At 38.6% G+C, this 72,089-nt stretch overlaps 1 protein-coding gene and 1 non-coding gene across 2 annotated transcripts; one reads left to right on the top strand and one right to left on the bottom strand.

Moving 5' to 3' along the window:
• Window positions 1-32,389: 32,389 nt before the first annotated feature.
• LOC127124145 (small nucleolar RNA R71) lies at window positions 32,390-32,496 on the bottom strand. Its single transcript, XR_007803775.1, has one exon. It is a non-coding gene; the product is annotated as a small nucleolar RNA R71 (small nucleolar RNA).
• A 12,740-nt stretch (window positions 32,497-45,236) lies between these two features.
• LOC127123616 (uncharacterized) lies at window positions 45,237-46,148 on the top strand. The gene is made up of 2 exons (XM_051053817.1): window positions 45,237-45,613; window positions 45,659-46,148. The coding sequence occupies exons 1-2, from the start codon at window positions 45,237-45,239 to the stop codon at window positions 46,146-46,148; spliced, it is 867 nt and encodes a 288-aa protein (XP_050909774.1).
• The last annotated feature ends 25,941 nt before the right edge of the window (window positions 46,149-72,089 follow it).

The raw sequence follows: 72,089 nt of genomic DNA, 5'->3' as shown, positions 1-72,089 counted from the left end.
ATGTTAGTGTACAAACATCAAACAACATCATTTCAATCAACTTGGATCATTCTCCATGAGCCTTATGCTATTCATCCTGAAAAATCAAGCAAATATTAGCAACTAGACCACTAGGCCAAGCCTAGGGTCCAAAAGCAAGAAAAATTCCTAAACAGCAAGGTATCTCTAACCAAAGTCAAATTAATGCAAATAGAAAACCAACACAATTAGTCCCATGTCCATATCATTCATTATATTCATTCCATGCACAAAACAAATCAAACTAGTTCAAATGGAACACCCAACATCCAAACAGAACTATTGCATTCAAATCCATATCAAAACAAATCCAAAAAATCTCAAATAAATTACACCTAAACAGGACCTAATCCAGGTATGGCACACCAAATTTCAGCTTAATTGGGCAAAGGGAACCATGTCAATGAAAATCAACAAAAACAGACACAATTATATGCTCCAAATCACAACATCAACATATGCATTCACTTCAAAAATTCATAACTCAATGAAAACAATAAAGAAAAGGATGGGACCAAAGCAGGGATGTCACATCATGTGTCTATTACAAGCATATCAAATTTCATGATCATTCAATACCATATGAGCATTTCATATTAAATCTACCAAAATGTATCACATGAGCTTGCACAATTGACCAACAGAGATGAAAAATAGCAATCAATTTGAAAATGCAATGTAAAATTCCACAAAAATTCACATAACCTCTTAACATGTTAATCAACCATCATGCAAAATTTCACATTAATCCAACAAGTATAGGTCACTCAAAAAAATCCAGCAAATTGACATAATGAGGTGTGACACAAATTGTCACACCTAAGTTCCAAAATTCATATCTCAAAGGCCAGGTATCAAAAATTCATGAAATTTACATGTAAATAAGCATCAACCAGTCCACAATCATCACAAAAATTTTCAGACATTTATTTGTAAACATGAGAATTTCACATTGGATTTGGTACAAGGTATCAAAAATGAGTACATGTTAAAGATCCCTAAGTCAAACATTATTCCTACCATGCACAACTTTGACCAATAGGTCAAACAAATTCTACAGTCAACAAGGAAGTCAACACAAAAATTTCCACATTTTTCTGATTTTTTATTGATTTTTTATGAATTTTCTAACATGTTTATGAATTTTTTATGATTTTTTATGAATTAAATAAATTAAAATGAATCATGAATGGCATATCTGTAATTAACAGGTGCGGGGGAGGGAAACACCATATTCAAAAATTCAAATGGAAAAGCGGATCTAACACACCTATCATCATCACTTTCGCCCAGATTTTCCCAGCAACACCAAGAACTCGATGAACATCCAATTAACACCAAAATGAGCATGTGTATATCCATTAGACTCGTCTAAGAACAAGGAATCTAGATACGAACTTATTTTAACCTAACTGTTCCTCTATCTCCTAAATCGATCATGTTAGGGTTTGGTTACAAAACTTCAAATCGAGATTACGTGAGCTACGATTCACCATTCGCAAAACTACCTATGTCACGATGATCTTCAATCAATAAACTACAAAACGCATACAGCAATTTGAAAAACCGTGACATTCAAAAAACTCGTGTACCTGGAATGGCAGTGTCGTATTGATGCTCTTTGTGTGCTTTTCTCCACAAACAGATGTAGAAGGATGATGAGGAAGGTGAGTGATGTGCTTGAACTCAATTGATGTTGCTCCTATTGCATGGAAACTCGTTTTGCCATTGATGAGTGCACTTTGGACAGCTGCGAATCAGTGCTTCTTTCCTTCCAAACTTCACAAACAGATGGAGAGGATGATGATACAAGATCAATGCAAGAAGAATTTCGAAGATTGAGCCAATATTGAAGAAGATTGATGGATTTGAAGGTTTTGTGTTCTTGAGCAATTTGAGAGAATGTGATGAGTGTTCAGATCTGGTTTTGGAAAGTGTGATTTTCTGTTATGAGTTTGTTAGGATTAGGAATATATACTTCAGCTTAATCCACACTTAATCACCTTAATTAACCAAACCAAATGTAATTAGCATAATGTGATTTAATTGTGAAAGCTCCAAAACGCCCTTGCCAACTATTGCCATATGACAGCTCATGACAGCTCAAGCAAGTCACATTTGATGTTTAGAGGCAAATGCAAGATCAAAACAGAGTTGTGTGTTGATACCAAAGCTTCTGCATCAATGCATAGCATTTTATAACAGTATGCATCGATGCGTAACTTGTATGTATCGATACATAGCACTTTTTAACAGTATGCATCGACACAGAACTCGTATGCATCGATACATAGCATTTTTTAACAGTATGCATCGATGCGTAACTTGTTTGTATCAATACACAGCACTTTTCAACAGTATGCATCGACACATAACTCGTATGCATCGATACATAGCACTTTTTGCCTTGCATGCATCGATGCGAAACTCGTATGTATCGATACATGGAAAATTTTGCCATGCACGCCCGGTGGTAATTTGATCATATCTCCTCAACCGTTCATCCGATTATCATGATCTTGGACTTTTTGGAAATGGGAGAAAAAGATCTACAACTTTCATGTTCAACAAAATTTCATTTTAAGCCTTTTTGACGTTGGAAAGTCACGCTGAAGTTGGTCCAAAACTTGCCATTCTTTGGAAACTTTCAAATTACATATCACTTTCCATTTGGGAAACTCTTGATCCGGCTTCAAAAACCTCAAGGTAGATGTTTGACATGATGAATAAACCTCTTTTGGACATGAATGAAGTATCTCCAACCATTTCTCCATCTCCTAGCCCTCAGTTGACTTTACAGTTGACTTTTCAACTGATAGATGAATATGGCAATACACTAATCAATCTGAGCCCCAATCTTCTGATGAAATGGCTCAAAGGTGAAACCCTAGCCTCAATTAGCACAAAATAACCATAGAATGAACCCCATATCCATCATAAACCCCATCTCCTGATTATGCCCTAATTGGCCCAATGCAACTGATTAGGGTTGACCAGTGGTCAAAACCCTAATCTCAAGGAATGAGCTTCAATCTCCTGATGATACCCAACCATGATGATGATGATGTATCACTTCAAACAAGATGAAGATCAATACCCTTTGAGAATCACAAAACTCTAATTCACAGCCCAATCCTCAGATGGCCAATGATCAATCAATAAACCCTAGGCTTGCACTTTGACTTTCTCATCTCCTGATCAGGACTTGGGAGAATAGCTTGCACAATGTAACCACATGATATGCAATATGCAATGCCTAATGACCTAAAAATGATATGTAATATGTTAATGCTAGTCCCAAGAGAGGAGGACAAATTTTGAGGTGTTACAACTGCCCCTATTCAATCCACTGTGAACCTGTCGATATGAATAGCCTCGGCTTTCAGATGATCAGGATGAAGAGTGATTGAATACCAAGAACAGACGAACAATTTGCACTCTGATGGGAAAATAATTAACAACACCTGTCAGAATCGGCGACGAACACAATCTCTGAAAAAACCCGTCTGGTACGGAAAAAGTCAGCCCGAATACCGAAACAACAACGTCGACCTGGATACCAAAATAAATGGTAACACAGGGACAACCATGGCTTGAACACCACTCATCCGCTCGGGATTATTATTCTTTTTCTCTTTTTCCCTTTTCTTGAACCCCGAAAATTTTCTCCGTGCAAACGATCCTCGGATCTCTGCATTTGAACCCCGGAAAATGCTTCAGCACTCCTTTTTGCCAAAATGATGAACCCCGATCTCCAGTTTGAACCCCAGTCGCCTAACGATAACTCGCGATCGTCAACATGAACCCCGTTCTCCAGAAAATGCCTCAACATCTCCTTTTCTCCATTTGAACCCCGTCTCCAGAAAATGCCTCAACATCTTCTTTTCTCCATTTGAACCCCGAAAAATGCCTCAGCATATCCTTTTCTCCAATCTCTCGTGATAATTCCGCTGGCAACGTCGGAAATAACACCAAACCACTCTGAGGGCGACATGTCAGAGGGTAAACCTTCATAAAGAAGGTAGCATGTGTATCTCTTCCTCGGAAGACACCTTTAACGACCTCCATTGGCCTCGGCCAGAGTCTAAGGTAACACATGAACATAAGATAATCCTGAGGACCTCATCCCGGATATAATCTTCAACTCCATCTCCATTTGAACCCCAGAAAATACCTCAGTATCTTCTTTTCTCCATTTGAACCCCGAAATCGCGCTGATCGCGTAACGTCCTCTGGTTTTATTTCCATCTCCGTCCGACGGAAACATTTCCTCCAATATCGCACTACTGGGGAACACTGCTGATCTGACGTCATGATGCTAGACACCTCAGAGTAACATCCTCACCACTTGGTGCACCAAAGCTTCAAGCGGTAACCACGGCTTGAATTGCGCTGAACGCCAAACATTTCCCATCTCGGCTTGACGGAAAACAATTACTCCAGTATCGCACTACTGGAGAATATCTTCGATTCAATCACGATGCTGAACTCCTCGGAGTAACACCTCTTTACCTTTGGGCAAAACCACTTCTCGAACAGTAACCACGGTTTGAGACTAGCTTATGCTTGCAATGATGAATGATCGATTTTTCTCTGCGTAATGCTCCATAATTATGGAAATGCTACGCGATTATTATTTTTCTATGCAATATGCCATGCTATTTTTTCATGATGAATGCATAAAAACGTCCCCCTCAAGGGATTCTTCTGAGGAGCACGAGACACTCTGCTGAGGAACTCGTCAATACTCCAACTCTACCCTGCTGGGGAATAGCACTGCTGCTGGGAAAAGGTAACCCTTGCTGGGGAAGAACCTCCTTTGCACCCGATCCTCTCGAGAAACGGCTGGGGATAAACACCACCAACACTCTGTGGGGATACAACAGTTTTTGACTTGCTGGGGATATCACTCCCGACTCTGCTTTGAGAACCCTCACAGATACCTGACGACTTTACTGGGGAAAATGCTCACAGATACTCTGCTGGGAAAACAACAACCTCCAGGTCTGGCAACTGGGGAAAGCATCAATTTGACAACTGCTGGGGATGACCATCCTGACCCTGCTAGGGAAACGAATACTACTCCGCTGGGGAAGACCCATCCAACCCATAGGTAGAATCAACTCAGCTGAGGATGCAAAATCCGTCCGCTACAGGAACTTGTCCAATCCACTGGTGGGATGAACACCGCTGGAGATATATTTCTTCGAAAAAGACCCGCTCCACTCGGGGAACTGCTACCCTCAGGCCTGGCTGCTGAGGAAACACCGTTGTAAACCGGCCGGGATAACTATCCTGACTCGGCTGGGGAAGTCACAGATCTTGGATCTGCTGGGGAGCTAGTCCTATAACTCTGCTTGGGGACTTCGCTGGGAAATGAGAAAAGTTGGTATAGAACACCCATCGACTCGTCGAACCATGGTATCTACCTCCCAATCTCGTATCAGCTTTCCACTTTTGAGAACTCCCAGACTCGTCTGGACCTTTTCTGCTCCATCATCTTGTATTCCAAATCGTTCCGCGCTCGACGAGAACGTACTCCTGGAATTATACAGAAATTTCAATTTCTTGATTTTGAAGAGTCTTCTTGATTAATTTCAAGGGTCATCGGACGTCTCGTCGTCTCTCCGTCCTTTCTTCATGCACTCGTCCCTGATCGGGCTCTACGGGGAATTACATACTTTCCAATCTTCCGTCTTTGAAGAGTCTTCTTGATTATCATCAAGGAACGTCGTACGTCTCAACGTCTTCGTCATTCTTTCATATCCATTAGTTCCTGAGCGAACTCTCTGGGGATCTGTTACAAAGCTTCCACATCACAACCTGCAAGTGAGTGAAAAATATCTAACAGTACCTGCAAAACAGCCCGTCAGATAAAACCGTGCCCCAGGCGTGTCAAGATTTCAACACTTGGGTCACTCAACCTTCCAAATAAGATTTCAAGCCTTCAATCTTATAAACATGCATTGGAAGGAACCCGTATGTCTTTAAAATGCAAAATTCTTTATCAAAATATCTGGATGTCTTTGCAATCAAAGCGGTAATGAAACACAAAAACAAAATTATTTGACTGAATATGCATTTTATTGATTGGAAAAGTGTGGCTCAAATGAGCATTACAAAAGGAAGCAATTCCTGAAAAGAGGTAATTGCGCTCAAAAGGAAAAAATCTATCCTAATGGCAATGTGAAACCCGTGATCTCATCGAGTTCCAACTCGGTTACACCCCATATGTCCTCAGACTCTCCATGCTTTCTGCCTTCTGAACAAGATGATTCCGACTGATCCCTACCGGGTATTATCCGTGATGCTTTAACCAAAGCGCAAACGATCATGCTAGACGCAGTTGTTCGTTTCAATCCCTCTTTTGCCTGGACCGCCCTTTCGGGTTTTCAGTCCACCGGGATACCCATTTTTGCCCAAGTCGCCTTTTCAGGTTTTCGACTTGCCGGGTGTACAATTTTCTCATTTTATCCCTAATTTTTGCCCGAACCTTTTTCTGTTTTTGGTTCGCCGGGATGCCCATTTTTGCCTGGACTATTTTATTCTTTTCGTCCAGCGGGTCAATTATACGAAGTATTTTTTAACTGCGTTCGCATTCACAGGGGATGGAAAATCCTCACCATCCATGGTCATTAACAACAAGGCTCCACCAGAGAAAACCTTCTTGACCACGAATGGACCTTCATAATTCGGCGTCCATTTGCCCCTACGATCGTTTTGAGGAGGAAGGATCCTTTTCAGCACCATATCACCTACTTGATATACCCGAGGTCGCACCTTTTTGTCAAAAGCACGCTTCATTCTCTGCTGATACAACTGCCCATGATAGATGGCTGCCAGCCTCTTTTCCTCAATCAAGCTCAACTCTTCATACCGGGTCCTTACCCATTCAGCCTCTTGCAGCTTCACGTCCATCAGGACTCTCAAAGAGGGAATCTGAACCTCAACAGGTAATACAGCCTCCATCCCATATACCAATGAGAAAGGAGTTGCCCCAGTGGATGTACGTACCGACGTTCGATACCCATGTAATGCAAACGGCAACATCTCATGCCAATCTTTGTAGGTTACCACCATTTTCTGCACAATCTTCTTTATATTCTTGTTAGCTGCCTCAACCGCCCCATTCATCTTTGGACGATAGGGAGAAGAATTGTGATGCTCAATCTTGAATTCCCGGCACAGTTCTGCCATCATCTTATTGTTCAAATTAGAACCATTATCAGTAATGATTCTCTCGGGAACCCCATATCGGCAAATGATGTCTCTCTTGAGAAATTTGGCAACGACCTGTTTCGTCACATTCGTATAAGAAGCTGCTTCAACCCACTTGGTGAAGTAATCAATAGCCACCAATATGAATCTGTGCCCATTCGAAGCTGTAGGCTCTATCTTTCCAATCATATCAATGCCCCACATAGCGAACGGCCATGGAGACGACATTAAGCTCAAGGGATTTGGAGGTACGTGCACCTTATCAGCATAAATCTGGCATTTATGACACTTCCTCACGAAATTGAAACATTGGGCCTCCATTGTCATCCAGTAATAGCCTGCCCTCAACAGCTTCTTTACCATTGCATTCCCACTAGCATGGGTACCGAACGATCCCTCATGAACCTCTTTCATCAACTGACTTGCTTCTGCATCATCAACACATCGGAGCAAGACCCAATCAAAATTTCTCTTATACAAAACCCCATCCTTATTCAGGTAGAACACCATGGCTAATCTCCTCAGAGTCTTTCGGTCCTTCTTCGACGCCCCCTCAGGATACTCTTGCGTCTCAAGATAGCGCTTGATATCGTAATACCACGGCTTCTCACCATCAGGCGCTGTATCAACAGCAAACACATAAGCCGGCCTATCCAGACGTCCAACTTCAACACGGGGGAACTGATTCCACCTCTGCACCTTAATCAAGGCAGCTAAAGTAGCCAAAGCATCAGCCAAAGGATTCTCCTCTCTGGGCACATGATGCATCTTCACCTTGGTGAAAAACGTCAACAATCTCCTCGTATAATCTCGATACGGAACCAAATGAGATTGATGCGTATACCATTTTCCGTTAACCTGATTCACAACCAGAGCTGAATCTCCATATATGACAAGGTTCTTGATTCTCAAATCAATCGCCTCTTCAATCCCCAATATACAAGCTTCATATTCAGCTACGTTGTTGGTGCACTCAAATGTTAGCCGGGCAGCAAAAGGAATGTGGGATCCTTTCGGCGTAACCAAAACAGCACCAACACCGCTTCCATTCACGTTAACGGCCCCATCAAACATCAGAATCCATTCGGATTCAGGGTCAGGCCCCTCCTCCGGGATCGGTTCCTCGCAATCTTTCGATTTGAGAAACATGATGTCCTCATCAGGGAATTCAAACTTCATTGGTTGATAATCATCAATAGGTTGCTGGGCGAGGTAATCAGACAATACACTCCCCTTGATCGCTTTCTGAGAGGTATACTGTATATCGTATTCAGTCAAAATCATTTGCCACCTCGCAACCCGTCCGGTCAATGCTGGCTTCTCAAAAATGTACTTGATTGGATCCATCTTGGAAATCAACAAAGTGGTATGAACCAGCATATACTGCCTTAGTCGGCGAGCAGCCCAGACCAAAGCACAGCAAGTTTTCTCGAGCAGTGAATATCTTGTTTCACAGTCGGTAAACTTTTTGCTAAGGTAGTATATGGCATGCTCTTTTCGACCAGACTCGTCATGCTGCCCCAATACACACCCCATAGACCCCTCGAGGACTGTCAGGTACAGAATTAACGGTCTCCCCTCCACAGGAGGCATCAGAATCGGAGGCTCCTGCAAATACTCTTTTATCTTTTCAAATGCCGCTTGGCAATCATCATTCCACCTGACCGTTTGATCTTTTCTTAACAATTTGAATATCGGTTCACACGTGGCTGTTAGATGAGATATGAACCGTGAAATGTAGTTCAATCTACCCAAGAAACCACGAACCTCCTTCTCTGTTCTCGGTTCAGGCATTTCTTTTATCGCTTTCACCTTTGCAGGATCAACCTCGATTCCTTTCTCACTCACAATGAACCCCGGCAGTTTACCGGACCGCACTCCGAACGTGCACTTGTTCGGATTCAACCTCAGTCTGAACTGTCTCAGCCGGTCAAACAACTTGGCCAAATCTACCAAATGCCCCTCTTCTGTTTGGGACTTTGCTATCATGTCATCAACATAGCATTCAATTTCATGATGAATCATATCATGAAACAAAGTCACCATGGCCCTCTGATAAGTAGCACCGGCATTCTTGAGACCGAATGGCATCACCTTGTAACAAAAGGTACCCCACGGTGTGATGAACGTCGTTTTCTCCATATCATCTGGCGACATTTTGATTTGATTATAGCCAGAAAAGCCATCCATGAAAGAAAACACCGAGAATTGAGCTGTATTGTCTACCAACACGTCAATGTGAGGTAACGGAAAATCATCCTTCGGACTAGCTCTATTCAGATCCCGGTAATCCACACACATTCTCACTTTACCATCTTTCTTCGGGACTGGCACGATGTTCGCAACCCATGGCGGATAATTAGTGACAGCAAGGAAACCAGCATCCCACTGCTTCTGCACTTCTTCTTTAATCTTCATCGCCATATCAGGTCGAGTTCTGCGCAACTTCTGCTTCACTGGAGGATAATCCGTTCTCAACGGTAGCTTGTGCACAACGATATCGGTATCCAACCCTGGCATATCTTGATAAGACCAGGCAAAGATGTCGACATACTCTTTCAACAATGCCACCATTCTGCTCTTTACACTTTCCTCCAAAGCAGCCCCGATTTTCACTTCTTTCTTCATCTCGTCGGTACCCAAATTCACAATCTCAATCTGTTCCTCATGCGGCTGAATCACCTTCTCCTCTTGTTTTAACAACCTGGCTAATTCCCCTGGCAGTTCACAATCTTCTTCGTCTTCTTCTTCAGCAAGATAGATCGGATTGTCGAAGTCATACAAGGGTGTAACAGGATTGTTATCAATGAGATCCGGAGAGGAATCGCATCTGCATGAATGTCGATTCATGCATTGCTTTAGAACCGGTGTGAGAAAACAAAAAGAAAAACGAAAACATTGCCATTTTTATTTGTTTTTACTTTTTAACTGCAAAATAAATGAAAAACAGGGAACACCGCTTTTGATTGAAAAACATCCTTTATTCATGATGCAAAAATCTTGCAAATTTAAACATGAGGTGGCCCTTACAATGGACCATTACGTGTCGGGCAACACGTATGGCTTTCATGCAAATAAGAATGAAAACAAGAAAAATATTACTCTTCAAGGAGAGTGACCCGGATGATTTCTTCGGCCTTCCAGTTCTGGATTTCCATCCCTGGCGTGCACGGCTTTATCCATTGGTCGATGTCGCAGTCACTATCAATATCTTCACTCATCATACAGATGTGATCCGGATCCAGCATTCCGGCGCTTGTGAAGGTCACTGACGTACGACGTCCTCTTCCTTGCCCTGAGCCTCGGCTAGGTCGATATCCCACCCCAAATCTATCCTTCTTCTCAGGAATCTCCATCATTCTGCCCCAACCAGGAGCCTCTCCATTCTTAACCACCTCAGCAGCCTGTTTGTAAGAAGCGATGGATGGTTTCTCCTCCTCCTGCTTTGCGAACAGAGCATTCTCCACCTTAACGGTTTCGAATGCCTGGCTAGGCGTCTCCCAGATCTCACCATCCATCTCCACATACTTGAATGAAGACAGGTGGCTGACAAATATATCCTCCTCTCCGCAGACAGTAACGACTTGCCCTCCCAAATGTACTTCAGCTTCTGGTGCAAAGTCGAAGTAACTGCTCCCGCAGCATGAATCCATGGGCGACCCAACAAGCAACTGTAAGCTGGCTGGATGTCCATAACATAGAAAGTCGACTTGAACACCTCAGGTCCAATCTTCACCGGCAACTCAACTTCCCCAAATACGGCTCGTTTTGACCCATCAAACGCCCGCACTATCAAATCAGTCGGGGTAAAAATCAGCCCATCACAGTTAAGCTTTGCCAGGGCTTTCTTTGGCAACACATTCAAGGAGGAGCCGGTATCAACCAGCACATGCGAAAGCACGGCCCCTTTGCATTCCATTGCAATGTGTAGCGCCCTGTTGTGGTTTCTGCCATCCACTGTCAGGTCCATATCCGTAAAGCCCAACCCATGGCTAGCATGCACATTGGATACGACCGTCTCCAGCTGATTGATGGTGATCTCCTGAGGAACATACGCCTTCTTCAGAATTTTCAATAAGGCCTCCCTATGCCCCTCTGAGCTCAGCAACAATGAAAGAATTGAGATCTTGGAAGGAGTTTGCTGCAAGTGATCCACCAGTTTATACTCCGACTTTTTGATGATTCTTAAGAACTCTTCAGCTTCATCATCAAATTTGTTGTCCGACCCCGCAGGCGCCGGTGTCATCACAGGAGTACCACCATTCTCAACCACAGACTTTCCCTTTGCCCTGGCTAAAGCCTCGACCTTTTCTTTTTTATCTTTTTCTTCCTCCCCTCTCCTCAACGCATCAGGAGCAAATAGCCTACCACTGCGAGTGAAACCGCTGGGACCGGCATTATCCACCTTTAGCACGGTGGTTTCACTTGCAGATTGCTCTTCAACCTTCTCACCATTACAAAACACCTCCCCACCATAATGCCACGGCACGGCATCATCTTTGTCGTAGGGAATTGGCCCAGGTACCGTGATGGTAACTGGAGCCTCCTCCACAAGGTTTGACAAATCCACCGGGTCGTAATAAATGGTTATGGTGGAGACCTCTTCCCTTCCTTCTTTGTCAGCCCTCTCAACTAGGATATCACCACTGTCCATCAGACCCTGGACACACTTCCGCAGAAGCTCACAACCATTCACAGAAACAGTGCACTCAGCACAACCCGACCCGCAGCCCGGATAAACCCCATTCACCAGCAACTGACTTTTCAGCTCAACCAAAGGCGTCTTCAACTGACTCACATCAGACAGCCCAACTCTATTTTCCTCAGAAATGGCGTTCACCCCCCTCTGGCCGTGCGCAGGCATGGGATTTGCATTGACGTTGGGAGATGGTGCGAAATTGATGGCCTTTGAATCCACTAAATCTTGAACTGTGTGCTTAAAAGCTTTACAGTTCTCAATGTTATGCCCAGGCGCACCTGAGTGGAATTCACACTTGGCGTTCTCGTCATAGCTGGCTGGCCTTTGATCAGGTCTCAAAGGTGCCAGAGTTCTGGTTTGCAAAGCCCAAATCCTGCAGCTTCCTGAACAAGAAAGCATAGGTCACCGGAGGCCTATCAAATTGTCTGTCCTGTGCTCTGCCCCGAACTTGATAACCAGCCCTTTGCTGTCTCTGCTGAAAGGGTTGTTGTCTCTGTTGCAGTTGCTGCTGTTGTTGCGGTGCGGATTGCGGCTCAGCAGGGATTGTTACCGCAGCAGTGTGCTGAAGGTAACGGTCCCTACTGGGTCCACGCTGCGTATACACGGCGCTGGTATCGCCCTCTTTTTTCCTCTGACCCCCATTGTTACCAAACGGTTTCTTTGAACCAGAAGAAGACGCAGAAGCGGTACCCTGGATCTTACCCAGCTTTAACCAACTTTCAATTCTTTCTCCTGCCACCACAATGTCAGAGAAATTGGTGACAGGGCAACCCACCATTCTTTCTGCAAACGGCCCCTGCAGGGTCCCCATGAACAAGTCAGACATCTCACGATCCACAAGCGGAGGTTGCACCCTTGCAGCCAGTTCTCTCCACCGCTGAGCATACTCCTTGAATCCCTCATTATGCTTCTGAGACATACCCTGCAGCTGGGTACGGCTCGGAGCCATGTCAGCGTTGAACTGGTACTGCTTGAAGAAAGCATCTCCAAGATCCTGCCAACTCTTTATATCAGAAGATTTCAGCTTAGTGTACCATTCCAGGGAGCCTCCGGACAGGCTGTCCTGGAAGAAGTACATCCACAACTTCTGATCTGCCGTGTACGCAGAGATCTTGCGGACAAAAGCTTGTAAGTGCGTCTCTGGGCAAGAACTCCCGTTATATTTGTCAAAACTGGGCGCCTTGAACTTCTGTGGGATCACAATCCCATCTACCAGCCCCATATTCGACATGTTCACCACCCCAGGAGTGGCATAGCTCTCGAGCACCTTAATCTTCTCAGCCAGCAGCTGAATTTCCTTGTTCTGAGGTGGAGCATTATACGGCACAAACGGTTCGTTCTGCATCGAGAACTGGTCAGCCTCCCTGTCCTCCTCCTGATCTTCATCGAATCCATAGAACGGAGGCACAAAATTGTCCTTCTGATTCTGACCCGGTTGGCCACCAGCACCACCAAGACCGCCAGTATTGTTCACGAGACCCACAGTCGTCCTCTTTCCGCCGTCTCGAGACCCTTGCCCCTGGTTGGAGACTCCATCCAGGTTAACCCCACTGTTTGCTGCAGAAGCCCGCTCGAGCTTTTCAACCTTGTCTGCCAGAGCCTTCTGACCAACTGCAAAGCCTTGCATTATGTTGATCAACTCATTCATTTTATCTTTTAGCTCAAGCATATCTGCACTGGGAAGCTCCATGAGTCTGGGTGTATTCCTTCTGGTATAATATCTGTGAGGGCGTGTTGAGTGCAAAGGGATGACTCTACGAGCGCGAGCAATGATTCCTGTAGCAAACAAGCACGTTAGTAACAGTTACCTGCAAAATAAAACACAAGTTATTATGATCAATGCATGAATGCAGTGTCTATCCATATGAAGGACACTTTGTCTCTCGATCCTGGCATCATTGAGACAGATAATAATCCGGCATCAATATTCTGATATTCAGCATCTGATTTTATCGTGCAGATCGGAGATATGTGATTCAGCATGATACCCCCAACCATGTGTGTGCTTGTGAAAGTGCATACAGCAAAGCAAATAAAGCTTGAAAACCAATCACTGAATGAAAAATCACCATTACATAACCAAAGAGTGCACAATCAGTGCCATAGTCATACATCAAGTCAAATAAAGTCAAATACAATCCTCCAGAATAGGAAAGAACTACAAACAAGTGAATTCCGTCAACAAGCCTGACGGTAATCCAACACAAATGAAAGATCTAGCTCGATGAGGGTCCCACAGATGGCCCTATCTCATCTTCCATCCTCGCGAACTCTGCGGCGAACCTGAGCTCGGTATTCTCCTGTTGTAGTCTCCCCACTTCCTTCTGATGAATCTTCATCTGCCTGAAGTAGTGGTCTCTCTCTGCCCTGTAATGATCTCTCTCAGCGGTGATCTTCAGATTCTCTGCTTCCTTGACCTTCAGCTTGGTCTCCCACTCAGCAATGAGGACTCGGACTCTGTCGTCCCTCTGATCTCTGACAAGTATTTGCCTTCTCTTCTCATCTTCAATGACTTTCGATGCTCTGAACAGCTTATCCTTAGTGATGTCGTGCTCCCGGTTGGATGATGCTAAAGCTTGGCTGATCTTCCCATAGTAGGCTGTATCCATCTCAAAGCGTTTGGCTTCCAAGGCATGTCGCTTGTCTTGATCCTCCATCTTTACTTTGATCTCCTGATTAGCTGCCTGAAACCGAGCAACACTTCTTTCCAATTCAGCTTTCTCTGCAAGTAATTGATCTCTGGCCCTCTTCATCTCAAGGAATTCCACCATGCCGACAGAAGAACTTGGACCCTCAATCATAGGACACACAGGATCACCCCCCGGAAATGGTAGAAATGTGGCTTCGATCCTCTTCCGCAACCAATCTTCGAATAGAGGAAAATATCGACAGTTGACCTTACCAAATGGAACCTTACCCTTCTTCTGAATGTTGCGCCATGCCCCGGACACCTGCATCAACTTGGCCTGATTGCCCTCAATCGGGAAGTAAAAGGACTCCTGAGTCTCACACTCAAGGGGAGGAACCTCCATAGCAAATCCCATCTGTCTCCTAAGAAGCGTTGGGTTGTAATTAATGCAACCCTGAACTCCTATGAGAGGCACATTGGGAAAATCCCCGCAGCTATATATAAAATTCCGTCCAGCCAAACCATTATGAGTCCACGCTATGTCCTCAGCCCGCAACCCCATCAACCTGAAGGACCACTTGACCGAAGGATCAAGATGAGCAAAAGCACCTCTGGAAGGCAAATACCCCATAAACCACCTGAAGAGTAACTGAGCACAGCACCGGATCAAACCACCACGCCGCTTCTCATTCCTGTTATGAACCGAATAATAAACATCTCCGATCAGAGTAGGAATAGGGTTTTTCTGCATGAACAATCTGATGGCATTATGGTCCACAAAGCTCTTCTGATTAGGAAACAGGATAACCCCATAAATGCCCGCAGCAATCAAAGCACAAACCGTCTTCCAATCACCCACAGCAGCGTGTTCCTTGGCCTTAGCTTCCAAGAAACTCAAGTGAAAACCTGGTAACTTTCCTTTCTCCTTCAAACCCTCCTTGACTATTTCCGGACTCAAATAAAGAGCACGGGAAATCCCAAGGACGTCAGGCTCTCTCTTAATAGCACAAAAAGGAATCTGATCGCGGATCTGAACACCCAGGATGCTAGCATAATCCTCCATCAGAGGTCCCAACAAATAGTCCGGAAATACAAAGCATCTCAGCCCCGAGTCATAGAACTGGAGAAGAGTATGAATGGCGCTTCTGTCACTGTCAGTGAGTCTGAAAACCATCTTCAGGATACTACCGTATGACTCCCTGAACATCCCCACATGGTCAGGTGTAATCAATGCAATCATGTCTCTCAACTCATCAATCTCTGGGTTGAAGAAACTGTAGACAACATCATGCTTCAAACCGGTTCTCATCTCTAGCAGAAAGTCTCTCAACCAGGATCTCGATCAAAAATGTCCCTGCATATGGATAAACATGTGTTAGATGCAGGTAAATGCAAAATGTAATGATGCTGATGAATGAATGCAATGCATTGCCATCCTCCAAGTCATCTGATCATCTGTTGCCCTGAACCACAACTCGGATCTCTGAACTGATCACAACCATCTGAAGGCGAAAATGTAACCACAAATCCAACTCAAGGGTTCCGAAATAAACGGAAGACAGATACATCATCATCATCACCAGACAAAACTCTGAGCAGATACCCACAACATCTGAATCGGCCTGGGGAATCCTGAAATAAACGGATCCCCACTGATAAATAACTCGGCCCGGGGAATCCTGAAATAAACGGATCCCCGCTGATAAATCACGGACAGCACTCCGGCGTCTCAGAAATAAACGGCCATAAATCCGACTTATAAATAGGACTCTGATCCACGGAACAATTAGTCACCATCAAAGTCGCCATCTGAACATGCATCTGAAAGAATCACCCTCCCCTCACAGGTAAATTCTAAACAGGTCATCCTAAGGCGGACAATAGTCTCGACAATCGGGCAGAGATACTCAATGGGTTTGCCCTTTCGGGTGTGCCATTGCAGCTCTCCTGAAATCGTCTAAACCAAAGATCCGGGAAATGATCGGTCACCAGAGTCAATAGTTCAGATGAAGTAACTCAACCAAAGTGGAGTACCCCACAGAGGAAAGCACTATCAAATGAACCTCGTCTGGCTTGTGGTATGTCACGTTGCAACAATATGCTGATCCAGCAAATGAGGAACATGAGACCACACTAATCCTAGGTGTATACTCGGGCCTGGGTTTTAGCCCCACTCAGAACACCCACCCCAAACAGAGGAACCACCTGCACAGAGGACGGCAACAACATGATAGTATGATGCATGCAGACATTAATGCAAATATATACACTGGTTAGAATAATAAATGCAATAAATCAAACAAAACAAGCGACCTAAACTATCCTAAAACGCTAGGAAGGACTCGCTCAGGGACGATGGACCAGCATAGGTCTACATCTCCTCATCCCCAGCAGAGTCGCCAGCTGTTGCATCCTGCGAAAAATCAACCGGCGAAGCTCAAATAAAAACACAACACAGAGCCGCCACTGCGCGTTATTTATCCCAAGATAGGGAAAGGAAACGCTCAGAGAAACCTGGAAAGAACATGGTCTCGCGACCAAAGAGTTAGGGTAAGGGAGTCGGTTACGCAAGGGGAAGGTATTAGCACCCCTCATGTCCGTCGTACTCGACGGGATCCACGTCCTAGAATAAAGAAAAGGTTGCTAAACATCACACACACACAGGGAACGCAGGTGGGGTTAGAAGAAGGGAGCTCGATAAGGTATCGCACCTTATGCCTACATATCTTGTCTGGAACAAGAATCAGAGCCACTGTAGTTCGGCTTACGCACGCCAAACAACACAAAACATACAAACAAGCAAGGGTGGCAAACATGGAGCCCGACAACCACTGGATGGAACTACGTCGGCATCCGAACCAAAACACACTCAAAAGGGCAAACGTGGAGCCCGACAGCCAATCACTGGGCTTACGTCGGCATCCGAGCCAAAACACAATCAGATAACAAGTAAACACACGCAAAAAAGAAAAAGGTTGCCCGGAGTGGTCTCGCACGACCACCTGCCTACATACCTCGTCTGGAACAAGGATCAGGGCGATGTAGTTCCCCTGAAAGGGACTGAATTGCTAGCCAGAAACCAGGGAAAGACACACTACTAGGGAGCTGGACTCGAGCCTAGTGTTGTCATGCATCGTTTACCCTAAGTTCGGTTTTCTATCCTACTTGCATAAGCAAACTACTCCTATCCAGGAAAGAAGCAAGCACACAAGCATACAGAATAATTCAAGCATACATCCAATGAGAACAAGCATCTCAAACAAGCATGTCAATCAGATATCCACATAGCACGCACTATAGCCAAACAAAGGGGGCTCAATCAATAGGTTTGACTGCCGAAGCGAGTCGTCTGTACGGGCTGGGTTTGCTCTTAACCTTGCCATTACGAGGCTAAGGTGAAGCAGATGAAAGGATGAAGTGAGGATGAGACCTCACAGCTCTTATCCCTAACCAGGGAGAGCTTCTGACAAATGAGCATGGGTCCAGAATGGGGGAACCCTTCTATACTCAGAGACTCTGACACAATGTGCACTGCACGGATCTTGGGCTTGTAATCTCAATGCTACAACCATGTAATGGGAGCAAAGAGAAGACTCACGGAATAGTGGGGGGTAGACTGCATACCCCTACCTTCCACCAATTGCCTTATTTAAAGGACTTTCACCTGCTTGGCACGAAAAATAAACAACCACAATCATTGCCTCTTAAGGAGGACTTCAGACATTTGCCCGGCCCGGTAACAGCCGGGTCTCCAGACTACATGAAGTCAAGAGGACCTACCTCAAGCGGTTTACACAACCGAGCAGCGGCTACCAAGCAAGTTCTTAAAAGAACTAGAGCGACTAAAGGTACCTGTACAAAAGCTAACCAGTTAATAACTCAGACAACCAATCAGAAAACAACAAGTTAATCAGTCAAACTATGCAAGCCAAGGCACACAAAGGCAAGCTATGAGCTCAAGCCCAAGCTTCACAACCTACAAAACAATGTTATGTTAGTGTACAAACATCAAACAACATCATTTCAATCAACTTGGATCATTCTCCATGAGCCTTATGCTATTCATCCTGAAAAATCAAGCAAATATTAGCAACTAGACCACTAGGCCAAGCCTAGGGTCCAAAAGCAAGAAAAATTCCTAAACAGCAAGGTATCTCTAACCAAAGTCAAATTAATGCAAATAGAAAACCAACACAATTAGTCCCATGTCCATATCATTCATTATATTCATTCCATGCACAAAACAAATCAAACTAGTTCAAATGGAACACCCAACATCCAAACAGAAATATTGCATTCAAATCCATATCAAAACAAATCCAAAAAATCTCAAATAAATTACACCTAAACAGGACCTAATCCAGGTATGGCACACCAAATTTCAGCTTAATTGGGAAAAGGGAACCATGTCAATGAAAATCAACAAAAACAGACACAATTATATGCTCCAAATCACAACATCAACATATGCATTCACTTCAAAAATTCATAACTCAATGAAAACAGTAAAGAAAAGGATGGGACCAAAGCAGGGATGTCACATCATGTGTCTATTACAAGCATATCAAATTTCATGATCATTCAATACCATATGAGCATTTCATATTAAATCTACCAAAATGTATCACATGAGCTTGCACAATTGACCAACAGAGATGAAAAATAGCAATCAATTTGAAAATGCAATGTAAAATTCCACAAAAATTCACATAACCTCTTAACATGTTAATCAACCATCATGCAAAATTTCACATTAATCCAACAAGTATAGGTCACTCAAAAAAATCCAGCAAATTGACATAATGAGGTGTGACAAAAATTGTCACACCTAAGTTCCAAAATTCATATCTCAAAGGCTAGGTATCAAAAATTCATGAAATTTACATTTAAATAAGCATCAACCAGTCCACAATCATCACAAAAATTTTCAGACATTTATTTGTAAACATGAGAATTTCACATTGGATTTGGTACAAGGTATCAAAAATGAGTACATGTTAAAGATCCCTAAGTCAAACATTATTCCTACCATGCACAACTTTGACCAATAGGTCAAACAAATTCTACAGTCAACAAGGAAGTCAACACAAAAATTTCCACATTTTTCTGATTTTTTATTGATTTTTTATGAATTTTCTAACATGTTTATGAATTTTTTATGATTTTTTATGAATTAAATTAATTAAAATGAATCACGAATGGCATATCTGTAATTAACAGGCGCGGGGGAGGGAAACACCATATTCAAAAATTCAAATGGAAAAGCGGATCTAACACACCTATCATCATCACTTTCGCCCAGATTTTCCCAGCAACACCAAGAACTCGATGAACATCCAATTAACACCAAAATGAGCATGCGTATATCCATTAGACTCGTCTAAGAACAAGGAATCTAGATACGAACTTATTTTAACCTAACTGTTCCTCTATCTCCTAAATCGATCATGTTAGGGTTTGGTTACAAAACTTCAAATCGAGATTACGTGAGCTACGATTCACCATTCGCAAAACTACCTATGTCACGATGATCTTCAATCAATAAACTACAAAACGCATACAGCAATTTGAAAAACCGTGACATTCGAAAAACTCGTGTACCTGGAATGGCAGTGTCGTATTGATGCTCTTTGCGTGCTTTTCTCCACAAACAGATGTAGAAGGATGATGAGGAAGGTGAGTGATGTGCTTGAACTCAATTGATGTTGCTCCTATTGCATGGAAACTCGTTTTGCCATTGATGAGTGCACTTTGGACAGCTACGAATCAGTGCTTCTTTCCTTCCAAACTTCACAAACAGATGGAGAGGATGATGATACAAGATCAATGCAAGAAGAATTTCGAAGATTGAGCCAATATTGAAGAAGATTGATGGATTTGAAGGTTTTGTGTTCTTGAGCAATTTGAGAGAATGTGATGAGTGTTCAGATCTGGTTTTGGAAAGTGTGATTTTCTGTTATGAGTTTGTTAGGATTAGGAATATATACTTCAGCTTAATCCACACTTAATCACCTTAATTAACCAAACCAAATGTAATTAGCATAATGTGATTTAATTGTGAAAGCTCCAAAACGCCCTTGCCAACTATTGCCATATGACAGCTCATGACAGCTCAAGCAAGTCACATTTGATGTTTAGAGGCAAATGCAAGATCAAAACAGAGTTGTGTGTTGATACCAAAGCTTCTGCATCAATGCATAGCATTTTATAACAGTATGCATCGATGCGTAACTTGTATGTATCGATACATAGCACTTTTTAACAGTATGCATCGACACAGAACTCGTATGCATCGATACATAGCATTTTTTAACAGTATGCATCGATGCGTAACTTGTTTGTATCAATACACAGCACTTTTCAACAGTATGCATCGACACATAACTCGTATGCATCGATACATAGCACTTTTTGCCTTGCATGCATCGATGCGAAACTCGTATGTATCGATACATGGAAAATTTTGCCATGCACGCCCGGTGGTAATTTGATCATATCTCCTCAACCGTTCATCCGATTCTCATGATCTTGGACTTTTTGGAAATGGGAGAAAAAGATCTACAACTTTCATGTTCAACAAAATTTCATTTGAAGCCTTTTTGACGTTGGAAAGTCACGCTGAAGTTGGTCCAAAACTTGCCATTCTTTGGAAACTTTCAAATTACATATCACTTTCCATTTGGGAAACTCTTGATCCGGCTTCAAAAACCTCAAGGTAGATGTTTGACATGATGAATAAACCTCTTTTGGACATGAATGAAGTATCTCCAACCATTTCTCCATCTCCTAGCCCTCAGTTGACTTTTCAACTGATAGATGAATATGGCAATACACTAATCAATCTGAGCCCCAATCTTCTGATGAAATGGCTCAAAGGTGAAACCCTAGCCTCAATTAGCACAAAATAACCATAGAATGAACCCCATATCCATCATAAACCCCATCTCCTGATTATGCCCTAATTGGCCCAATGCAACTGATTAGGGTTGACCAGTGGTCAAAACCCTAATCTCAAGGAATGAGCTTCAATCTCCTGATGATACCCAACCATGATGATGATGATGTATCACTTCAAACAAGATGAAGATCAATACCCTTTGAGAATCACAAAACTCTAATTCACAACCCAATCCTCAGATGGCCAATGATCAATCAATAAACCCTAGGCTTGCACTTTGACTTTCTCATCTCCTGATCAGGACTTGGGAGAATAGCTTGCACAATGTAACCACATGATATGCAATATGCAATGCCTAATGACCTAAAAATGATATGTAATATGTTAATGCTAGTCCCAAGAGAGGAGGACAAATTTTGAGGTGTTACACATCCTTCTCTATTTCTGGGTGAGATTCGGGGAAGATACTTTTTGGTACCATGGACAAGGAATGAGGATTTATAAACAGACCCCGCATCTTAGATGGACCCAACTATGACTATTGGAAGGCAAGGATGATGACATTCCTAAAATCTATGGATAGCAAGACATGGAAAGCTGTCATCAAGGGATGAGAGTTGTCATACCCTAACTTTTAACCCTAATATCCCACATGTCATTTGCATCCTTCCATACAAACAAGGTCACATCCTTGTCCTCTCCCTCTCATCTTTGGGTTTGCCTTTTGTAGAGATCATCAAGCACTTCTTTGTTGGTTTTTTTATCTTTGTGTTTATATGTTCATTACTTATCTAACCACTAATCAAAATAGCAAAAGTATGTCTTGTTTTCTTCAAGTTTATTGTGCAAGGTAGGGCTTTTATCAAGAGCATCAAGCATGGTTCCTCATCTAGGGTTTTTTGTTGATTCCTTAAGTCAAAGTATGGTCAACCATTGATTCTCAAGGGGCTTATCTCTCAAAACATGATCTCTGAGGTCCTCAAGCATCTTTCAATCTCATTTTGATCATGAGTATCTCAAAGTTTTGTTGCTTATTTCTTAAGAAAATTCAAAGGTTCATGTGTTTATTTCCATGCCTTCTTCAATAAGTTACCTCAAACTTTGAGCAATTTAATCAAGAGGCATTCAAGGACACACCATTTTGAGTCCATATGATAATCCATGCACCTTGAAATGCAAGAAAAGTCCAAGTATGCAAGTTTATTCCAAGAGGCTTGACCAAAAAAGTCAATATTTAATGTCAAAGATCAAAGGATCATAACTCCTTTAATTCTCAACATTTTTGAATGCTTCTTTTTACATATGACTTTTCTCAATATCCTCTACAACTTCTCTTTACATGACAAGAGACAATTATACTTGGAGGATCATCAAAAGTTTGAAGATATTATAGGTCATTTGTGGACTTAGTGAAATTTGACCTATTTTTAAGTGACTCTTTCTCAACTTTCAAGGCTCATGGATTCTTCAACTTTCAACATTTGAGGCTGATTCTGTTTGCACAATATCATTTGGGATTCCCTCTACAAGTTTGCTTCAAGGATCAAAGTCAAATTATGCTTGGAAGGCCATGGAATTCTTTGGGACTAATAATTTTCCAAGTTACATTACCAGATTTTCGTGCCAACTTCAACATGTCATAACTTTGTGCTCAAGCGTCCAAATGCAACCTTTCTTGGTAAATTATGATCTTGTATATGATGTCAACAAATTTCAAGAAGAATGGGATCAAAAAGCCTCCTGAGCAAGATGCTCCATTGAGTTAAACATGGTGACTTGGAACTAAAGAAATCACCATGATCAAAATTTTGAACTTCACTAATCCTCAATTAAAAGCCAATTTACCACACATTTTGGACCTAAACAGGTCTAATCAAGTCTCCAGAAGTTAAATGACTCATTAAACACATGATTTGGCTGAGCTTTGATGGTTTTGCAAGTCATATGTTTCTAACATCATGAGCAAATTCGTTTTGCACGAACTGAGCATCATTTGGCACGTATGAGATCACCAATCACTTCCCTATAAATAGAGCAACGTATTTGCTTCATTCCCAAGCTTTGGAGATCCAGAAAACCTCTGCTTCACTTTCAAACTTTTCCAAAAAAATGAGCTATCGTGTTTTGATTTCAAGCTTGTTTTAATCCAATTTCTTGATTTTATTAGCACCTTTATTTTTCTCTGAAGCTTTTGCAACAATTCCCAAGCTCTAAGACCTTTTGAAGTGTCCTGACCAGATCAAGCTTCTTCAACTTTTGATCATCATTTGGACAAGGTAGTTCTGAGCATCATTTGAACTCAAACAAGTTACCACAATATAGTCCTCCACTCTCTGATGCTTTCCCCTAACTTATCTGGTGTTGATTGATCGTGTTCATCATTTAGTTTTACTTTTTGTGGTTTGCTTATTTCTGAAACTTCTCTAAAATTCTCCATGCTCAGTTTAGATAAATGAATTTTGAGCATGAGGTTGAATTTGTGATGAGGATGCGATCACATTGGTGGTAACCTCGCGTTCTGAATTTGCCAAACGATGAAACTCCGATGAGGGATCACTGGAGAAGATGACCGGAGTGTTTCAGGTCATCTGAGTTGGCTATACACGTTGGCAATTTGAAATGTTCTGATTGGTCCATTTTGAATGTGATCCCGTGTTTTATTCTAGCCATTTTCCACCGTGCGTCCTAGCCTAGTGGTTGTTGGATCTGCCACGTCAATTAATGAGGTCAAACTCAACGCCTCCGTATGTTTCTGTTTTTTATTTCTTTTTCTTTTTTATTTTAAATTGCATTTTCTTTAAAAATTGATAGAAAATTCATTTTTCATCCAAAAAATCCAAAAATAATTTCTAAAATTTTCTTTTATTTTTCTTTATCTGATTTTCATTTTTCCATATTTTATTTTCTTGATTTTCTACTTTTCTTGAATTTCCTCTTTTTTTCCTTTGTTTTAATTGGTTCAAAAATACTTTTATGCATTTAAAATTTTTGAAAAATTTATTTTATGTTTCTTATTTTATCTCAAACCTTCCATAATTTTCTTGGCCATTTATTTGGTGTTTGGGCTTTATGGATTTTCTCTTTTATTTCCCTTTTAAAATTCATTTTAAAAATATTTTTGATGCATTTTATTTTATTTTCTTGCATTTTATGCTTGCTTGACCTTTGTTGACTTCTGTTGGCCTTGTGTCTTGGCTATTTTGATCATAGGTATCATCAAACTCAATGGATCTTGGGGTTTGATGGGGTAAAAACCCTAATCCACCAAAATAGATGGTTGATTTTGATGATGACTTGATTAAACCTTTGATCCAATTTGGATTTGGTTTCTCTTGTCTTCTTCTTCTTCTTCTTCTTCTTCTTCTTTATGCCTTTTCTCTTCCTTTTTACCCTTTATCAATTGGATGTTTTGTGTCCATCTTGTTCATGATGTATGGATTGGTACTTGATGAACTTTCATCATTTCAAATCTACCTTTTAATTGATCATGGATCATTTATGGTACTTTGAATTGATGCATAAGTTTGTCTGAAGTATCATGAAGTATTGATTAATGTAATGGACCACTCTCCTAGCCTCTGTGCATGAACCATCCTCTTTTTTATTTTGTGGCATAGCTTTAGGAGAATGATTTATATATCATTTCTCTAGCATGTATTAACACAAATATTATTATTGACCGGCCTCAGATAGTTGTGACTTCTACATAAGTCTAATTACGATTGCTTAACATAGCACTAAATTTGTCCCGAATTGGAAAGTAAGTCATTTTCATAAGTGAGATTGTAAGTCTCCTACTCCCCATGGTATTTTGTGAAAAATATTATTTCCTTTTTACCTCATAGAGCTAGTGACATACTTGTTGATTTTATCCAAGTTGGAGCCCTTCTCATGGTGATATAGAGGTCCATATTTTCATACTTGTGGGTGAATAGTTGAGTGTTCTCCCAAAAATAACAAATTGCTTTTCTATTTTTTATTACTAATACAACTTACTAACATATTATTGTATTAACTTTACTTTAATGTCATTTATCTTATGCTCTTTATTCTTTTGTCATTTATTTCTTGCTATTTACTTTATGCTTTTATTTTAACATCTTATATCATATTATTTGTGCTTATGCTATTTTCTCTTTGTCCACTTGGACCTTTCTTTATGTTTATGCTCTTTTTTCCTTTGTCCATTTGGACTTCTTTTTCTTTTAAAGACATTAATAAAGGAAAAAAAACCCTTAAAAAATGGTTCTCTTGATTCATGTACTTGAGGTTACTATCATTGGCATTGTTTTGGAGTTATGGAATTAGAACTAGGACCTTGACCATTGCTTTGGGAGTTTGTGATTTAAGACCTTTGGATTCATCTGGTACCTTTGAATTTTGGTTTCTTTTTAAGATTTGGCTTGGTTACTTTGGTTTCATCTGACACATGGATTATTCTTTGCTTATTTGGCTTGCTTGAGGCTTAGTCCAAATGAGGGAGTTATTTCCTGACACATGTCATAAAGCTTGTTATTTCTTGGTTAGATCTTTCCTCCCTAGATTTTACTTAATATTCTAGGATAGCCTCTTTATCTCCCCCCCTTCTTTAATTTTCAAAATCTTCTCTCTTCTTTTCAAAAACCTTCTTGTTTTCAAACTTGAACCATTTTCTCAATAAACCTTGACTTTTGTCAAGTGATTTTCAAAATCTTTTCTTAATAAATGCTAATACATCTTAAGCATATTCAAACCAATTTCAAAAGACTAAAAAAATATACATAACTCATTCAAACTATTTTGTTCCCTTTGTGCGCCTTTTTCTTTTAAAACTTTTTCTCAAAGTTTAGAAATGGGTCATTTCCATAGTTGAGATGTAATTCTCCTATCCCCATAGTATTTGTGATGATTATTTTCCACCTAAGAGAGTTAGTGGCATACTTGTTGATCTTTATCCAAGTTGGAGCCCTTCTTCGTGGTGATGCAAATTTTTCATACTTGTGGGTGGCTAGTTGAGTGTTCTCCTTAAAACGACAAAATGTATTTTCATTAAGAATGTATCAAAACAAACATCTTTGTTATTTGTACCACGAACTACGAGGTTTTGATCCTCCATTGCACTTTGTTGGTACGTAGGCATGAAACTCAAGAAGTCTTGGCAAACATAAAAATTATAAAAAAAACATTTCTCTTCTCATCTCCCCAATCTTTTACAAACAACACCATTTTAAAGCCAAAATATATAGATTTTCAAAGAGATTCCTATAGAGTACTATTGATGTTTAGGATGCTAGTACCTTCCCTTTGCATAACTAACCCCCGGACCCTTATCTCTATTTTTATTAGTTTTGTTTTAAAACTTCTTTGGGTTTTGTTCATTCTTTTTCCCTTTCCTTTGGAAATAATAAAAGCGTGGTGGCAACTGTTACTTTGCAAGTTAAGTTAATCAATAACTTAATCTCAAAAAATTTACTGCTACAGGAACATCCTGTAGTGAATGACAAAGATGGGAAGGCTACTACTGATCTGAAGCCTGAAGAGGATTGATCTAAGGAAGAAGATGAATTGTCTCTTGGAAACTCCAAAGCTTTGAATGCTCTATTTAATGGTGTTGACAAAAACATATTCGGGTTGATAAACACATGTACTGTAGCTAAAGAAGCATGGGAGATCCTCATAACTACTCATGAAGGAATATCTAAAGTGAAGATGTCTATACTTCAGCTTCTCACTACCAGATTTGAGAATTTAAAGATGAAATATGATGAGAATATTCATGAGTTTCACATGAGTATTCTTGAAATAGCTAATTCATCTAGTGCCTTGGGAGAAAAGATGTCAGAAGAGAAATTGATTAGAAAAATTCGCAGGTCCCTACCTAAGAAATTTGACATGAAGGTCACAACCATTGAAGAAGCTCAAGACATCAGCACCATGAGAGTAGATGAACTTATTGGGTCTCTCCAAACCTTTGAATTCGATATTAGTGACAGATCTGAAAAGAAAAACAAGAGCATAACCTTTGTATCCAACACCGAAGATGAAGAAGACCAATGTGACTTGGATACTGATGAAGGAATGACTAATGCTATTGTGCTACTTGGAAGTTAATTCAACAAGGTGCTGAAGAGAATCAACAGGAAGTCAAGACCAAATGTCAAGAACATTCCATTTGGCATTAGGAATAATAATGACTTTCAGAAAAGAACAAGAACTGAAGAAAGATCCAATCAAGGTAAAGGCATATAGTGTCATGGGTGTGAAGGATTTGGACACATTATAGCAGAATGTCCTACCTATCTCAAGAAACAAAAAAAGGGTTGTTTGTCTCTTGGTCTGATGATGATAACTCTGAAAGTGAACCTGAGGATGAAGTTGCTAAACATGTAACTACTTTAATTGGAAGATATGAATCTGATGAAGATTCATGTGATGAAGAATTACCTTATGAGGAACTGTCTGCCTCCTACAAAGAACTGTGCATCAGAAGTGAAGAAGTGTGTCAGCTGGGAGAAAAACAGAAGAAAATTATATCTCAATTGTAGGCTGAAAAATAAAGATATCAATCTACCATCTCTGATCTTCAAGATGAGGTGATATTGTTGACTTCCAAACTTGATAACATGATAAAGGATGTAAGAATATTAAACAAGGGATCTAATGTGTTAGATGAAGTTTTGCAAATTGGAAAAGTGGCTGGAGATCTGAGGGGGATTGGCTTTAATCATCAATCTCCGGACAAACAAGGAGAAAGCTCTATGACCAACTTTGTTCTTCCTAAAAGGGGGCATAAGCCCTTAATGTCGAAACATCTGACTCAACATCATGCCAGACATCAGAATTCTCAAACTAAAGGCAAGTTATTATGTTGGAGATGTCATTACTATGGAAAATATGGTCATATAAAGCCCTTCTACTTCAAATTGTATGGCTATCCCAGGTATCCAACATAACCCATGGCTAATCAAATGGTAACTAACAATAGGAAGGAGTGGATACCCAAGCCTGTCAACATTAGTCTTATATCTCACACCTCTCTTAGAGCTTCTGCTCAAGAAGACTGGTATTTTGACACTGGATGTTTTAGACACATGACAGGTGTCAAGAAGTTCTTGGAGAACATCAAGTTGTACTCAAAAGATTATGTCACAGTTGGAGATGAGACTAAAGGTAAAATTAAAGGAGTTAGAAGACTAGCTTGTACAAGACTCCCAAGTCTTGATAATGTCCTATTGGTAAAAGGCCTGACTGCTAATTTGATTAGTATTAGTGAGCTATGTGATGAGGGTCTTAAAATTAATTTCACAAAATCAGAATGTTTGGTCACTGATGATAAAAATTAAGTTCTGATGAGGAGAGTCAGATCTAAGGACAACTGTTACTTGTGGACATCTCAAGAAATTAACTGCTCTTCCACATGCTTGATATCCAAAATAGACGAAGTCAACCCGTGGCACCAAAAACTTGGACATCTACATCTGAAAGGCATTAAAAAGATTATATCAAAAGAAGCCATCATAGGTATTCTGAGGCTCAAGATTGAAGAAGGTAAAGTTTATGGTGATTGTCAAATTGGGAAGCAAACCAAGATGTCACATCCGAAGTTACAACATCAGACCACTTCAAAAGTTCTGGAACTTCTTAATATGGATTTAATGGGGCCTTTGCAGGTCGAGAGCCTTGGTGGGAAAAGATATGTATATGTAATTATTGATGATTTTTCAAGATTCACTTGGGTGAACTTTGTCAAGGAAAAATCAGAAGTCTTTGAGGTGTTCAAAGATTTATGTCAAAGGCTTCAAAGAGAGAAAGAAAGTGAAATTTTCAAGATTCAAAGTGACCAGGAAAAGGAATTTGAAAATAGAAAATTTGCTGGATTTCACTCCTCTGAAGGTATTGGTCATGAGTTCTCTTATCCCATCACCGCTCAGCAAAATGTCGTTGTTGAATGCAAGAACATGACTCTACAAGAATCAACTAGAGTCATTCTTCATGCCAAGCAACTACCCTACCATTTTTGGGCTGAAGCAATGAATACTGCTTGCTATATTCATAATAGAGTCACTCTAAGAACTGGTACTTCAGCTACTCTTTATGAACTATGGGAAGGAAGGAAGCCTATTGTCAAATACTTTCATGTATTTGGAAGCAAATTCTACATTTTGGCTGATCGTGAACAAAGAAGAAAGATGGATCCCAAGAGTGATGAAGGAATATTTCAGGGGTACTCTACAAACAGTAGAGCCTATAGATTTTTTAAATCCAAAACCAAAGTCATGATGAAATTCATCAACGTTGTAGTGGATGATAATATCGCAGAAAAAGGGACTGATGTTGATGAAGGTGTTGGGACATCATCTCAGCAGATTGACACTTCTAAAAATGAGGAAGTTATTGAGTCAGACAGTGAACTAGGAGGCATTGAACCAGACAACCATCAAGTCAACAAAGGTTCCTCAATCAGAATTCAGAAAGATCATCCAACAGAACTCATTATTGGAAATCTTAATAAATGGGTCACCACTAGATCTAGAAATGTGATTTCAAATGCTTGTCTTGTCTCTAAGTTTGAATCTAAAAATGTGAAGGAAGGCTTGACTGATGAATTTTGGATCAATGTTATGCAATAATAATTAGGACAATTTATAAGAAATGAAGTATGGGACTGATCACACTAAAATTTATGTATTTTCGACTCCAATTTCACATGCATTCTAGTTGTTTTATTGTCATTTTGTTGTGTTATTACTGTGTTTTCCTTTGTTTTCGGGTTTTTACCTTAATAGGAGCCCGGATCGAGAAAAGGAGTGAAAAAGGGCTAAAAACCCTAAAAATCAGCATTTTGTGCTTATGGCCTACCCCATGGCGGGCGCCACAGTCCAAGCCATGACGTGTCCAATTCAAACTTCCATCAACTCCCACGTTTTCCCACCACTTCCACTAAGGCGCCCCACTTTGTGCTTGTGGCGGGCGCCATGGCCTTGTGGCGGGCGCCACAAGAGGAAAACGGTTTCCTCTATTTTCAAGTTGAAGGGCATCCAAGTCAATTCCACCTCTTTTATTTGCCTATAAATAGAAACGCGAATTCAGTTTTACAATCACCCAAACTTAGAGCAGACGAAGATCCGAACGTTGGAACAAGGCGAATTCAGAAGCAACTTTGTTTCACTTAGGCATATATTCAGTTTTATAAAGTGGCAATCGCTTCGCATTGAGTGTTACCACAATTGTGTAATTGAGTCTGTGATAGAGTCTGTACTCGAGTTTGGAGCACTTTGGAAGGAAGTTAATCCTGCCGCCATTTTCTTTTCCGCATTGCAATTTACTCAGCCCTCCGATTGGAGCAGGTTTTTATTACTCGCCTTTACTTTATTTATTTCCCGCACTCGCTTTCACTTTATTTATTTCCCGCACTCGCTTTCACTTTATTTATTTCCCGCACTCGCTTTTACTTTATTTATTTCCTGCACTCGCTTTTACTTTATTTATTTCCTCGCACTCGCTTTAAATTATTTACTTTCTGCACTCGCACTACTTTTATTTATTTTCCGCACTCGCACTACTTTTATTTATTTTAATGCACTTTTACTTTACCATGTCTAGCTAAATTTATAAGGTTAGAATGTAAGGATCGTAATTAAACTAGTAATCCGTACAATTGTTTGTAGAAACACTTAAGGGCTATTTTAACTTTCAAATTAAGTTTTCCCGCACTTCAATTCCGTTGGGTAAGATCGAAAGCCGTCCAACGTCTTTTTAAACTTAATTGTTTTTAACTATTTCAAAAACAACGAAAGCGCTTTGTTTAGTTCATTAGGAGTTTTTAACATTAAGAAGAAAAGAGATTTTAAAACTATTTTCGGACGCGTTTATAAGTTTAGAGTCTGGTTCGTAAGAACCTCTTTTGGTTAAGAAATCCAGGTTATAATACTTTTCAACTTAGTCAAGATACTATATTTCTTAAAAATAGGTTTACTACTCTAACGCAATGCGCGCCTTTTTATAAGTGACAATAAGAGGGTTTGATTAGGGAGTACAACTCGGTTCTGAATACGCGAAAGCGACAGTTCCTGTTAAATTAGTTCTTTTCAAAGTAGAAAACATTGCCCATAAGTAGTTCTATTAGCAAGTACTTGGATTATCAATTGATTACGTGAATTACATTCGACCCTGTCTTTATTAATTATATTCTATTTCAATACTTTACTTTTTATTGCACACTACAAAAACACCTATTTTGATTGCCTTTGATAAACACCATAACAACAGATAACGATAGATTGACACTTGGTCTTTGTGGTTCGATAATATTTTATATTACTCTGACGCGTTCGTACACTTGCGAACATCAAGTTTTCCAACGCATCAAGTTTTTGGCGCCGTTGCCGGGGACCAATTTCGTCAAATTTCATTTTCCTGTTGTTATATCATTTAGACTTAGGTTATTTCCCGCCGGTCGATGCGAAGAACTCGCAGCACCGGAAGTTTAAGTTTAGTAAACCCTCTGGCGGAACCTGAACGTTACGCTCGCGCACGTTTATTCTTTCATAGAATTAACAGAGCTATGACCGAAGGTCAAAACCAAAGACCTCTTAAGGACTTCGCTCAACCATCTAACGAAGAACCTAGTTCTAGTATAGTAAACCCAATAATACTAGCCAATAATTTTGAACTTAAACCATCCCTGTTACAACTAGTGCAACAGAGACAATTCACGGGTCTCGCTACCGAGAACCCAAACCAACATTTAAAAATATTTCTTCAATTAGCAGATACTTTTAAAACCAATGGAGCTTCTCCTGAGGCAATACGTTTAAGATTATTTCCTTTTTCCCTCAGAGATAAAGCTCTATCATGGTTAGATTCCCTTCCACCCAATTCCATTACGACTTGGGATAACCTTAGAAGAGTTTTTCTTGCTAGATATTTTCCCTCGAGTAAGACCGCCGTTCTTTGAAACCATATAACTAGATTTACCCAAAACCAAGGAGAATCGCTGTTCGAAGCTTGGGAGAGATATAAAGAGTTGTTACGAGCATGCCCACATCATGGTTTAGAAAATTGGTTAATCATTCAAACCTTCTATAATGGACTTCATTACAACACAAAGATGACCATCGACGCTGCCGCAGGCGGTGCTCTAATGAACAAACCTTATCCTGAAGCTAGTGCCCTCATCGAGGATATGGCTCAAAACCATCAATCATGGGGAGTCGAACGAGCGACAGTTGAGAAGAAGGAAGCCCAAGGAGGAGTGCATGAACTAAGCTCTATAGACATGATGCAAGCTAAAATGGACGCATTAGCCCTTAAGGTCGAGCATATGTGCATAAACCCGAATGTTGTAGCCGCAGTTTCGTCGGATTGTGAGATATGTGGAACCCAAGGACACCAATCCGCAGAATGCAGTCTATTAAACGAAACCCACTCCGAGCAAGTGAACTACACCTAAGGGAACCCATACTAGAATACATATAACCCTGGATGGAGGAATCACCCTAACTTCTCCTATAAAAACAATAACCCTATTCAAAATAATGCGCCTCCGAGACCTAGTTATCAAGCCCCTAGATCAAATCAACCTATGCAACCTGTACCACCAAAGTCGAGCCTTGAGAAAATTATGGAAAATTTTATCACCGCTCAAACCCAACAAAACAAGGAGTTCATGAACCAAAACATTCATGTTAGCGAATTGATTACTCAGTTAGGAACCAAGGTTGACCAAATAGTTACTCATACCAAGATGCTTGAAACCCAGATCTCTCAGGTAGCTTTAAACCAAGCCCCTCGGACTACACCTGGAGGACAATTCCCTGGACAACCTCAACAAAATCCGAGAGGACAAGCCAATGCCATTACCCTACGAAGTGGGAACGCTTATGATGAGCCACCAAACCCAAGATTGAGTGAACCCGAAACTTCTAAGGAATGTACCAAACCCCCGGACGAAGTAAAGGAACCAGAGGAATCCGAAAACCAGGAAGGTCGAGATAAAGGAGAAGAACCTAAAGATAAAATTTACGTACCGCCCCCGCCATATAAACCACCTATACCATATCCCCAAAGACTCAAACAAACCCAGATCAATAAACAGTATCAAAAATTTATTAAAGTTATAGAAACACTTCATGTAGAAATCCCTTTCACAGAAGCCATCACCCAAATACCTTCTTATGCAAAGTTTCTGAAAGACATCCTTACCAATAAACGTAGACTTGACGATCCAAAGCCTTTGGAATGTAATGCTATTTCCGAGGACAAATTAGCAAAGAAAGATAACGATCCTGGAAATTTCTCCATTCCTTGCCTTTTGGGTAATCATGTCATCGATAAAGCTTTTCTAGACTTAGGAGCTAGTGTGAGCTTAATTCCTCTAGCAGTTTGTGAGAGATTAAACTTAGGAGAATTACAACCCACTAAGATGTCACTTCAGTTAGCTGATAGATCTGTCAAATATCCGATAGGCATTTTAGAAGATGTTCCTGTTAGGATAGGTCAACTATTTATCCCTACTGATTTTGTTGTCATGGACATCAAAGAGGACAATGATATACCAATCCTTCTAGGTAGACCGTTCTTATCGACTGCAGGAGCCATAATAGATGTCAAGAAAGGAAAGTTGACATTTGAGGTAGGTGACGAGAAAATAGAATTTATACTTTCGAAATTTCTTATGGCACCTGTGATGGGAGACTCATGTTATGCCTTAGATATCATTGATGAATGTGTTAGAGAATTAGAACAAAAAGAAATTATAAAAACAATTAAGTTACCATCAACCCCCATAAAGGAAGATGATGACTTTAAAGAACCTTACATCGATGATAACCTTTACGAATGTTTATCCCTTACCCCAGATCCTATGCCATGCCCTAAGAAACCAACCTTAGAACTTAAGGAACTGCCTAAGAACCTGAGATATGAGTTCCTCGATGAAAAGATGAATCGTCCAGTTATAGTTAGTGCTACCTTGAGCCAAGAGGAGACGAACCAACTTTTAGACGTTTTACGAAGATATCCCTCAGCCTTAGGATATAATATCTCTGACCTAAAAGGTATAAGCCCATTCGTATGCATGCATCGGATTTCGCTCGAAGAAGATTCAAAACCCTCTAGGAAACATCAGAGAAGAATAAACCCTATAATGAGTGATGTTGTTAAGAAGGAAGTTCTTAAGTTACTTGAGGCAGGTATAATCTATCCGATCTCGGATAGTAAGTGGGTGAGCCCTGTGCATGTAGTACCTAAAAAGGGAGGCATCACAGTCGTACAAAACGATAAAGGCGAACATGTAGCAAAACGTTTAGAAGGAGGATGACGGATGTGTATAGATTATAGAAAATTAAATAAAGCAACTAGGAAGGACCATTTCCCTTTACCATTTATTGACCAGATGTTGGAGCGTCTAGCCAGACACTCTTACTTCTGTTATTTAGATGGATACTCTAGATTCTTCCAAATACCTATTCATCCAGAAGATCAAGAAAAAACTACCTTTACATGCCCTTATGGAACTTTTGCCTACAGACGAATGCCTTTCGGCCTCTGTAACGCTCCAGCTACTTTCCAACGCTGCATGATGTCAATATTCGCAGATTACCTAGATGGTATCATGGAAGTGTTTATGGATGATTTCTCGGTTTGCGGATTCAATTTCCACAATTGCCTTGCTAACCTTGAGAAAATCCTGGAGAGATGCGTGGAGGTGAACCTCGTGCTAAATTGGGAAAAATGTCATTTCATGGTAACCGAAGGAATAGTTCTAGGACATATAGTTTCCGAAAAGGGTATAGAGGTAGATAAAGCTAAAATAGAAGTTATAGAAAACCTAAAACCATCAAAAACAATCAGAGAAGTCCGAAGATTTCTTGGACACGCTGGATTCTACCGGCGTTTTATTAAGGACTTCTCCAAAATAACTAAACCGTTAACCGAACTTTTAATGAAAGATGCTGAATTCATTTTCGACGAAAAATGTAATGACGCATTTAATCTCTTAAAGCAAGCATTAATCTCTGCACCTATTATGAAACCGCCCGATTGGTCGGAACCTTTTGAGATAATGTGCGATGCTAGTGATTATGCAGTTGGAGCCGTTCTAGGACAAAGGAAAGATAAAAAATTACATGCCATTTATTATGCCAGTAGAACCCTAGATGCTGCCCAACTTAATTACGCAACAACTGAAAAAGAATTACTCGCTGTAGTTTTCGCTATAGACAAATTTAGATCTTATCTAGTAGGAGCAAAAATTATTGTTTACACCGATCATGCTGGCATTCGTTACCTATTAAGTAAAAAAGATGCCAAGCCCAGGTTACTCTGATGGATTCTATTACTACAAGAGTTTGACTTAGACATAAGAGACAAAAAAGGCACCGAAAATGTAGTGGCCGATCACCTTTCTAGGCTAGAACATCTAAAACCTGAACTAATACCCATAAATGATGATTTCGCCTATGATAGACTGATAGCTAAAGTAGAAACCATTGAAGACAATAACCTAGATCCTTATGAGCATTCCCAAAATTCCTTAGCAATAAATAACGTACCCTGGTATGCAGATTTCGTTAATTACCTAGCTGCTGATATAGTACCCCCTGATCTTGACTACCACCGCAAGAAGAAATTCTTCCACGATGTGAGAAACTTCTATTGGGACGAACCACTCCTTTTCAAAAGGGGTAAAGATGGCATCTTTCGCCGTTGCGTCCCAGAAGAAGAGGTAAATAATATTATCGAGCATTGTCATTCTGCACCTTATGGTGGACATGCGAGCACCTCTAAGACATACACCAAGATTCTTCAAGCTGGCCTATTCTGGCCTACCATGTGGCGTGATGTCTATGCTTTCATTGTCAAATGTGATAGATGCCAACGCACTGGAAACATTTCAAGACGTGATGAAATGCCTCTAAGAAACATTCAGGAAGTAGAACTCTTTGACGTATGGGGTATAGATTTCATGGGACCTTTTCCACCATCCTTAGGAAATAGGTATATCTTAGTAGCTGTAGACTATGTGTCTAAGTGGATTGAAGTTGTAGCTGCACCCACAAACGACACTAGGGTAGTAATCAAATTATTTAAAAACTATATATTCCCTAGATTTGGAACACCACGTTTAGTCATAAGCGATGGAGGATCACACTTTATATCGAGAATATTTGACAAACTTTTAAGAAAATATGGAGTTAGGCATAAAGTAGCAACACCATACCATCCACAAACTAGCGGCCAAGTAGAAGTATCTAATAGGGAGATAAAACAGATCCTAGAGAAAACTGTTTCTATTTCTAGGAGAGACTGGTCTCAGAAGCTTCAAGAAGCATTATGGGCCTATAGAACCGCTTTCAAAACCCCTATAGGAACTACTCCTTACCAACTAGTTTATGGAAAATCATGTCACTTACCATTCGAGTTAGAGCATAAGGCCTATTGGGCCATTAAAACTTTGAATTTAGACTACTTAGCTGCTGGAGAAAAGCGTACCCTAGACATTCATAAATTAGAAGAACTTAGGCAATTCGCCTACGAGAATGCAAGAATATACAAAGAGAGGACAAAAGCCTATCACGACAAAAGAATAATAAAGAAAAACTTCAATATATGCGATTTTGTTCTCCTTTTCAACACTAGGTTACGACTCTTCCCTGGAAAACTACGTTCAAGATGGACCGGTCCTTTCGAAGTATCCAAGATTCTGAGATCCGGAGCCGTAGAAATCAAGAACGATACCTGTAGTCCATTCCTTGTAAATGGACAAAGACTGAAGCTCTACGAAGGAGGAGACATTCCAGCATACTACTCGAGCCACACCCTGATTGATCCACCAATTACCACTACTACAGGTGTATAAATTCTAATCGTCAAGCTAATGACGTTAAACAAGCGCTGCGTGGGAGGCAACCCATGGTTTTTTCTTTCATTTTTACTTTTTCGCACTTATTTTCATTTTTTATTTTATTTTTATTTTATTCTATTTTACAATGAGACTAAGATTTAAATGGTTTGTATTTTCAGGATCACTTTCTTAACTTTTTCCAGGATGCAAGGTTTTGATGACATGCACGTGGCCTATAGAGACAATGCTCAGAGGGAGCGTTACATCGCTTTGTATCAGCGCCCAATGGCACCCACACGTTATCCTGACCAGCACTGTATGGAGGCACTGGGTATCGAGCCTAGTATCTGATTCCTTAGCCACCAGCTTCACTGGGACGAGTTTGCTGATGACTTGAGCAACACATATAGGAACCTGACTTTGGAGTTCCTGAGTTCATTCGACTACGACCCATATTCTGGACCATATGGGAATGCCGCTTTCAGACTTTTTGGAGTTGAATACTCCTTCAGCCAGAAAGAGTTCGGCGACCTGTTGGGTTTCCAGACTACTCCTGATGCTATCCTGGAGACACCTTTGGGATATTTCCTGGGTAAGGAAGTGGAGAAGTTTTGGAGTGATATATCAGGCGGCGGAAGCCAGGACCCATCTACACAGTTATCTTATGTCATACATAACCCAACCTTCAGGTATTTTCAGATGATATTAGCACATTCCTTCTTGGGAAGACAGGATGCAGAGACACTACTGAGTGAAGAGGAGATCTTCCTATTATTTTGCGCATCCCAGTCTCACCCAGTAGCATGTGGGAACTCTTTATTGAATAATCTGAGCGGTATCTCTAAATCCACCGAAGGAGTCATCCATGTTGGAGGAATCATCACACAGATTGTTGTCGCTTTAGGTCTGTCTCGCAAGCTGTTACATCTTCGGACCTACCGTGGATACACGACCATGGACATCGATTTCTGTTTGACCAGAGGATTGATGCGGAGAGCCTCTTTCCACCCATGTCAGTTCCGACTACTAGTCGACAACGAGGCCATCCATTACTTCACATTGTCAGACCCTATGATGACCAGTGTGCATGATCCAGCGAATTGGAGTTATGCTCTAGAGAGCCAGGGAGAGACCGTTGAGGAGCCGAGATCGCCCCCAGTTGCTGAATACACACCTGCACCACCATCTCCTAGAATCACTGTTCTCTCTAATAATCATTCTTTGCAGACACCCGACATACGCACCCAGATCGCTGAGTGCCGTAGAGAGATTGCAGAGCTGAGACATGAAGTGGCGGACTTAACTTTATAGATGGGAGTGTCTGATCTCACCCATGCTACTGAAGCCGATTGTCTATATCAGGAAATCGCCGAGCTCAGGCAGGAGATAGCCGTGCTCCGTGAATCCACTCAGGCAGACGACCACCCTAATACCTGATCTCACCATTTTAGTTTATTTCTCTTTATATATATTTATCGTATTTTCATTTCTCATTTTACATTATCGCATTTGAATATTATATAAACCACTGTCGTACATTAGTATTTCTATTTTTATCTATATATGTTTTATATTTATCTTATTTTGCATTATAATTTTTTCAGTTATTTATTTATATTTACATTTAATTTTCGTTCTTGTTTTTGTTTCAGTTTCACTTTTTTATTTTTCGTTTTTACTTTTATAATTATGCAAGTCAAAGAAACTAGGAGAATTACAAGACAAATGATATCCAGACCCCCCAAAAGCCAAAAGACAAGCGAAGCCCAAACCAAAGGACCAAAATCTGGCCCAGCCGGATTTTGCCTTGTGGCGCCCGCCATAGGACCTGTGGCGCCTGCCACAACGTCTGTAAATGGTCGGGGCAGACCTCTCTTCTTCACCATTTTTGCAACTTACAACCTTCAAAACCCATTTTTTCACCTTGGAAAAAAGTCCTTGAACCCCCAAAAAGCTCATACTTTCCTAACCATCATACCACACAAACCGTTAATCCACTTTCCATTTTCGATTTCATCCGCCGGATTTTGTAAAAATCCAACCTTTTCACCAACCAATTCATCTTCTTCATCCACATTTCAAGAGCATTCAAATGGAGTTCAACGGATTCGTTCTTCGAGGAGGGAAACCAGGGGAGAGACAAAGAAAAATCATTGAACGGTTGCAAAATCAGGAACTTCTCCCGACAAGGTATGTTGACGAAGATTGTCTATATACTTTAGGAATCTACCATAGCATTTTCCATTTATTAGACTTCTTAGGTTTGCATAATTTCTTTATCAACAAAGAACCCACCTATGAGCGGCTGACAATTGAATTTTTAAGTTCTTTAATTTATGTTGTCCGCCCTAACACTGCTAGCATAGTCAGTACTGTTCAATTTAGAATGTTTGCTGTTGAATACCAATTCAGTACCGATGAACTAGCCAGTCTGTTAGGGATCCCTCATGGGGAGGGTGCTATTTGTGAGGCCCCTTTGGATTCCGAATGGGCTGTTGAGGTATTTTCCTTCTGGGAGCGTCTATCAAACACTTCCATTAATTCTTTTGAAGGAGTTCTTGCCTCAACCATCCATAACCCGGCCATCAGAGTTTTTAGATATCTGTTGGCATGCACTATTTTTGGCCGGGAGAATCCAAATAAGGTTAACGCTAGAGAGCTTCTATTTTTGCAAGGAAGCCTCACAAATAGGAAAATTAATTCGGTTCCGTTTATGCTCGCCTATATGATTTTAACTCTGAATAAGGCGGGACCGATTTCTTTTGGTGGCTTGATTACGTCTATTGCTCGGGCACTTAACCTGAACAATGAGATGGCTACCCTAAACCCCTTACCTCCTCGCACAATTAATTTAAAATTTCTGAGAGACATGAAATTGTGTCGTTCAAGGAGAGAAGGAGGTTATACACTTATGATTCATGGTGTGGCCATCCCATCTGTTATTCTACCTTGCACTAGACGTACAGATATACGTAATGAGAGGAACTGAACCTACGATTTAGATGCTCCACCTGTTTTGGGTCCTCTTCCTCCTAACATTCCTGATGAGGCGGGACCAGACACAGATGATGAATATGATCGGAGAGAGAGATCTCCCGTACCACATGTGTCCCCCCATCATCCTTCACCACCACACACTGCACCATCTTCTTCTTCTGCAGGTACCATTCTTGGCTTCTATATTACAGAGGAGATGTGGCGTGACCATCTGGCTAGAGAGCAAAGGCGTGACGACCTACTCTCTACCCTCCAGCAACAAATAACGGGTAATATGAACTTCATGCAAGAATCGCAGCGGAGGACAGACAGGTCCTATGACACTGTTCTACAGTCTCTGCAAGTGATCACCGATACACAAGCCCGTCAACAACATTACCACCAGCGACACATTACTCTCGTAGAAAACACTCAGGGTACCATTTTAGGTCACCTTCGAGACGTGAGGACCGCTCAGGATCCCCTGCAGGCGAGGATGGATCAGAGAGATCGTCGTCGTACCCGATCCCGCCGTCCACCTCAGGATAACGAGGGCACTAGTGGTCAGCAATAGGTTGCCAGGTAACTCTTCCCTTATCTTATTTCGAAACATTGGGGACAATGTTCGATTTAAGTGTGGGAGGAGCATTTATCATTTTCAAATATAGTAGATCCTTAGTACAATCCTACCTCCCCATACCTTTAGCCCCACCAAAAATTTTTGCAAAAGAAAATAGTGTTATTTCGAAAGCTTTCAGGTTTTAAGGACATGTTTTGAGTAAGGATGCGGTGACTTGGGAGAACTTTGTGAAACATCAGTATCTGTTTTAGCACCATAAGCTTCGTAAATATAGGAATCATTCCCGAAACCCCATATACCATGGCCTTAATCATCATTTATGAATAAGTTCTTAGTAGTTTATCTCAGCAGTCAGCTCCGGCCTACACATCCTCTACGTAGGGGACCGATGCAAATAAGTGAATGATGATCCAGAAAAACAAAAAAATAAAATAAAAGAAAGCAAAAAGGCAACTCCGGTATAGGTGACCCTTACAAAGTCATTTAAACCAAAGAATTGTAAAAAAATTGCTACAAAAAAAAAAAGAAAAAGAAAAAGAAAAAGAAAAGTAGTACCCACTGCTAGTTGGTTCAGAGGTATCTGGCACTGAACTCGGTAGGGCGGATTACGATCCGATCCCCCACAACTACAGTTGGGTCCAATAAAAGGATTTACACATATTTATTTGCCAGAAATCCCATGCTCTGATCATAATCACTAACAGGCCACTCTACTATGAAGTATGTACGGATAACGGACTTAATGTGATTGCACCTGAATGAAAAGGACACAAAAGAGATGAAGAGACAGACCTAGGTATTGTGGGATAATATGGGTTGGTTAATATAGGAATGAAGTTTATGTCCGTATCTGCGGATTAGTGTCATCATGATACCCTTAGTTCACTCAGTTAGTACCTATCACTGCATCCCGACTTGAACTTGGAATTTTTACCTAAAGCACTCGTTTACACAAATTTTCTTTTATGAGTTTTTCAATGTTTTGCTTGAGGACAAGCAAAGGTTTAAGTGTGGGAGAGTTTGATCACACTAAAATTTACGTATTTTCGACTCCGATTTCACATGCATTCTAGTTGTTTTATTGTCATTTTGTTGTGTTATTACTGTGTTTTCCTTTGTTTTCAGGTTTTTACCTTAATAGGAGCCCCGATCGAGAAAAGGAGTGAAAAAGGGCTAAAACCCCTAAAAATCAGCATTTTGTGCTTATGGCCTACCCCATGGCGGGCGCCACAGTCCAAGCCATGACGTGTCCAATTCAAACTTCCATCAACTCCCACGTTTTCCCACCACTTCCACTAAGGCGCCCCACTTTGTGCTTGTGGCGGGCGCCATGGCCTTGTGGCGGGCGCCACAAGAGGAAAACGGTTTCCTCTATTTTCAAGTTGAAGGGCATCCAAGTCAATTCCACCTCTTTTATTTTCCTATAAATAGAAACGCGAATTCAGTTTTACAATCACCCAAACTTAGAGCAGACGAAGATCCGAACGTTGGAACAAGGCGAATTCAGAAGCAACTTTGTTTCACTTAGGCATATATTCAGTTTTATAAAGTGGTAATCGCTTCGCATTGGAGTGTTACCACAATTGTGTAATTGAGTCTGTGATAGAGTATGTACTCGAGTTTGGAGCACTTTGGAAGGAAGTTAATCCTGCCGCCATTTTCTTTTCCGCATTGCAATTTACTCAGCCCTCCGATTGGAGCAGGTTTTTATTACTCGCCTTTACTTTATTTATTTCCCGCACTCGCTTTCACTTTATTTATTTCCCGCACTCGCTTTCACTTTATTTATTTCCCGCACCCGCTTTTACTTTATTTATTTCCCGCACTCGCTTTTACTTTATTTATTTCCTCGCACTCGCTTTAAATTATTTACTTTCCGCACTCGCACTACTTTTATTTATTTTCCGCACTCGCACTACTTTTATTTATTTTAAGGCAATTTTACTTTACCATGTCTAGCTAAATTTATAAGGCTAGAATGTAAGGATCGTAATTAAACCAGTAATCCGTACAATTGTTTGTAGAAACACTTAAGGGCTATTTTAACTTTCAAATTAAGTTTTCCCGCACTTCAATTCTGTTGGGTAAGATCGAAAGCCGTCCAACGTCTTTTTAAACTTAATTGTTTTTAACTATTTCAAAAACAGCGAAAGCGCTTTGTTTAGTTCATTAGGAGTTTTTAACATTAAGAAGAAAAGAGATTTTAAAACTATTTTCGGACGCGTTTATAAGTTTAGAGTCTGGTTCGTAAGAACCTCTTTTGGTTAAGAAATCCAGGTTATAATACTTTTCAACTTAGTCAAGATACTATATTTCTTAAAAATAGGTTTACTACTCTAACACAATGCGCGCCTTTTTATAAGTGACAATAAGAGGTTTTGATTAGGGAGTACAACTCGGTTCTGAATACGCGAAAGCGACAGTTCCTGTTAAATTAGTTCTTTTCAAAGTAGAAAACATTGCCCATAAGTAGTTCTATTAGCAAGTACTTGGATTATCAATTGATTACGTGAATTACATTCAACCCTGTCTTTATTAATTATATTCTATTTCAATACTTTACTTTTTATTGCACACTACAAAAACACCTATTTTGATTGCCTTTGATAAACACCATAACAACAGATAACGATAGATTGACACTTGGTCTCTGTGGTTCGATAATCTTTTATATTACTCTGACGCGTTCGTACACTTGCGAACATCAAGTTTTCCAACGCATCAGGGACTTAGTTCCTAGGCCTAAAGGAATGAATGTTATTGGGACAAAAAATATCTTCAAGAACAAATCTGACGAAAAAGGAGTTGTGACCAGAAATAAGGCTAGACTTGTTGCTCAAGGATACACTCAAATTGAAGGGGTTGATTTTGATGAGACTTTTTCCCCTGTTGCTCGCTTGAATCAATAAGACTACTGTTAGGAGTGACTTGTTTGCTTAAATTTAAGCTATTTCAAATGGATGTGAAAAATGCCTTCTTAAATGGGTACTTAAATGAAGAAGTCTATGTTGAACAACCCAAGGGGTTCATAGATCCTAACTTTCTAGATCATGTTAACAAACTAAGGAAAGCTCTCTATGGATTAAATCAAGCACCTAGGGTCTGGTATGAAAGGCTCACTGAGTTCCTTGTCAATAATGGAGATAGGAAATGAGGAACAAACAAGACATTGTTTGTTAAAGAAGAGCATGATAAAGTCATGATAACTCAAATATATGTTGATATTATTGTGTTTGGAAGTATGTCGAACCAGATGGTCCAACATTTTGTCAGGTAGATGCAATATGAATTTGAAATGAGTCTTATTGGTGAATTAACTTACTTTCTTGGGCTCCAAGTCAAACAAATGGATGACATTATCTTCATCTCTCAAAGCAATTATGTTAAAAGTATAGTAAAAAAAGTTTGGCATGGAAAATGCTAGTCATAAAAGGACACCTGCACCACCCACTTGAAATTGACTAAAGATGAAAATGGTGTAAATATGGATCAAAGTTTGTACAGGAGTATGATTGGTAGTTTGTTGTATCTTACAGCTAGAAGACTTGATATTACACTTGTTGTAGGAGTATGTGAAAGGCATCAGTTTGAACCCAAAATGAGTCATATTACTCAAGTGAAAAGGATCCTAAAGTATATCAATGGAACTAGTGACTATGGAATGTTGTAATCTCATAATGCAAATTCCTTGATTATAGGATACTGTGATGCAGATTGGGCAGGCATTGCTGATGATAGAAATAACACTTATGGAGGATGTTTCTTCTTGGGAAATAATCTTATATCTTGGTTCAGCAAGAAGCAAAATAATGTGTCTTTATTTACGGCTGAGGCTTAATATATTGCAGCAGGAAGCAGTTATTCTCAATTAATTTGGATGAAACAAAAGTTAGAAGAATACAATGTCCATCATGATGTCATGACATTATATTGTGACAACCTAAGTGCTATTAACATTTCCAAGAATTCTATTCAGCACGGCAGAACTAAGCATATTGATATCTGTCATCATTTTATTAGGGATCTTGTTGAAGACAAAATTGTTACTCTTGAGCATGTAACCACTGAGAAGCAACTGACAGATATTTTTACTAAAGCCTTAGATGCATATCAGTTTGAAAAACTAAGGGGAGAATTGGGCATTTGCATACTTGAAGAATTATAGCAATTACTGAAATAGAGATATGGAAATAAAATTTTCTCTTCCCTCCATTTAATGGTGCACAAAACTCAAGGAATATCATTACAAATTTTCCTTATTTCCCAATGCGCCATCCTAGCTACTCTATCAACATCATTCACGATACCTCATTTATTCTCTCTCTCAACCTTACTCTCAGTCACTCTCATCTCTCTATCTTCTCTTTGCAGTCCATACATCAAATCTCCAAAATGTCTCAACCTTCTCTCTCAACTTCTAGCAAGCACACCAAGGAGCAATCGAACCATAAAAATGTTGGTACTGAGATAGATCTCTCTGATGTCATTACTGATGTCATTCCCCTCTCGATGTTTCATGTCCATGCAAGAACATCTACTTCGAGGAAAGGCAAGTCCTCTAAAGTAAGTACCTCTTCCTCTCCATCCATGACTGCTAGAAATATAAAAACTCTTGAATCCTCTACTGTTGTAAAGAAACCTCGTTCTATGACTAGTATGTATCTTGATCCCATTAGCGTTGAACCTAATGTTGGTGATTTTGAAGAATGGCATGTTATGCCAAATGTTATGGAAGATGTTGAAGCCTCTGAAACCAGTAATAGACCTAGGTTTATTACTATTTAGGATCTTGACTCTAATGATGTACCCAACAGTCAAAGACTGACTCCAAGAATAGATAAAAGATTTAATAACATAAAAGGTCAAGCTATTGAATCCTCCAGCACGCCCTCCAAATCTCTCAGGAAAAGAGCTAGTGTTGGCCCTACAAAAAGATGGAGAAAGGTTATTACTCCCGTTTATAAGAAGAAATCTCTTAAGAGGAAGGAAGTTCCTTCCGAGTCTAGTGATTCGGACCGTGATGTCGAACACAATGTTCAGGACATTGTTTCTACTGCTAGAAAGCAAGCATTTGGGAAGAAGATTCCAGCAAATATTCCGGAAGTTCCAATTGACAACATCTCCTTTCACTCTATAGAGAATGTTGAAAAATGGAAATTTTTTTATCAAAGAAGATTAACACTTGAAAGTGAACTAGGCAAAGATGCTTTTGAATGCAAAGAGGTGATGAGTCTGATTCAAGAGGCTGGATTAATGAAAACTGTGACTGGATTTGGCAAGTGTTATGAAATGCTTGTTAAATAATTTATTGTGAACATCTCAAAGGAATGTGATAACAAGAGGAGTAAGGAGTTTAGAAAAGTGTATGTTAGAGGAAGATTCACGGATTTTTCTCCTAAAATAATAAATAGGTTTTTGGGCAGAAATGAAGAAGAACAAAGATGAAGTGGAAGTCTCTAAAAATGTTATCTATAGAGAGATTACTGCTTAACAACTAAAGGAATGGCCAAGGAAAGGGAAGTTGTCAGCAAGTGCCTTGAGTGTGAAGTATGTTGTACTTCACAGGATTGGAGCTGCTAATTGGGTTCCAACTAATCACACTTCCAACATCGCTACAGGATTAGGTAAGTTTATTTATATTATAGGAACCAAGTCAAGTTTTGATTTTGGATCCTATGTCTTTGATCAAATTATGAAGCATGTTGCGTCTTATGTTGTGAAGATGCCAATAGCTTTTCCCTCATTAATCTGTGGTGTTATTCTGAGTCAACACCCAAGTATCTTAATTAGTTCTGATAGTGTTTGCAAACGAAACCCTCCTCTCTCATCACATTATATGTTGTTCACTGGGAAACATGTTCCAGACATTGTCATGACATCTGGATAGACATCTTCTAGGCCTACTACTAGAACATGCATCCTTGCTGAGCTAAAAGATACATGCAAGACCTTGGATGAAACTATCAAAAGATGATCTAAGAGGAAAAGTGATAACACCAGATTACACCATTATTTTGACTCGTTTTGTACATGTTTTGTTATAGTTTTATCTCTCTTTCTAGTATTATGTGGGTACTTTGTCTATATTTCAGGTATTTAACCATATTGGGACCACATGCAAAGAAAGGAAACAATTCGGATGCAAAACAATGAAAAAATGGAGATTTGCACTCAAGGCTACCTACATGGCGTTCGCCATAGAGGTAGCCACCAGGAGAATGACGTGTCCCACGTTTCAACGGTTAAAAGACTTGGTCATTCCCACGTTACCAAGATGGCGTTCTCCATGCAGGGGATGACGTTCTCCATGCAGGGGACGACGTTCGTCATCCTTTATTTTTGTGCTGCAATTGGAAAAGGGCATTGCTTGGTATTCCACTCTTACCATGTTTCCCTATATTTTCTCCCACGATTTGAGAAGGTTTCACTTGACATTTTAGGGTTTAGGATCATTATAAATAATGATTTATTTAGCTTACTAAGGCATCCAAGCTTAGTACCAACATAAGCCATAAATTCAGTATCATTAGACCTTTAACTCCTTACATCAAAGGGTTATCGCATTTTGTTCTTGTATCAAGCTTGTAGCACTTTTATTTTAAAGTTATTTATCTTCCCGCATTTACATTCCATCGAAGTTTATTTCCGTCTACCCGCATTGTATCAGATTCAAGTCTCCGATTGGAGCAGGTTCTTATTTTATTCAGCTTTATTTACGCTTTAATTGCTTTATCTATTTAATATCTTTGCTTTATTTTCCTCACTTTATTTATCGTATTTTATTTCCTCGCCTTTGCCTTTAAACCTCTTTATTTAAATCTGTCATTATGTTTAATTCTAAATCTAAACCAAATGCCTTTTTACTTACCATGATCAAGTCTAGCTAATTTATTTGTACAAGAATGTGAAGATCGTCATTTGAAGGTACTCTATCCGTTATTTCTTTGGGATTATAATTTTGGGCGGTTTTGGTTTTAACGTAACTTTTCCTAACTTAATCAAATCCGCTACTACGAATGTAGAATAGTGATAACGTCGGATAAGATCGAAAGTTGTCTGACACTAAAGATTAAAATTGGTTATTTTTTGTTTGTAAATACCGTGAAAGCACTTTATTAATTACTTAGGAGGTTTAATATTTCTAGGAGAAGGTTTTAAAACTATTTGTGAACGCACGCGCCTATAGGTTTAGGATTCAGTCACCTGAGCGGAAGCTAGGGACCCTTTTTATTTAAACTTACCAATCAAAATCACTTTTCAACTAAGTAAAGAATTTAATTCCTTAAAATAGGATTTACTACTTTACGCAATTAGAGTCGGACATATGTGATAATGGACAGTATAAATTAAAGAGTAAAATCCGATTTTGAATACGCGGAAGCGACAATCCCTGTTTAATTGAGTTCTTTTCAAGGTAGAAAATATTGCCCCGTACAATAATCATATTAGAATCAACCAAGAGTATTGTTAATTGATGTGAACCACGTTCTAGTATTACTTGTCTGAACTTATTGAAGTTTATTATTTCAACTTTTCCCATACTTAACTCATTCGCCTTATATAAAGACCGTAACAGTTAGAAACAATAGATTTGATTATTGGTCTTTGTGGGATCGATATCTTTTAAAACTACGTGATAGATTGTACACTTGCAGTTAGTTATTCCGATAGACTCATAATATCGTGAACAAGTTTTTGGCGCTGTTTCCCGGGACCAATTACGTCAAAATTTTGTAACTTGTTGTTACATTGTCTAGATTAAGGCACTCTATCTCTATCACTATGCATCACCAAAAAATTTCTTAGAATTACCGCTCTCAATATTTTGAAGTCCCGCATGAGTCTCATAAATCCAATCTTAAGATTATATCGTATAATTGCATTGAAATGCTAACTCTATCCAACCTAGAATATACCATACGAAGATTTATGGCAATACAAACCATATGGAATAAGGAATTTATAAACCAAATTTTTAACACTAAATAAAACCTTAAGAAACTGGACACACTGGTCGACTCCCTGGTCACAGGAAGCAAAGCATTGGAGACTAAAATCTCCCTACTTGCATAAACACCTTTAGGCATTTCCCTTGAGAAACACATTATTATAGTAGCAACCAGTAGTGAAAAACTGATCGAAAATCCTAAGGAGAGCAATAATGAGGTGAAAGAAATTTTAGATGAGAAACGAATAGAGACCCTAAAAACTATCCGCACTAATTTGCCTCTATCCGAGGTCCCGCACAAAAATAGAAAGCTAAAGGACTATAAAACGAACGAAAATAAAGGATTATTAGCTTTTAAGACAAGGAAAGAAAAATCTGAACTCAAAAGGCTAATACCTATAATCATACCTGAACCACCTTGCAGAAAAGGAAAAAGAAAAGGTGAAGGATATGAGAGATGGATCGATAAGTGTCCATGGAAACCAAAGACTATTGAAAGTTCAATCGAGGAATTATCCTCTAAAGAACCCCCATGAGCATTCGCATCTCTCAGCTTTGTCGAGCTACTGGCATTAAACAAAGCTCTGCGTGGGAGGCAACCCACAATTTCATTTTCTTTATTATGCATATTTTATTTCTTTATATATAATAGTGATTTATTTTCTTCCTACTAATAAGATTAATTGTTGGTTGATTTCACTCTAGGTATCAGCATTCTTTGTTCCTACTAACCATACTTTTAGGATGTAGAACTTGGATGATATGCACATCCACTTCAGAGATGAAGCCTAGAAGAAACGCTATTTAGAATTATCTGAAAGACCCATGCTACCTACCATATACCCTAATTCTCACTGCCTAGAGGCCCTAGGGATCGAGCCTAACATCAGATCCATGTGTAACCAGTTGGATTGGGATGAATACTCAGAGAGGAAAAGTGTTACATACCGGAACCTTACTTTGGAGTTCCTGAGTTCACTAACCCAGGAGCCTTATAGTGGTCGTGGATTCAAGAGAGAGAATATCACATTCAGATTATTTGGACGTGAATACACCTTTAACCATAGGGACTTTGCAAAACTTCTAGGATTCCAGTATGGCCTAGCCGTTGTAACCGAGGTATTTTATGATAAGGATACGCAGGATAAGCTTGATACTTTCTGGGGAGCTATTACCACCGAAGGTAATCCCGACCCATCCACCTAACTCTCCACTTACATCCACAACTCGACACTTAGGTACTTCTAGATGATTTTAGCCCAAACCTTCTTTGGTAGGAGTGAGGATAGCAAACCGATTATCCTAGAAGAACTATTATTTCTCTGTCGTGTCTCTGAGTCAGAACCAGTTGAATATGGAACTTTCCTTATAGCTAACCTTGAAGGAGTTTCTAGGTCGACGGAAGGCCCAACCCATGTAGGAGGAACCATAACACAAATAGCCTCTACCTTGAACCTCCAAAACCAACTCTCCCACCTAGTCTTGTATTGTGGATTCACCCTCCTCGATATGGATTATTGCTTAGAACATGGCCTGGTAAGACGAGTGTACTTCAGGATTAACGAGTATAAACTACTCATTAATAATGAGGTGGTACACCATTTTACCTTACCCCAGAAAGAACCAACATTTATAAAAAGAAAATCTAAAAATATAATCTAGAAGGACAGGGAGAGACACCGATCAGACCCACCACCCCTCCAACTCCAGAATACCATCCATCACCTCTCTCAGATAGATCTACTGTGTTTTCCTCTATAGGACCAACACAGAGGTGCAACAATGACTATGAACTCAATGTTATGCGCCAGGAGATTGTTTTCCTTCGCGGAGAAATTTGCGACCTCACTTCACAGATGGAAGTGGCTAACGCCACTCACACAACAGAGACAAATTTCCTATGGAGTGAACTCCGTAGTCTTTAACGCCAGGTTACTGCAGCTCAAACATCCAGACCATCCCAGATCTCGGGATATCCATTGCTGAAGGAGAATTTGCGACCCAAAGCGCGGCGGAAATTAAAAATTTCTCCTTTAGAGATCCTTACGAATGGTCATGATCAGTGATAGAATATTTACCTCTTGTGACGGTTGAAACCTTTGGTGCAGATCTCTTGTGACGATCAAAACCTTTGATGCAAATCCACGAAGCGATCACGAACGTTGAACGATGACAACGTCTCTACTCAGTCCACACGAACGGCTTCCTTCAATCTCAGTGTTAGCTGGTACGAATGAAGGCTTTGAGTGAGAGAGAGAGAGAGAGTGAAAACGAAAATAATGCAACCGCAAATTTTTGCTTCTGCACAAGGGTTCTATTTATAGAACCACTTGTGTGGGCTTCAAGCTAAAAGCCCACTTAAGTGTATTTTGGCCCATATCTTATAATATGCCCAAAATCACTTAAGCTCATGGTACCTTACCATATTTCGTATTCTACTCAAGTACATCGTACCTTACGATACTCTATAACTCACTTAAGGGCACCGTACCTTACGGTATTCCTTAGTTACTCTATCTCTCATCAATCCGTCCTTTGTGTGTGACCCTGTAGGTTTCCGTGACGTTGGCAATTATATTAAATCACGCATTTAACATAATAAACAGTGAGCGGTATCTAGCAACACATCACTGCTACCCAAGACACGAAAATGTCATGTGATCTGACAATTCCTTCTGTGATAATACTTATGTGTATAATTACCCTTTTGCCCTTATGTCTATATTGAACACAAGGCATAGACTGTGTCATCCTTGTCCAGTTCAATATTGGGCCCATAGACATTTATCCTGTTATGCAGGATGGGCAAATTCCATCTAGGTCACTCATGTCCCTCAGCATGCTTTGTGGAGTACCCATCAACTGCCTTTATGGTTATCCGGTTACGGACAACGTTGGATCAACAATAAAGCACTCGACTCTACATCTAGGATCCATAGTGGTTTCAGGTCGAAGAGTGGAATACACTATTATCACCATGAGAATAACTTATGACACCTTGCATAACTTTCTATATAGTATTCTCATAGCGGGTCAATCCGGTATAAATATTACTCCTAATATTCATACCTATGTTTAAGACTTGATAACTCTTTATCCATGATCCATGAGATGTGATCATCAGTCTACAAACATAATAGTCTTAATGCTTTAATGTTATCCCACTTCACACTAAAGCTCGACTACGGATACTTTAGGAATAATGTCCTTATGTTTAATGTGTTCTCATGATTAAGTCACACTTAATACATTAAACGGACTATCTATTCCAGGGACTTTATTAATCAACCATAATAAAGAGAATGCCTTTTATTATTCGATACAAGTACCAAAATGTATTGGCCTCTAGGGCTTACACCAACAATTGCATCCCCGCCAATAGTATTCGCTGAAAAGTCATTCATGATGGAAGAAGAATTTATTTTTACCGTTATCATCACTATTAATGTTATTCATACTTATTATCTTTTTAATTTTTCTTTTTACTTCAATTTTTTTAAGTATTGCATCATTTAACATATTTTTAATCTCATCATGAGTCATATTATTTTGTATGTGTCAACTTCAAGGTTAATCTGTGCTAATATACTATGCAATCAACTGTCTCGAACAAAATGGCAAGATTACTCAAAAAGGGCCCAAAAATACACCAAAGACTCTTCAAGGCCCAAAAGTTTGCAACTTAAGGCCCATCTACCGCCCAGCCAAAGATGGTGTTCGCCATCCAGTACATGGCGTTCGCCATGGGTCCTAGAATGTGAATCTCGGGACAGAAGCAAAAACCTTCATTTTCTCCCCACTTTTGACATTCCTTCTTCTTCCCAATCCCACTATCTTCTACCTTAAACTCCATTTACAACCCTATTCACTAACATAACTCCCCATAACTCAAATACCCACTCAATTTCCATACACTCACTCAAATTTCCATCACTAAATACTCATTTTCTCACTAAAATCCTCAAAACCCCCATTCCTCATTTTCACCAAATTTCTTTACAACAATGGTAGCCATAGAAGGAATTATCTTTCGTGAGGGAAGGGACCGTAACAAACAAATGCAAAAATATCAAGAATTGCTGACCCAAGAATTTTTCTCTACCAAGTATATCGAAAACAACTACTTATATAATTTAGGCATTCATAATTGTGTGTACTATTTGTTAGAGAATTTAAGCCTTCAACATTTGTTTAACCGTAGAGACAACACCTATGAGACTCTGACTAGGGAATTTTTGAGTTCCCTCATGTACACTGTTAGACCAAACACTGCGAGTACCATGGGCACAGTTAAGTTTTGCATGTTCAATGTGGAATATGAATTTACTACTGACCAACTTGTAGGTTTGTTGGATTATCCCACGGGGAAGGTGTTTTATGTGAGGCACCATTAGACACTGCCTGGGCCATTGAGGCATTCCAGGTGTGGAGAGATCTGACAGGTCTCACTACTGATTCCTTTGAGGGAAATTTGGCGCCTGATATCCATAACCCGATCATACATGTTTTCCAACAACTGTTGGCAGATACTATATTTGACTGGGAGAATTTTAACAAATTAAATGCCAAAGAATTTCTCTACCTACAGGCAACTCTGACTCAGCGACAGCTGAATTCGGTCCCTTTCATGATAGCCCACATGTGTGCTGTTGTGAAGAAGAAGGGGACCATTTCTTTTGGAGGATTGATTACCTCCACCGCTCGTGCTCTAGGGCTTGATATTGAGCTAGCTATGTAGAATCCTTACCGCCTCGTACTTTGGACCTTACTCTTTTGAGACATATGAGGCTCTGGAAGGTAAGGAAGGAAGGAGGATACAATATCATGGTCAAAAATCATGAGATTAGAAGTATTGTTTTGCCATGTCCTGCCCGTACAGATGTACGTCAAAGGGCCAACTGGACTTCTAATTTGCAGGCCCCACCTTATACCTACCTGATGCCAATGGATATTCCCTAGAATATTAATTTTGAGGATGATGTGACTGATGATGAGTATGAGCGGAGACATATGTCTCCCGTTCATGATGCCCCTCGACCACCTACACACACTGCACCTGGTTATGCTAACTCTTTTGCAAGTACCTCTTCCAGTTTTACTTACATCGAGGACATGTATTGGGATTAGATGGCACGCGAGGAAGAGCGTGACGTCTTATTTTATGCCATGTATAAACAACAATAGGATATGATGGAGTTCTTGCGGGAATCAAAATGCCATACAAAATGCTCCCTCAGATTCATGGTGGACGCCCAAGTCACCATGGCCGCATAACAAATGCGTCTGCAAGGTGCACATGCACGCGACTTTGATCATGTGCATGCAAACCAGACATCCATAATAGGGAAACTCCAGAGTTTACAAGCGTCCAACGCCTCACTCTCATCCCGAGTCTAGTAGCTCAAAATCTCTTAGGGTTCCCATCATCGGAGCCGAAGCCGTCATCCCCGGCATCCCGACCATCCAGGAGAGGAGAGTGGAGGCCACCTGTAGCATCCCCTCCAGGTTTTTCCGTTCCTTTCTCTTACCTTCATCGAAACATTGAGGAAAATGTTTGGTTTAAGTGTGGGAGAGGAACTTTACTGTTTTTATTTTGCTGTTTTCATTTTTTATTTACTTTTATTTTCTATTTGTTATTTTCAGTTTAGGTTGTCTGTTGTGTCAATTTATGTGATGTCAAGTCTTTATGCGTGGTTTTTCTGTAGTTTACTAATTCTCCCATTTCATGAGCCATAATAATAATAAAAATTGAAAAAGAAAACAAGTGTTTTATTTGAAAATTTTAGGCTATTAGACAAGTTACGGATAGGTTATGGAGACTTGGGAAAGCCCCCAAAAGATCAGTATCGTCTCAACACTGTAAGTCTCCTAATTATAAATATCAATTTGGATACTTTTTATGCCATGGCCTTGAAATCTCGCCCCTAAGTAAGTCTCTGAGTAGTTTATCCTAGTAGTCAGCACCATCTGAATTACCATCGAGTAAGTAAACGAATGAAAATAGGTGAATGATCCCATTTTAAAGAAAAAGAAAAGAAAAGAAAAGAGAATTTTTGGAAAAGTAAGAAGAAAAAAAAGGAATCCGCCTTCTAAGTTAGGTGACCCTCACCCGGTCACTTAGCCTAACGACTGTGAAACCACTAAGAATATTGTATATTCACCAGAATTTTTAGCATAATATGGATCAGGGTCATTAACAGGTTCGTCTGTCGTGTGTAAATAGATAACGGGCTTAATGTGATTACTCCTTAATGAAAAAGGGACGAAAAATGGGATGAGTAAGTTAGGCTTAGGCATAATGACATGATGCGAATTCGTTTGTATAGGAAGGAGACTTATGACTGCAATTGCGGAATATGTTGTTACGATACTCTTTAGCCTAGAATAGTTAAAAGAACACCAATGTTTTCTTCATATGCTTATTTGCTTGAGGACAAGCAAAGTTTCAAGTGTGGGAGAGTTTTATAACACCAAATTACAACACTATTTTGACTCATTTCGCACATGTTTTGTTATTGTTTTATCTCTATTTCGGGTATTATGTGGGTACTTTGTTTATATTTCAGGTATTTAACCATATTGGGACCATATGCAAAGAAAGGAAACAATTCGGATGCAAAACAATGAAAAAATGGAAATTTGCACTCAAGGCTACCTACATGGCGTTCACCATAGAGATAGCCACCGGGAGAATGACGTGTCCCACGTTTCAAAGGTCGGAAGACTTGGTCACGCCCATGTAACAAAGATGGCGTTTTCCATGCAAGGGATGGCGTTCACCATCCTTTGTTTTTACGCTGTAGTTGGAAAAGGGAATTGCTTGGTCTTCCACTCTTCCCATGTTTCCCTATATTTTCTCCCATGATTTGAGAAGGTTTCACTTGACATTTTAGGGTTTAGGATTATAATAAATAGTGATTTATTTAGCTTTCCAAGGCATCCAAGCTTAGTACCAACATAAGCCATAAATTCAGTATCATTAGAGCTTTAACTCCTTACATCAAAGGGTTATCGCATTTTGTCTGTGTATCAAGCTTGAAGCACTTTTATTTGGAAGTTATTTATCTTCTCACATTCACATTCCGTCGAAGTTTATTTTCGTCTATCCGCATTGTATCAGATTCAAGTCTCTGATTGGAGCAGGTTCTTATTTTATTCAACTTTATTTACGCTTTAATTGTTTTATCTATTTAATATCTTTGCTTTATTTTCCCGCACTTTATTTATTGCATTTTATTTCGTCGCCTTTGCCTTTAAACTGCTTTATTTAAATTCGTCATTATGTTTAATTCTAAATCTAAACCAAATACCTTTTTACTTACCGTGATCATGTCTAGCTAATTTGTTCGTACTAGAATGTGAAGATTGTCATTTGACGGTACTCTGTCATTTAACACAATTTTTCCTAACTTAATTAAATCCGCTAATACAAACGTAGGATAGTGTTAACGTCAGATAAGATCGAAAGCCGTCTGACACTAAAGATTAAAATTGGTTATTTTTGGTTAGTAAATACCGCGAAACCACTTTATTAATTACTTCGGAGGTTTAATATTTCTAGAAGAAGGTTTTAAAACTATTTGCGAACGCGCGCCTATAGTGTTAGGACCCAGTCACCTGTGTGGAAGTTAGGGACCCTTCTTATTTAAACTTACCAATCAAAATCACTTTTCAACTAAATAAAGAATCTAATTCCTTAAAATAGGATTTACTACTTTGACACAATTAGCCCCAGTCATATGGGACAATGGACAGTATAAATTAAAGAGTAAAAAATTCGATTATGAATACATGGAAGCGACAATCCCTGTTTAATTGAATTCTCTTTAAGGTAGAAAATATTGCCCCGTACAATAATCCTATTAGAAGCAATCAAGAGTACTGTTAATTAATGTGAACCACGTTCTAGTATTACTTGTCCAAATTTATTGAAGTTTATTATTTCTAATTTTCCCATACTTAATTCATTTGCCTTAGATAAACACCGTAACAATTAGAAACGGTAGATTTGACTATTGGTCTCTGTGGGATCGATATTTTTTAAAACTACACGATAAACTGTCCACTTGCAGTTAGTTATTCCGATAGACTCATACTATCGCGAACAAAAAGCAAGCTTGAAATTTTGATAAAGGCCTTATCTGAAGAAGAAAGAATTTTGAAAGGCGATGGAACAAGTGAAAAAGATGCAAATGAAGAAGGTTCTGATGCAAGTGATGATGAAGTCACTACCAACAGTGATGAGGATTGAAGCTTTCTAGTTCTTTTGTGTGTTGTTCGTTCTTATGTTTTTTTGTGGGCTATGCCTTGGATATTTTTGCACTTTAAAGTGCTCTTGGTTGTGTTTGGTTTGTAATCTATCATTTGACTAATATGCTAACTCGGGTGTTTGATTATGATTGTCAAATTTTTGGATAAAAAGGGGGAGTATATAGTTGTGTAATTGTGATTATTTAGTTATTAGTATTCATTAGCCCGCCCTGTCTCTTGCCCACTAAGGGGGAACATGTATGGAGGAGGAGTAAATATTGGAGTAGCTCTTCCCCTAGATCTGCTACTCAGGGGGAGCATTTTTTTTATGTTGTTATGAGTGGGCTTATGATGTTAATAATGTTAGGAACAATGTCTTGACATCCTGACTAAAGAGAATTTATTTTTCTCTTCGGCAGGTTCTTCATGTGAGAGTTTATCTCTCTAGCATGAGGCAATGTTTTTTTTCTATTGCGTCTGCCTCTAGTGTTTTTGGAGGGAAAATGATTTTGGTTGTTTGTATGATGGTTTGTTACTATGATCCTTAAACTCATTCTTGTTGGTATATGCAAAGGTTGTTTTAGCCAAAATTTGCCAAAGGGGAGATTGTTAGGTTTGATATGGTTGTTTTTAAAAAATAAGTATTATTGTTAGATGTTGAACAAGATGTCCTGACATGTTGGTTCAATATTGGAGTGTGGCCTATTTTAGTATCTTGTAATATTTGTTTCCTTTTATGATATATCTGAAGATGCATCGAAGATTTAGTTCACGAAATATGTAGAGCATTTTCTAAAAAGAAAAAGACTATTCTGCCTTGACTTGTTTACGAAGTAAAGATGTCAAAAAAATTTAAGAAACATTTGATCTAATTGAAATTAAATATACGGAAGATTGTGCAGAGTCCGTGGATCTGTTGTGAATCAAGCTCGAATCCCATGTTGTTTAAATGCTATATATAGATCGTTTCTAAACCTAAGTAGGTATCGAAGCAGTGCGGAATATTGTCTAAGTTACGGTTTCGTGTCTTTGTATTGTCTGAGCCATTAGAGTATCTCCTTGATACATGAATTGGACCTGGTTCATTGAGTTGCAACTGTCAATCCCTCAGAATCTTTTAAGCAAGAGTGGATTGTCTTTTTCTGTTATAAGTTGTTGTATGGCTGAAGGGAAGTGAGATGGGCCTTATATCTAGGAGAGTCTTAGATAGAAACACCCACAGGTAGAAGTTAGGTGAGAAGTCGGTAAAACCTGAGGTTTTTCAGAACTCTAAACTAATTATGTGATAGTGGATTTCCTTCCTGGCTTGGTAGCCCCCAGATGTAGGTGACGTTGCACCGAACTGGGTTAACAATCGATGGTGTTATTTTCTATCGTGTTGTTATTTAAATCCTAATACCGTTTGTGGTGTGATAATGTGATGACCTTGGTGTTGTGACGTCGTGTACGAGATCCATGATCTGCATACCAGAATTTCAAAATCCTTGTGTACTCTCTCTACCTCTCTATCTTTTTTATTTTCTGTTTGCAAATTGTTAAATTCATTGATTATGCGATCAATTCGTTTGGATAATATTTTTTATTACATTTTGAAAGAGGTGTTGTTGAGTTGATCATAATCCTCTAGGTTGTGATTTGATTTTAAGATCAAAAATACCATGTAAATTTTCAAACAATATCGATTGCACACTAGGTGTTCGACAATTTGTCTCAATAGAATTTTTTTTATCATTGGAACTAGTCTATCCTTGTTGCTTTGCATTCAATAGGTTGTGATTAATTATGTTTGATCAATTTTTGATTCATTATCATACCATGATTACAATTACGCATATCCGAGTTTTTCTATAGCGGGTTCAGTTAGACGATTCGATATAGGTTACTTCCGTTTGCCATAAACTTTTGAAAACTATTTTTTTGTCAAAGTTTTTAAATAGTGATCTATTCATCCTATCTAGATCAAAGCCTATCGTCTAACAAGTGGTATCACAAGCTCTGGTTAATTTCGTGCTTAATATTTGCTTATTAGAAAAAGGCTACTGAACCTAAAGGGGCGTATAATAGAGCACCAATTTTCACCGACAAAAATTATGGCTATTGGAAAGCTTGTATGCGTATCCATATCAACTCGTTTAATAAGGGTGTATGGGATGTCATCATCAATGGTCCTAACCAAATTACAATGACCAATGGTGAAGGCGTCGTTGTACAAAAACCTAAAAATCAATGGAATGATAATGATAAAAAATTGTGGTCACATGATTGGAAGGCACAAAATATTCTCATATCCTCACTTGGTGTTGATGAGTATTATCGTGTTTCCCATTGTGAAACCGCAAAGGCTATGTGGGACGCATTAGAAGTTGCCCATGAGGGAACTAATGAGGTCAAACAAGCTATGATCAATACCTCGAATCAATAGTTTGAACTCTTTCGTATGAAGCATGGTGAAACCATTGAAGACATGCAAAAGATGTTCACACATCTTATAAACCAGTTGAATGCTCTAGGTAAGTCTATTTCCAATGATATTGCTACTAATAAATTTTTAAGGTGTCTTAATAGGGAATGGTAACCCAAGGTCACCGTAATCAAAGAGGAGAATGATCTTAAAACACTTGATTTCACTACTTTGTTTGAAAAATTGGAAGAATATGAGCAAGAACTCACTTGCTTGGAAAAACATGAAAAATAGCAAGAGAAAAAGGTAAAGACAAGGAGGTAGAGAAGAAGTATATTGCTCTAAAGACTTCAAGCTCAAAGTTCTCACACAATGAGAAAAGTGATTGTGAAACAAGAGATGACAAGAATTCTGATGATGAAGACATGAGATTATTTGTCAAAAGGTACAAATTGTATATAAGGAAAAATGAGTCAAACACTCCGACAAGAACCTAACCAAATTTAGAAGGCTTTCTAACTTCTCAAAGGAATATGAGAATAAGAAAGGTAAACTTATGAGTTCATGCTACAATTATGGAGAAGTTGATCATTATATACCAGAATATCCTATGATTAAGAAAGACAAAGAGAAATGCCATCACAAGAAATCTATCAAGTCTAGAAGATCCTATGTTGCTTGGGAGAGTGCAAGTGATTCTTCAAGCGATAAATCTTCAACTTCAAGTATTGAATTGACCTGAATTTGCCTCATGGCAAATAGAAAGAAGAAGAAAAATGTAAGTCTTTCTAAGCTTGAATCTATTAATGAATTATCTTATTTTCAATTACAATTTTTAAAAAAAAAATCTTCGTAGAGAAGCCTTGGACGCTTTTAAAAAGTTAGCTTCACATGAAAGAATCTTTTTACACTTAGAAGCTAAAGTTTTAGAATCCGAGTGAATTAATAAACCATTTTTATTGCGGCAATGGAAAAGATTTAGTTAAAATCATATCGATTTATATCAACCTTTATATTTTCCTGTATATTTTGATTTATTACCAATTATAAAATCATATCTATTTAATTTTCAATATTATCGATTTATTACCAATTATTAAATTATATCGAATATTTACACATCAATAATAAAATCTTATCTATTTAATTTTCCATGTACCCTATACATTTCGGTTTATAATCAACAATAAAATCACATATATTTAATTTTCAATAGTACAGATAAAATGAATATAAATTTCATGCAATAGTAATAATATAATTTTGTTTTAATATCAATTATAAAATCATATATAATACAATATTTATCTATTTCATATTTAGTATTCCCGTCTAAAAACAGTAAAATTAATAATATTTGTGCCCATAATTATTCAATTTTCATTTCAATTGTTTACATGAAACACAGTTATAAATTATACATGATTGTAACATCCTTATATATATATATATATATATATATATATATATATATATATATATATATATATATATATATATATATATATATATATATATAAAAGATTAATTGTTATGCACTGTCAGTGTAAAAAGCTTTACACTATCAATGCATCACAGTCATCCGTTTATGTTACTTTTTAAACGTTTAAAGTAAAAATCAAACATTTCAAATAAATAAGTGGTTGTGATTAACTGATAGTGTAAAAAATCTTTACACTCTCATTGTATATCAATTAAATTATATATATATATATATATATATATATATATATATATATATATATATATATATATATATATATATATATATATATATATATATATATATATATATATATATATATATATATATATATATATATATATATATATATATATATATATATATATATATATATATATATATATATATATACTTTTTTTAAGGTGATAGTTATATCTATTAACATAATATTCCTCTAATTTTTGACAATACACTAACATCTTCTCAATTAAATTAATATTCATACATCACTCATAATTTAAAACTACTTTTTCATTTATATATATATATATATATATATATATATATATATTATATATATATATATATATATATATATATATATATATATATATATATATATATATATATATATATATATATATATATATATATATATATATATATATATATATATTAACCATCACCATACTAATTTATTTACTATTTATAAGGATATTGGACGACCCATGCGAACGCACGGGTAGATGAATATTTAATTATTTCATTTATTTTTTCTACTAAAATATACATTTTCAACGGACCGAGACTACTTAATTTGTATATCTTTTATATAAATTTCTTAACCATCACTAAACTATATTTATTTACAATATATAACGACATTGTACGACCCGTGCGAACGAGCAAATGACTACTTTATTATTTAATTATTTTTTTTTACTAAAATATACATTTTCGATGGGGCAAAACTACATAATTTATCTATCTTTTATATATATTTTTAACTATCATCATACTATATTTATTTACTATTTATAACAACATTTCGCGACCCGTGCAAGCACACGAGTTGATGACTAAATTATTTCATTTACTTTTTCTACTAAAATATACATTTCCGACGGACTGAGATAACTTAAGTTGAATATATTTTATATACATTTCTTAATCATCATCATACTATATTTATTTACTATTTATAACAATATTGCGCGATCCGTGTGAACGCACGAGTATATGACTACTTAAGTATTTCATTTATTTTTCTACTAAAATATACATTTTTGATGGGCCGAGACTACTTAATTTGTATATCTTTGATATAAATTTCTTAACCATCACTATACTATATTTATTTACTATTTATAACGATATTGCGTGACCCGTACTAACACATGGGTAGATGACTTCTTTATTATTTCATTTATTTTTTCTACTAAAATATACATTTTCGACGGGGCAAAACTACTTAATTTATATATCTTTTATATACATTTATTAACCATCACTATATTATATTTATTTATTATTTATAACGACATTGCGCGACCCGTGCAAACGCATGGATAAATGACTACTTAATTGTTTCATTTATTTTTCTACTAAAATATACATTTGTTACAGGTCGAAACTACTTAATTTGTATATATTTTATATACATTTCTTAAAATTCACTATATTATATTAATTTACTACTCTAACAGCTTCAAAAAAAACGAAATTGTGTGACCCGTGCGAACGCACGGGCCCTTGACTAGTTTTAAAATAAGCTTGCAACGGTCAAGAATTTGTACCAAAGTAGAGTAATGATGATAAGTCGGAGTTCCCATAAAATCCATTATGATGATGAGAGAGAAAGATTTTTCATCATTGAAATGATTGACACCTAGTGACTAGCCGAATAAGAGTCAGTTTAAGGAAGAAGGAATTCCAAGATTGTCTTGACCAAACACTTCAAATCCAATAGGACCTCGTGATCAGGGGGCTTATATACATCCCGGAAATCTCTAAGGTCGAGCTTTTGATAACCGAGTACGAATATGAAAATGGGTCGAGTATCCATAGACTTACACAAATGTAAGCACATCGGAGCCAATCTCATAATATCACTGACAAAAGAACAAGTTGGATCTGACTTCAGTGCTAGGAAACCATATGGACAGTCACAAGGGACAGTTACGAAATGATTCTATGATTACATGGGAGTTACAGAAATTGATGGAGGAGGTGTTATGTGATAATTATAGAGGGCGACGGATGTTATGCAGAGTCTCCTTAATGAGGGATATGAAGAAGCATACCTTTAAGGATCATTGATGAGTAAAGCAGTATAAAAGGAAACTTCCCGTGTGAGGGAAAAACACAAAAACTAATACCTCGTAAACTAGTATGACGATTATGATCTCTCCAAGCTAAGCTTTAGAGAGATTTCTCCAAACTGTGTTCAGCAAGAAGCTTACATGTTGGATAACTTAGAAGGAGTAGAAATGTAGAGGGCCTGGAATGTTTCCAATCTTAGGTTTTATTATAATTAAATATTATGTAATAGCATTATTTAAATAAAAATTGAGGGTAACACTATTTTCCCTTGAAGCTCAAGGGTTTTTAACGAGGCACCCTCAGTTCCTGTGATTATGTGTCTCTTTTATATAAGAACTAAAATCATCCCAGTAGGTGATGAAACCTCTGACCTATGAAATCAGTTAAGTAAAACTAAACCTATGGCCAGGTTAAGTTCAATAAAATCTCTGACCTATAAAATCGACTAAATAAAACTAAACCTCTGGCCGGGTTAAGTTCAATGAAACCTCTGACCTATGAAATTGTCTAAGTAAAACTAAACCTCTAGTTGGGTTAAGTTCAATAGAATCTCTGACCTATGAAATAGGTTAAGTAAAACTAAACCTCTACCCGGGTTAAGTTCCATGAAACCTCTAACCTATGAAATCGTCTAATTAAAACTAAACCTCCAGCCGAGTTAAGTTGAAAAAAACCAATGACCTATGAAATCGGCTAAGTAAAACTAAACCTCTGGCCAGGTTAAGTTCAATAAAACCTCTGACCTATGAAATCGGCTGACTGAAGGACTAACTTTTTAATAGGTCTTAAAACATTTAGCTAAGTTGCGACTAAAAGTAGTCGTGCAAAATAAAATAAAGAGGAATGGCTAGAGTATGGTAAATATATCATCGGACAAAACATAACCTACAAAATCTCCTGTCGAGCTAAATAAACCGAAGGATTGGGTCGAACGTTCAAGGAGTTTATAATGAGTAGCCATATTAAAATGTTTAATCACAAAGCCTAATTATTAAAATAGTCAAGGTATTAAAGCAAAATAAGATAAGTATTAGGATAACAAAATAACATTGTCATATATCTAAAGGGGCCTTTAAAGGGCTTAAACATCTGTCGGAAAAGAAAAATATTTTTCAAAAGTTACAAAAAGCACATAACTGTCGATGGCCAACAACAAACATAAACAAACAAACTTAAGCTTCATGGTGCTGGTCTTCCCGAGCCTTAGGGGTAGAGTTGTCCATCACCATGTCTTTCAAAGCCTCCGCTTCAGGAGAGGCTTCCTCCATGTACACGAACTGGTCATCCACCACAATCTTAAAAAAGTCCATCTTTGACACATCCAATCGGGCATGATGCATAAAGCTTGGACTTTGGGCCTTTCAGAAGCTTTATCACCAACTGAGAGAAAGTATACTTGTGCGCTTGCAAGGAATTCTTCAAAGTATCATTAAGAGTCTAAGCATGTTCCGCTTCTTGAACCAAGCCAACATTCGTTGCTTCCAGCTCTGAGCATTTGGACTTGGAGATTTCCTTTTGTTTCATCATTTCTGACAACTGAGACTCTGAGGTCTTCTTCTATTTCTTCATCTCTGATAGCTACTTGGTCAGCTCCTCTACCTTGGCAGTCTGGGATTTTAAGTCACTTGTAAACTGAGTTGTCTCTTTAGTAAGATGAATCACGTTCTGCCCATAAGCATCACCTACTTCAAACAGACCCTGAGTCATGACCGCAGATCTCATCAAGTAGGCCTCAAGGTTTTAGGTCAACTGTTGAGCACCTATGGACTTCACCTTCTCAGCGTCCTTGATTATGTTCAGATGATCGTAGAGATATCTCAATTCGTTAAATCGGTTAGACCAAAACTTAAATTTAGAATAGGATTTAGACTGATGACTACTATCTAAATATTGCATCAGGATAGTAATTGTTAGGTTGGCCTGAATGACATCATCACTCATTAGGGTGTTCATCTTTTTTGGAGGACCCAGTTTGGGTTCCCTAGGAGGAGGAACAAAGGTCGGATGAGGCTCTGACACAACAGGGCCTGCTTTGATAACATCCATCCTTTTCCTTTTGTGAGTCCGAGTTTGAATACCTGTTAGATCACTTTTAGAAGCAGCTTGATCCCCATGCCTCATTCTGGCTTCAACCATCAGCTTCTTTTGTTCGAAAAGCTTGAGTTTTGTCATGTTAGCTGAATGAAAATACCAAAGAAAAAATAAAGAAATATGAAGGTTAATAAAGTTATTAAAAAGCTAATAAAAAAGCAGATATAAGCATTACCCAAGAAATTAGAATTTTGTTTAGGTTTTTCAGCCATCTGTAGTAAATCCTTAACTTTGACTACCCGGAAGGCATCCAAAAGGGCCCAAGTCAAGATTTCCAGAGTGTTCAGCTTGTCATAGTCAAAATCGGAGATCGATAATGGAATATCCAACCAATAAATCGAAAAATGATAGTTCCCGTCCAACGCATATATAACCTGGGGACATCTCTTCCCGCTCTTCAATCGAAGGAAATTGTCCTTAAAACATTTATAATTGGTAGTATAAGCTTGAAGGAAGCTCTTTCCCGGAATCCTAATGAGGGAAATCGACCTCCTTTTTCTGCCCCTTCAACTAAAAAACAAGAAAAACAATCATAAGGTAGGCGTTATGTCCACCGCGTCACAAAGGATTTCAAGAGCCTTGATAAATCCCAAAACATTTTGGTATAATTGAGAAGGGGCTATATTTAGGGTTTTAAGGAGATCAGACTCAAACTCGGTAAACAAGATACAAATTTTAAAATACTTTATTACCCCTTAGTAGAAATAGAAGTACTCATCAGGCACTCCATTAGACCGAGTAATACAGACCCTCTCACCAACCACACAAGGTTCTAGTATAAACTTCCTCATTCTCAGTTGAGGAGATTAGGTTATTAGAACGAAGCATCGATATGTAGCTATTGTCAATGACACTATGATCGTAGCTTAAAACCTCTTTTTCTATCAAAGATCTTGTTACCTTCACCAGAGTGTCCAAGTAACCTAAGGACGAAGACTCTGAGTCAGTGTTACTAATAAGTGAAGGGATTTCACCATAAACTTCTCTAATAATCCGCTCAAAATTCGTTCGACTCAAGTGACCCTCACACTCTTTCATGCAATCATTCCAAATTCTATTTCTATCATGGGAAGTAAGGGGAATCGAGCATTCTCCCAAAGAATTATAACCTCATATTAAACACATAATAAAAGTTCAAAACGAGAGTGAAAAGGGAAAGAAAATGATACCTAGAGCTTAAGATTGTAGAAAAATTGAGCGATGGATAAAGTAGAAGCATGTTTGTAACGCTTGACAGAATGATCACCAGCTTTAGTGAATAATCCAAGTGAAAGAACAAGTCCCCTTTTTATTTTAAAATAAGTTTGCAACGGTCAAGAATTTGTACTGAAGCAGAGTAATGATGACAAGTGGGAGTTCTCATAAAGTCGTCATGACGAGGAGAGAGAAATATTTTTCATCATTGAAATGACTGACATGTAGTGACTAGCCAAATAGGATGTCAGTTTAAGGAAGAAGGAATTTCAATATTATCTTGATTGAACACTTCAAATCCAATAGGACCTCGTGATCGGGAGACTTATGTACATCTCAGAATTCCCTAAGGCCAAGATTTTGAGAATGAGTACGAAAAGGAAAACAGGCGGGGTAGCCATAGCCTTACACAAGTCAGAACCCGGTTAGGGTTCACTTAGATACAATCTAAGCACGTTGGAGCCGATCTCGTGATATCACTGACATAAGAACATGTCAGATCCGACTTCAGTGCTAGGAAACCATATGGACAGTCATAAGGGACAATTACGAAATGCTTCCATGATTACATGGGAGTTACTAAAATTAATGGAGGAGGCATTATCTAATAATTATAGAGGGTGACAGACGTTATCCAGAGTCTCCTTAATGAAGGATATGAAGAAACATACCTTTAAGGATCATTGATGAGTAAAGCAATATAAAAGGAAATATTCCCCATGAGGGAAGATGATAACAACTAATACCTTCTAAAATAGTAGGACAATTGTGATCTCTCCTGGCTAAGCTTCAGGGAGATTTCTCCAAACAGTATTTAGCAAGAGGACAGTTAGACCAAACAGGAGGGGCCCCAATTGTACTTGTGAATCACCATCAAGTCTATGAAGTATTTAAGGTAGATCATATCGACGTATGTCGCACTATTGTCCACAAAAATGAACGTGTCAACCAAGAACAAGAGGTTAGACCTCAATGCACAAGTCTGATGGTTGTCAACTTGTAGATTGTCACCTTCAACATCATTATCCCACTGCAGATGCTCCTTATAAAACAGTTCCAAAAACCTAAATTTAGCATGAGGACCTCTAGTGTCAGTTGCCTCATGTGCGACTTTAGTTGGGTCAGTCCTCAAATGGGTGACCATCATCTCAGTGGCTTCCTCTCCACTAAGCCTTTTGTGGCCCAATAATAACTAGTTTGAGAGTAAGCAGTATGTGATATTTTGTTAGTATGTGATATAATTTAGGAAACAACTTACTAGTAAGTGAGATAATTGAAGGATTAATTTGACGATAAATTAAAGGGTTAAATAAGTTTTTGGTCCTCATAAATATAATCATTTTCATTTTTAGTCCCTCTAAAATTTTTCTTCAAAGAATAATCCCTCACAAATTTTCCATCCATACAATTGGTCTCTGACATTAAATGCCACTAGCGGATGCTTACGTGGCAATACAAGTGAATTAAAAAATATTATGTTTTTAACTGATTTATTTTTCATTTTGTCGGGAATCACAGGTGTATATTTACGTGTTTTATTTTAATAGAAACCCTAAAACTCAAACCAAATCCTTAATTCTCTTTTCTTCACTCTCAACCGTGTTTTCTTCACTTTGTCACACCTTCTTATCCATTGAAGACGCGTTGAAACATGTGGTCCTAAAGACTTTAACGCCCTTCGCATTTCATTAGTTGTGGTCCCAACATTGACAAGGCTTTCTTTGATTAAAATTTGTGTTTGTTGTGGTCCCAAAGTTAAGGTTTGTCCCACATGTGCTTTCATGTTTTGTGTTTGTTGTATTATGATTTGTTTTTATTCTTGAATATTAGATGTCTTTGCTATGTCCCACTTAGTTCTGAAATCACTACATGTGTATTTTGTTGTGTTGACTGTAAACATCTAGGGTTTTGTCATAGTGACTATGAATGTAATGTCTAATTTACTCTCTTTCATATTTGTAATGTAGAAGATATGGGGTTATTTAAGGTGGTATTTTACACCAAGGGCTCATTTTTAAAGGATGCAAAATTAAGGTATTGTGTGTGTGTGGGGGGGGGGGATATTTATGCATTTTGTGTGCAAGACTCTGATATTTTGTCCTTCTTTCAAGCTTGTGCCTTAATTAAGGGGAAAAACTCATCCTTTAATCTCAATGATGTGAAAATATGGTGGAAACATGAAGAGGGTTGTCTTCAGAAGGATCTAAAACCCTTTGGAAATTATGAGGATGCATCAATGTTAACTTTGTTCGCTGAGAAGAATAATTGTGATGTTGAAATATATACATAACCAAAATTATCATTGGATGATAAGAATTATATGGAGAGGTTAATAAAGAAACAAAAGGGACATGGTAGTGTTGAGGAAAGTGTTGAGGAAAATGTTAAGGAAAATGTTAAGGAAAGTGTTAAGGATAGTAAATCAAGTGAGGACTCTTTGGATGGTATACACTTTGAAGACACCGAAGAAGAGAGAATGCATGCTTTTGATGAAGAAATTGATGAATGGCTAAGCATTGGGGTGGATAAAGGTGAGCCTAGAAGGGTGTCTATTGATGGTGCTGGTACAAGTGAAAAAACTAACCGAGTGTATACTACAATATAGATGGATAGGGAAAATGTTATAGAAGATGCTTACATGACTAATGAGCTTGATAATGGGGAAAATGAAGATAGTTCTGATGCAATGCCTATAGTGATAAGGTTTAATGAAGAGGAAACACTTAGAAATGATTTCACATTCAAGGTGGGAATGGAATTTTCATCTCTGAAGCAATTTAATAAGGCTATAGTGGAACATAATGGGTTGAATTGTATGGAGGTAAGATTTGCCAAAAATGATAGGAGTAGCTATAGGGTTGTTTGTAAGGACAAAAAGCATTGTAACTACACTTAAGAGCTACAACATTTAAGATCAAAACTCTATTTCAGAAACACAAATATGGAAGAAAATTCTTCAACAAGAATGCCAATGCTAATTGGGTTGCTAGGACGATTGTATGCAAGTTAGAGAATAATACAAATATCATGGAATTTTGTTGATTGATGTTGGGGGGGATTCCAATGACCAATATCTTCCCATTGATTTTGGGGTAGTAGAGAATGAAACTAAGATTAATAAAGAAACAAAAGGGACATGGTAGTGTTAAGGAAAGTGTTGAGGATAGTGAATCAAGTGAGGACTTTTTGGATGGTATACACTTTGAAGACACCGATGAAGAGAGAATGCATGCTTTTGATGAAGAAATTGATGAATGGCTAAGCATTAGGGTGGATAAAGGTGAGCCTAGAAGGGTGTCTATTGATGGTGCTGGTACAAGTGAAAAAACTAACCGGGTGTTTACTACAATATATATGGATAGGGAAAATGTTATAGAAGATGCTTACATGACTAATGAGCTTGATAATGGGGAAAGTGAAGACAGTTCTGATGCAATGCCTATAGTGATAAGGTTTAATGAAGAGGAAACACTTAGAAATGATTTCACATTCAAGGTGGGAATGGAATTTTCATCTCTGAAGAAATTTAATAAGGCTATAGTGGAACATAATGGGTTGAATTGTATGGAGGTAAGATTTGCCAAAAATGATGGGAGTAGGTGTAGGGTTGTTTGTAAGGACAAAAAGCATTGTAACTACACTTAAGAACTACAACATTTAAGATCAAGACTCTATTTCAGAAACACAAATATTTAAGAAAATTCTTCAACAAGAATGCCAATGTTAATTGGGTTGCTAGGATGATTGTATACAAGTTAGAGAACAATACAAATATCATGGAATTTTGTTGATTGATGTTGGGAGGGATTCCAATGACCAATATCTTCCCATTGATTTTGGGGTTGTAGAGAATGAAACTAAGGACTCTTGGAGCTGGTTTGTTAAGTTACTTCTTGATGACATTGGTGGTGATAGTAGGCGGTGCTTCATATCTAATCAGCAAAAGGTATGTGTAATGGTCCATTGGTGGTTATTGTAGTTATTTGTCTTCTTCTGTTTTACTATTTTTTTATTATTATTATGTGTACAGGGAGTAGTGCAAGTATTTGAGGAATAATATCCTAAATTTGAACACAGGTTTTATCTAAGGCATTTATATGTTAACTTCAAGAAGAAGTTTGGAGGTGGTACATTTTTCAGATATATCACTATGGATGCAACAAAGGCAACCTTTTATGAAGAACATGAAACTAAGATGATTCAAATTAATAAGGTGAGTTTATATGCTTTTGAGTGGTTAAATGATATACCCAAACATAAATGGTGTAACCAAACATTTCCTTTTTACTCTAAGTGCGATGTTCTGATGAACAATTTTAGTGAATCATTCAATGCAACTATGTTGATGCAAAGGGATAAACCTCTTATAACCATGTTTGAATGGATTAGGAACTACCTTATGGGTAGGTTTGCCACACTTATGGAAAAGGTAGAAAACTACAAGGGGGAGCTAATGTCTAAACCACTTAAGAGGATAGATAAAGAGATAGAAAAAAGTGCAAATTGATTGCCAACATATGCAGGGAGGTTAACATTTCAAGTAACACGTGTCATGTTCACAGATAGTTTTATGGTAGACTTGGCAAAACATACTTTTCCGTGTAACTTTTGAGATTTAGTTGGGATCCCATGTAGACATGGTGTTGCTGCAATATATCGGAAAGTCGATGATCCCATCAAGTATGTACACAAGTTTTATCATATGACCACTTATATATCATGGTACAATGAAGTTATCACTTCCATAAATGGGAGAAAAAAATGGCCATGGACTCCTGATCCTAAAACATTACCACCAATGTTCAACAGAGGTCCATGGAGACCAAAGAAACTCCATATAAGAGAACCAAATGAGGCATCCCAAACAAGATGGAAAAGAACAAACACAAGCCACAGGTGCAAGACATTCTTATAATAGGGGCACAACACCAGAACATGCAAGAAAAATAAATAACTTGTAGTTGTTCCTAGTGAAATGTTGAACCACCCACTCAAGGAAGCCAAACTCCAACTGTGAAGACAGGACCAAAGAACAGGGTTAGTAACACTTGTTCTTGATACAATTTCTTTTTTACTATAATTTGTTATTGGAAATGACTTGTCTCAAATTGAATTGGTTGTAGGGTAAGCCAAAAGGTAATTCCAAAAAGGGAGGCCTAAGTAAAAAGACAAAGACTAATGCTCATGATCATGCACAACATACTCAACCTGATATGACTCATGCTCAGGAGCATGCACAACATGCTCAACCTGATATGACTCCTGCTCAGGATCATGCACAACCTACTCAACCTAATTTGACTCCTATTCAACTTGATATGGCTCATGCAACAAAGGTTTTTGTATGTTTTGATGAGGCAATAAGAAGGTATTATGGGATAGATCCCGATGTATTGGTAACACCGTTGAATGATGAAGACATACTAGACATTGAACCACTTAGTGTTGATACTTGCAAAACCACTTGTTCCTTCCAAACAACCTGCTAATGTTAACCCAATTAGTTTTGATACTACTACTGCATCACATGCTCCTGCATAACAACCTGTCAGGACTAAGTCTATTGTCATAACT

This window comes from Lathyrus oleraceus, chromosome 2 (genome assembly GCF_024323335.1).
Source record: "Lathyrus oleraceus cultivar Zhongwan6 chromosome 2, CAAS_Psat_ZW6_1.0, whole genome shotgun sequence".
NCBI classification, from domain to species: domain Eukaryota; kingdom Viridiplantae; phylum Streptophyta; class Magnoliopsida; order Fabales; family Fabaceae; genus Lathyrus; species Lathyrus oleraceus.
The sequence above is the reverse complement of the archived record's forward strand: the minus strand, read 5'-3'. Positions and strand labels throughout refer to the sequence as shown.

Coding starts and splice junctions, on each gene's coding strand:
- LOC127123616 (XM_051053817.1), top strand. CDS start 45,237: ATGTCTCAACCTTCTCTCTCAACTTCTAGCAAGCACACCAAGGAGCAA. Junction 45,614..45,658: donor GAAACCAGTAATAGACCTAG/GTTTATTACTAT, acceptor TGTACCCAACAG/TCAAAGACTGACTCCAAGAA.